The sequence below is a fragment of the Taudactylus pleione genome, unplaced genomic scaffold (assembly GCF_031769625.1).
Source record: "Taudactylus pleione unplaced genomic scaffold, aTauple2 ptg000085l, whole genome shotgun sequence".
In the NCBI taxonomy this organism is placed as follows: domain Eukaryota; kingdom Metazoa; phylum Chordata; class Amphibia; order Anura; family Myobatrachidae; genus Taudactylus; species Taudactylus pleione.
Genome location: NW_028284487.1, coordinates 867,630 through 939,718, shown reverse-complemented (window position 1 = coordinate 939,718; position 72,089 = coordinate 867,630). Strand labels below are relative to the sequence as shown.

The 72,089-nt window shown below is 47.1% G+C and overlaps 1 protein-coding gene across 2 annotated transcripts; it reads left to right on the top strand.

Moving 5' to 3' along the window:
* The first annotated feature begins 46,754 nt into the window (after window positions 1–46,754).
* On the top strand, window positions 46,755–60,150 carry LOC148529270 (RNA-binding protein 4B-like). Of its 2 annotated transcripts, none has more exons than XM_088468298.1 (4): window positions 46,755–46,863; window positions 50,747–51,163; window positions 55,834–56,432; window positions 58,978–60,150. In XM_088468298.1, exons 2-3 carry the CDS (start codon window positions 50,752–50,754, stop codon window positions 56,421–56,423), a joined length of 1,002 nt encoding a protein of 333 aa, XP_088324424.1. In that variant the 5' UTR covers window positions 46,755–46,863; window positions 50,747–50,751; the 3' UTR covers window positions 56,424–56,432; window positions 58,978–60,150. The 2 variants fall into 2 exon arrangements, with proteins under 2 accessions (XP_088324424.1, XP_088324423.1); XM_088468297.1 differs by having other exon boundaries at window positions 50,743–51,163.
* The last annotated feature ends 11,939 nt before the right edge of the window (window positions 60,151–72,089 follow it).

Here is a 72,089-nt window from a genome sequence, read left to right as displayed (position 1 = left end):
TTACTGTGCAACTGTGGTTGTGTTAGCTGGAGCTCGTGTCTGGGTGCATATGTGGCTGCTATGGGGATTGTTACCGGCTGTGAATGGTCAGCGGCGGTCATGTGGTGTCAGCAGCCAATCGTGTGCTCTGCTGGTGTGGGTGTGTATGCTGGGGCTGGTGTGCTTTAATGCATTATGCAGCTGCTATGGGGATCGAGACCGGGTGCGGTTGGTTGGAGGTGGTCACGTGGTTCTGGCAGCCAATCTTGTGCTGTGTAGGGTTTCCATATGTTTACATGGGTTACGGTGACAGCTGGCTCTGGCGTGCGTTGGGCGGAGGAGGTATGCAGAGTGTTTTGTGCTGTGTGGAGGATTTAATGAGCGGGCAGGGGCATGTGGCGAATAGGGTGGGGGTCAAGGGCACCGGGGTGTGTAAGGCAATTATTGTGGAGGTGGGGATGTGAAACAGCATTGTCGTGGTAGTTTAGTCCCGTGGTGCAGGCGGCCAAACGTGTGTGTGTGGGGGGGTGATTATGAGGGTGATGGTTGGTGGCTCGGGTGACCGCAGGGGTCCGGGGAGGTGTGGATGGGCATCTCTCCGGGGATGTTGGCTAGGTGATCGGGCAGGGGGAGATGGAATAAGACTGGTGCGTGTGGCATGTGTCAAGCTGGCAGTGCTGTAGTGGACATTCCTGTTATGTGTATAATGGTGTCTAGATGATGGCCGCGTGTAGTGGGAGGGTGGGAGTAGTGGTTAGTATCGCTAACCTGTATGATGTGTGGAATGCCAGGGTTGTGTAAGTATATATGTGGTGTGGCCAAGTGGTTAAATCGACTGACACGGGGAAGTGTGTGTCAACGTGTGGCGAGGAGGAGTAAGGTTGGTGTGTTGACTAATAGGTTCTTAGTGTGTGGAATGTGTTTGGTGCAGTAGTGTGTAAATGGTCTTGTTGTGGAGAGGGGGGGAAGGGGTGCCGTCTTGGGGTGGTGTGGTCACTATAGAGGCAGGAATGTGTGTGGGGGCTGGGATGAAATGTAGCGTGAGGGGGGGTAGGAGGCAGGTGTGTGTTCATGTTACGGATCGGTGATGTGTGTCAGACAGGAGCCATAGCAACATTTAAACCGCACACATGCATAGCCACACTTCTTACCTCCTTGAAGAAGGCAGAGCCCCTGCCGAAACGCGTTGGAGACCCCCTACATTCTGACACCACAGCCAGCTTACACCAGAGCTCTTCATTCCTGCGGAGAACTCGGTCGAGCCTTGCTGCTTCCAGAACCCTCTCTACCCACCACCCGCAGGGCCACGCTGGGCATCACACCTAGCAAAGCCCTTTGCACCCCTCTTGATCACCACTCCACCTGCTAGACCCAGGCAACCACGCACCGCCCCCTGGGAGCAACCAACACCAGCTCCACTCACAGCTGTTCATCCAGCAGCAATCCCTAAGTGATCCACACCAGCAGGCACCCACCAGGCAGCGGGAACAGAACGCCAGCAACGCGGTGCACCAAGCCCCACAGTGCACCAGCAAGCCACTACCACACACAGAGCTTCCTCCAACCGCTGACACCGCAACAGCCATCCAACACCGCATCTGCAAAAGGAAACTAACACCAGCTACCAGCAGCCCAAGCCTTTTTCACCAACAAATCCTACCGGTAGGTAAGTGACTCCGAGACTTATACCCCTGCGTGGGATGCCGCCAGGGTGTACATCCACAACCGCCAGACCCACTGCCAACCCACCACTCCCCTCCCCCCGAGACATCCTAAGACTGTTGACCAAAGGTCCAGCAGGGGTAACGTGCCGGTCTATTGAACTGCATGGAAAGGAGCCCCCTAAAAGGGTCCACTCACCTCCCCAGTCTCCACCCACACACACCCCGAAGTGGATCGCTCACCCCACCTGGGTGCCTGGGACCAAACAGGATTAGTACTGTTTTTTTCCAATAAACCCTTTGGCCCCCATTTCTGCCTCTGTCTTCATTTCCTCACCCACCACCTCCAGTCCATTAGACCCCCTTCCCTCCCTACACCCCATCACTCCACAAACAACATCGAACACAAAAGACCACAACACACTATTACTCCAGCATTACACCCATAGGGCGAGCGCACCCTCCGCACCCTCTACCCCATTATATGTATTTTCGTAGCAAGCGGCCAATGAACTACCGCTTCATCGGTCTTGGGATTGTCCCATCGACCTGATGCCCGTCAAAATACCTCCTCTAGGTTGTACCTATCCTCTGTCAATTCCAGAGACTCAATCTATGTCTAAATACATCCAAGAAAACTTACAGAAGGGATTTATCCGGCATTCCTCATCTCCTGCTGGTGCTGTTTTTTTTTTTGGCAAAAAAAAAGATGGAGGCTATGACCATGCATTGACTACCGAGGTCTCAACAACATCACCATCAAGAATAAATATCCCTTACCCCTCATCACCAAACTGTTCTACCAGGTTAAAGGAGCCCGAATCTTCTCCAAATTATATCTCAGAGGAGCCTATAAAATAATAAGAATTTGAGAAGGTAATGAGTGGAAGACCGCGTTTAACACCCGGGATGGGCATTACGAATACCTAGTGATGTCCTTCAGTCTCTGTAATGCTCCCAGGGTATTTCAAGAATTTGTCAATGAGATCTTCCAGGATGTTTTATATCAGTTTGTTATTGTTTACTTGGACGATAGTCTCATCTTTTCAAGTGATCTCAATACCCACCGACAACACGTCAAAGAAGTTTTGCTCCATTTGCATATTAACCATCTCTTTTGGAAATTGTTCAAGTGTGTTTTTGAAGTCCCTACCATAGCATTTCTTGGATATGTGATCTCCGGTTCGGAACTGCGGATGAATACAGAGAAACTTAAGGCTATCCATGACTGGGTGTTGCCCACATCGTTGAAAGCCATTCAGAGATTCTTAGGCTTCGCAAACTATTACAGGAAGTTTATCAGATCTTTTTCTACCATTGTAGCACCCATCATGGCTATGACCCGAAAGGGAACCAATCCGGCTGATTGGTCTCCAGAAGCTCTTTCATGCTCTCAAACAAGCCTTATCCTCCACAAATATTCTTTCACAACCTGACATGGAGAAACTCTTTGTCCTAGAAGTGGATGCATCAGTCTACGGAGTGGTAGCAGTCGTGTCTCAAATGTCCATGGATGAGAAAACTGGATCCTGTGGTTTCTCTTCTCTGAGATTCTCTCCTGCCGAGAGGAACTACTCCATCGGAGATCAGGAACTCTTGGCCATTTAAGTTGGCCTGGAAGAATAGAGATACTTATTAGAAGGAGCAAAACACGCCATAACAATTTACCCTGATCACAAAAATCTCCTAAACCTGAAGTCAGCTCATTGCTTGAATCCCCGCCAGGCCCGCTGATGCTATTTTTCTCCCGTTTTTACTTTTTGTTAAAATATCAACCAGGAGCTCTAAACACCAAAGCCAGTGCCCTTTCCAGGTCCATATTGACTGAAGGGGAATGATCCTCTATGTAAGAATATCCTATTGTCAATCCTCTGGCATTTGCAACCACTGATGTCTCTCCCACTCCTCTTCGGGGAAGAACTTTTGTTGCTCCAGAGTTATGGAACAAATTGCTGACCTGGGCTCATGACTCTCTTTTTTCTGGTCATTCTGATATTCGTAAAACATACTCCATTTTATATATATATATTGGTGGCTCCCCATGAAAGTCGATGTTCAAGAATTTATACGGTCTTGTTCAAAATGTGTTCAACATAAGAGTTCGCGACAGTCCCCTGCAGGGTTACTCCATCTGCTGTCAATTCCCATAAAACCATGGTCTCACCTGTCGATGGACTTAATTACTGACCTACCAGAGTCCGAAGGATTTACTGTCACCTGGGTGATAGTGGATCATTTCACCAAAATGGCTCACTTTGTCCCTCTGCCATGTCTACCTACTGCTGCCATACTGGCACGATTGTTCATTCAAGAAATTTTTCATTTACATGGACTGTCTCAGGAGATGGTATCTGACCGTGGAGTTCAGTTCATGGCCCGTTTCTGGAGAGCATGTTTTCCTCATCCTACCACCCACAGTCGAATGGCCAAACTGAGAGAGTAAACCAAGACCTGGAAACTTTCCTCAGGATATATGTGTCCTCTTCTCAAGACGACTGGGCAGAATTGATATCGTGGGTGGAGTTCGCCCATAACTTCCATTATCATTCTTCTACGGGGGTGAGTCATTTGCCAACTACGGGTTACATCCATGCATCCCTGAGCTTCAGTCTCCATCTACCCTGGAAGTTCCCAATGCCAGTTCCGCTTTACAACACTTTGCTCAGATTTGGAGACAAGTTCAGCAGTCTCTCAAAAAAGACATCGCATAACTATAAGTCTTTGCTGACAGGAATTGCACCGCTGTGCCCAAGTTTTCCCCGGGTGATTGTGTGTGGCTTTCAACTAAGAATTTAAGACTCAGGGTGCCCACCATTAAATTCGCCCCTCAATTCATTGGACCATTCTGGATCGAATGGGTCCTCAATCCTGTGGCGTGTAAATTACACCTTCCTCCTAATCTACGAATTCCCAACACTTTCCATATTTCCTTACTCAAGCCATTAATACTGAACCATTTCCATGCCAATATTCCTTTGACACCATCAGTACAGACTGCCCGAGGAGTGGAGTGTGAGGTCAAGAAGATCATGGATTCTCATTGGTACCAAGGTCGATTACAATATCTTGTGGATTGGAAAGGATATGGCATAGAAGAAAGGTCCTGGATGAAGGCTGCACATGTGCATGCTCCTAGGTTGATGCACAACTTCCATTCAAAATTTCCACAGAAGCCTAAGGGGTGTCTGGAGTCCACCCTTAAAAAGGGGGGTACTGTCAGGGACTTCGTTTGCAGGTCTCCACGCAGAGCCAAGCCAGCGGTCTTACTTACCTCTGGTCTCCGGTTTGGTGCCCTGGGCAACCGCAGATCATTTTCACGGCAACGCTCCAGTCGCAGGTCTCTCAGTCCACACTGACAGGTGTCCCTCATGCAGTCTGTCATCCTCCATAGTTGCCAGTGGTGTCCTCAGTTAGTATTTGGCTCCTGTTACCTTCCAGTGTTGAATCTGCTACGCATCTTTGTCCTATGCCCTTTCAACCAAAGGCGCTACTATGGGTCAAAACCCACAGCACCAAAGATGCTACTTTGGGTCAAAACCCACAACACCTAGGAATGCTCATCTGTGTGTTCTATTTATATCTCCAGGACATATCACAGTGTTCTACACCCGGAGTTTGACGCACCTTTGTGTACTCAAGTTCTACACTTGCTTCAAGCCTGCCATTCCATACAGTCTATCTGGATATACCTCTACACCTTGTGACCTAGGATTCTCATCTCGTCTTACTGGGCGTACCCCGATGGCTCAGACTCAGGATTTCTCCTATCGTTTAGTGAGGATAATTCAGTGTCATCTGACTTGTGTCCTGCTTGTCGTGGAAGTTTATACATCAGTACTAGTTGTCCTACTCCAGCTAAGTTGTTTTTCATCCTGGACTTACTTTTGCTCCTACTCAGCTCTCCAGTCAGTTCCTTGTTGTTTCAAATAAAGCCTTCTATCCTTCACCATCACTGTGGATATTATTTCTCCTATGAGGAAAAGCTATATAAAGCCTCCTCAGTTTCTACTTCCACGGTCCCAGCCCGCAGAGTCTGATTCATCTCAGGATGTCAATTTCCCTGGCGTCCTGACATAAATATTTTTAAGTTGAGAGCCAACTCACCTGAAGGTACCCCAGAGACCTCCAAATAGCACTACAGGAACCAGCACACCCTCCCAATGCTGGTCCCATCGTTGCCTATGAACAATACAAAACTTCAACTTAATAGTTTTTCACAGGTGCTTGTAAAGGGAGGGCTTTACACTGGACTAGAAACAAAAGAAAAATTCTCTCCAGCACACTGCAAAAAAACCAGCAAAAAGACTAGAATACTACATGATAATAGAAATTCAGAGATCTTTGTTTCATATATATGCAAATACATGGTTAAACATGGGGCCGCGTCAAGGCTTCTTTGTTCTGGCGTCCAGGTTCTTTGAATAAAAAGGCAGATGCTCTCTCACGCTCAATGTTGGAAGAGAAAGAACAAAATGAGGATCAAAGGTAGCCTATAATAAACCCTCTGGCCTTTTCTTTAATTTCCATCTCTCCTGATCCTCCTTCTGGGAAGATATTTGTGGCACCTGAGTTACGAGGTAAACTTCTTTCCTGGGCTCATAATTCTCATTTCTCTGGACATCAGGGGTTCATAAAATGTACTCTTTTTTGCAACGTTCCTATTGGTGGTCTTCCATGAAAAAAGATGTCCAAGAGTTTATACGTTCTTGTTCTAAGTGTGTACAACATAAGTCCTCCCGGCAGTCTCCAGTTGGTCCTCTCCATCCACTACCCAATCCTACCCAATCATGGACCCATCTTTCCATGGATTTTATTACAGATCTTCCTGAGTCTAGGGGGTGTACAGTTATTTGGGTAGTGGTGGATCGTTTTACCAAGATGGCTCATTTTTATCCTTTGGCTCGAATTCCATCAGCCCCCAAATTAGCACAAATATTTATCAAAGAGATATTTCATCTTCATGGACTTCCTTCTGAGATAGTGTTTGATCGGGGTGTCCAGTTTGTTGCTCGGTTTTGGAGGGCTTTATGTTCATCATTGCAAATTAAATTACAGTTTTCTTCTGCATATCATTCTCAGTCAAATGGACAAACTGAAAAAGTGAACCAGGAGTTGGAGACCTTCTTAAGAATGTATATTTCTTCCTCCCAAGATGATTGGATGGATTTTTTGCCTTGGGCTGAGTTTGCTCATAACTTTCATTATTCGTCGGCTACAGGTGTAAGCCCTTTTTTTGCCAATACTGGTCGACATCCTCGAGTTCCTGAGAATCAGTCAATTCCTACTGTGAACGTCCCAGCAGCTAAAGCTACCCTCCAATATTTTTCTGGAATTTGGACTCAGGTACATAAGTGTCTTAGGAAAGCCTCTCATAATTATAAAACATTTGCTTATAGAAAACATTCGGATGTTCCTAAATATTCTATTGGAGATCGTGTCTGGTTGTCTACTAGAAATCTTCGACTTAAAGTACCTACTATTAAATTTGCTCCCCGGTATATTGGTCCTTTTCATATTATAAAAATCATCAACCCAGTGGCATGTAAGTTACAGTTACCTCCAACCATGCGTGTACCTTCTTAATCAATTTCATGACAGCTTGCCTAAAGTACCTCCCATAACAACTGCTCGAGGTGTGGAGTTTGAGATCGATAAGATTCTGGATTCACTTAAGCATCAAAATCAATTGCAATATCTTGTAGACTGGAAGGGTTATGGCCCGGAGGAGAGATCTTGGATTAAAGACTCTGATATCCATGCTCCTAAATTGATATGTAATTTTCATGCTAAACTTCCTTTAAAACCTGGTGGGTGTTCGGAGACCACTCATAAAGGGGGAGTGCTGTCAGGACTGCGACTATTTCAGTACATAAAGATAGACTACCAGATAAGTGGGGTTTTATCTTAATGTATTGTTTGCAGCATTATTTGAAAATATATTTTGATCTCTGGAAAATTGATCCAGAAGATCACCTATTAATTGTAATCCATAAGGATGTAGTTAGGTTTCAATAGTAAACTTCCAGAACTTTTTGTGTGCATAACTTTCTATACCTGTGTTGTAATTGGGATCTGTTCTACTCACCTTGGTGTGTAATCTGAAAATGTTAAGACACACTGGGGGTCATTCAGACCCGCTCACGAGCGTAGGACGCTCGCAAGCGGGTCGATGTTGCCCCACTGCTCCGTCGTGCGCATGCGCAAGGCCCGGATAGCGACGGGCTCTCCGTCGCTCCGGGTCTCGCACCAAAGGGGGAGTGCTGTCGATGTTGATTGACAGCACACCCCCTTTGGTGGGCATGCCGGGGGCGTGGCTGCCAGACAGAGGCGTTCCCATGGGAACGCCTACCATCTGAAGCCGGCCCCACTGACATTACTAGTGATGTCAGTGGGAGTGATTTTGGCTCTGATAGAGCCAAAATCACTCCAGGGCTTGCGGCAGCGAGACCCTACCACAGGGTCTCCGTCTCAAGCCCGATGGTCGCGATGGTCTTGACCATCGCGACCATCATCATGGACGCTCGCATAAGCTGTGGGTGGTCACCCACAGCTATGCGAGCGTCCAGGAGGACGCTCCATTTTAATGGAGGAGGGCCCTGATTCAGAGCGAGCGCTCTGGTCAGAGCGTTCGGCTCTGAATCAGGCCCTCTGTGTGTCAGGACTGCGACTATTTCAGTACATAAAGTTAGACTACCTTTGCCAAAGTTCCATTGTGGTCGTTGGAGGAGCTATCCTGCTTGCTGGCATGCTTCTCATTCAGGGGATAGAGTGTTAAAGTAATCGTTTGTTTCCCGGTGTCGTCAGGTTGTGGGATTCATAGATTTGTACCTTTTTTACCCGATTCATCGTCACGATTCGTCGAAATTGGCCAAATCGTGTAAAATGTCGCTATGTGTGTGGGCACCTTTAGACATCTCTTATTACAGCGTTTAGAAAAACCACAGGGTCTCTGTGGAAACCAGTTGTTTACAAATCGCATATTGCATTGTAGCTCTCACAGAGGTATGGGTTAACTAGAAACTAGTTATTATGTCAAAGATTTTTTCCTATAGATAACTAATGGGTCAGGGGGAATACAGGTTTTAAGAAGTGGATCCTGTTGTAAATATTATAATTTTGACTTAATACTTTATTAATTTGGTACGATGAATTGCAGGTTTGTATCAAAATGATTTTTCAAATTATCTTGTCTATTCATGCAAATACGAGTAGCACAATTTAGAAGTGACCTCCAACCTGGCCAGCCTGAATACGCTACTGAGCATGTGCAGTGTCTTCACACATCTCCAGCTATCTCCTTCATAGAGGAAAGATGCACCCCTGTGAGTGTCCTCAGAGAGACCACTTTTATTTAGAGATAAGCGTTTCGGTTTTGTTGAAAACCGAACACACCAAAACTTTGGGGGTTCTGAGTCGATTGCCTGGCATGCCTTAGTTCCCCCAGCCAAATCCAGGTCTCAAATCAAGGCAAAATGTCATAATCCCGGAAATGTCGGATCTTGCGTGTTTTGGATTGCATATAAGCCTCACCCTGTCTACTCCCTAGTTCCTATTCCTCCCTGAAACAGCTCTGCCTGTTTGGGCGATCTGAAAGTACTGCACAGATTAGTATGATCTGTGCAGGCTTAGCTATGTGTAAAAAATATAGAATAAATAGTTAATGATAAAAAAAGCCTGTCCACCACCCCAAATTGGAAAATAGGGGGAAAAATGGTGTGAGATTCCCCCTATTCTCCAATAACCAGGCAGAACTAGCCAGGGGACTGACGCTATAGCAGGGAGACCCACAGTGTGAGGCCACCCTGCCATCCCATCATCCAACCTCAAACTTGTCAGCCCAGGGTTTGAATTCTTTGTGTGTGAATTTGAGTGGGGGTTAGTGTGAGTGCGGGTTGGTGAGTAAGTGAGGGAATGCGTAATAAAATAATAAAACATTTGGTGTGTGTGTACTGTCATCAGGCTTGGACTGAGTAATTTTCCGGTGGGCCCAACTGCATTGTAGACATGCCCCTTTCGGTAAGGGGGCGGGGTTTAGTGGGCCACAACGAGGGGGGAGGTGCGCTGCCATCTTAGGCAGAGCCAAGGGGGCCAGGGTGAGGGCGGCCCACCTCTCCCCTGTGGTTTCTAGAATTAATCTTTTAAAGGAGATTAGCAGCAGCACTGCTGCTGCCTCCATCAGGTTTTGCTAGGGAGAGCTGACGGGCACTAGGACCAGCCGTAGCTCTACCAACAGGTCCACCCGACAACACTATGAGAATGGGGCGGATGGAGCTACATGGGGCTGAGGAGGGGGTGGGGCTAAACGGGACTAAATGGGGCAGGGCTACACAGGACCAGATATTGAGAAGTGCTGCTGTCAGAGGGAGATGGACAGAAGCTGGAGACTGAACTCTACTGCTTGTAAGATATGTGTCATCTGTGGTTGAGTGTGTGACTTGCATGTGAGCTTCTTTTTGTGAATGCTGGGGAAGAATCAGGGAGGTGGGGATGTGTGTGTATGTGTGTCAGGGGGTGGTGAAGGGCATGAGGCAGACACATATCTACCCCTTGGCCAGGATGGCACTTGCCGAGGGGGGCACCTGGCTGTGCCACATGCGCCAGGGTTTAGTATCACTGATACGTGTGTTTCCTACGTAACAACACTGCCCACCAAAAAAAACTGTGCTGTGTGAAGAAGGCACAGGGAGCTAGGACTTGGAAGGGACATTGATTGTTGACTGGAAAGGCATAACGTCCCTATGTGCCCCGCCGTGGCAGCCAATGACCTTTGTAGGGGAGTCCGGGTCATCGAGAGATCACCACCAGACAAGCATCAAGTGGTGTGGTGGTGCCTGGATGACCATAGTACAGGGCGAGAGCCAAGGGAAGGGGGAGATGTATTATGGCGACACATTTACCGAGGCGAAGCAGGAAGCACAAACGAATGTATGAACATCTCATCGGCCAGAGCGGGGGAGTGTTAACTCCCCCTTCCGGCTATCCCTGCCTGAGTACACAGCGCATCAGCCTAGTGCTGCTGCGCTGTGTCTCAGTCTCAGCCCCTGCAGCTGGGAAAGCGCTGTCCCTGCTGTGGGGATAGGGCATCGCCAGGCTGTAGCTGTCAATAGTAACTGCTGCAGCAGGCAGAATGATCAGGCAAACTGATCATTCATACATTGTCCAGGCTATCAGCATTGCTATCTTCTGGATAGCAGCGCCGTTAATGACAGGGGCGCATAACTAAACCCCCCGATCATACATCGGGGAGAAGCAGTATCAGCACATATAATGTGTGCTGATACAGCTTCGACGTTTCATACATCTCCCCCAAAATTCTTATCAACACCTATGGGAAGCAGCTGTGTAAATGCATGTTAAGGTGAGTGTAGCGGAAAAGCTCATTTCACATCAGCATGGGCTTTGACTTGGATACTTTGATTCAGAGGGGCCTCAATGAGTCCAATCCTCTCAGTATTTTTTTAAATTACTTTAGAAAATGGTGTGAGATTATCTCCATATATATATATGTTAGGGGTGAGCGGGTTCGGATTTCTGAAATCCGAACCCCCCCGAGCCCCCCCGATCCGAGGCCGATCCGAGTCAGGCTCGACTTTTCCCGCCTGACTCGGATCTGAAATCGAGGCAAAACGTCATCATCCCGCCTTCCGGGTCTCGCGGGTTTTGGATCCTATATAAGGTACCCGCGTCGGCGCCATTTTCTCACTCGGGTGTGGACAGTGAAGAGGGAGGGTGGGAGTTAGGGCTGGCTGGGCTGTGTAGTGTAGTGTAGTGCAGAGTAGTGTTGTGCTGTGCTGTGCTGCGCTGTGCTGCTGTTGTCCATAGGGGCTGTGTCCACTACTTCAAAGTCCATAGGGGCTGGCTGTGTTGTGCTGTGCTGCTGTTGTTAATAGGGGCTGTGTCCACTACTTCAAAGTCCATAGGGGCTGGCTGGACTGTGTTGTGCAGTCAGTTCTCCATAGGGGCTGTGTCCACTCCAAAGTCCTGTGCAGTGTCCCAGTCCTAAAGGGGTGCTGCAGTGTTGTCCAGGGGGTGCTCTGTCCATCAAGGGTGCTCCCCCCAAGTGCTAAAAAAACCCCATATTTTTTCTGTGTTTGTGAATTGTGTGCGCAGTAGCCGCACGTGCATCAACAAAGTAGTGCCAAGCGTGCGCCTGTGTCATAAGTAAAGGGCCGGCTGGCTTGACCGTTAAAGGGTGCTGCAACCCCCAAAGTACACTCCAGTCCAAATCAAATAAAAAAATATTTTCTGTGTTTGTGAATTGTGTGCGCAGTAGCCGCACGTGCATCAACAAAGTAGTGCCAAGCGTGCGCCTGTGTCATAAGTAAAGGGCCGGCTGGCTTGACCGTTAAAGGGTGCTGTAACCCCCAAAGTACACTCCAAACCAAATAAAAAAATATTTTCTGTGTTTGTGAATTGTGTGCACTGTGGCTGCACGTGCATCAACAAAGGAGCAGCGCTAAGCGTGCGCCTGTATCCCATAAGTAAAGAGCCGGCTGGCTCATTTCTTAAAGGGTGGTGTAACCCACAAAGTGCACTACTCTCCAGCAAAAATAAAAAAAATATTTTCTGTGTTTGTGTGCGCCTTAGCCGCACGTATATATCAATATAACATAAATGGAGGACCAAACTTTCTCCGATAAAAATAAAATAGGAAGAGATCAAGAACCACTTCCTCCTAGTGCTGTTGCTGCTGCTGGGAGTTGTTCATCATCCCAGAGAGGAAGTAGGAACACCACTACTTTTACTAAACAATTGACCCTCCAACAGTCCCTAGTGATGAGGATGAAGTACGACAGCAGTCATCCTGAAGCAAAACATATAACTGAGGCCTTGACTGCTATGTTGGTGTTAGACGTGCGTACGGTATCATTAGTGCAGTGGGATTTAGACAATTGATGGAGGTAGTGTGTCCCCGGTTCCAAATCCCGTCTAGATTCCACCTGCATCCTCAAAGCAGCAGCGACAAGCGTGCGTCTGTCTGTTAAAGGGTGGTGTAACCCTCAAAGTGCGCTCCACAAACAATAAAAAAATTCTTTTTTTTTCTGTCTTTGTGAATTGTGTGGGCTGTAGCCGCACTTGCATCCTCAAAGCAGCAGCGACAAGCGTGCGTCTGTCTGTTAAAGGGTGGTGTAACCCTCAAAGTGCACTCCACAAACAATAAAAATATTCTTCTTTTTTTTTCTGTCTTTGTGAAATGTGTGGGCTGTAGCCGCACCTGCATCCTTAAAGCAGCAGCGACAAGCGTGCGTCTGTCTGTTAAAGGGTGGTGTAACCCTCAAAGTGCTCCAAAAAATAAAAAACTATTTTTTTTATGTGTTTGTGACTTGTGTGCGATGTAGCCGCACGTGCATCAACACAGTAGCAGCGCCAAGCGTGCGCCTGTGTCATAAGTCAAGGGCCGGTTTGGACATCTGGTCCGGACTGAAGGACGTGCCAACAATTTCTGACAAGTCTACTGTCACTGCATATGATACTGTCCTCAAAGCAGCAGCGACAAGCGTGCGTCTGTCTGTTAAAGGGTGGTGTAACCCTCAAAGTGCGCTCCACAAACAATAAAAATATTCTTCTTTTTTTTCTGTCTTTGTGAAATGTGTGGGCTGTAGCCACACCTGCATCCTTAAAGCAGCAGCGACAAGCGTGCGTCTGTCTGTTAAAGGGTGGTGTAACCCTCAAAGTGCGCTCCACAAACAATAAAAATATACTTCTTTTTTTCCTGTCTTTGTGAAATGTGTGGGCTGTAGCCGCACCTGCATCCTTAAAGCAGCAGCGACAAGCGTGCGTCTGTCTGTTAAAGGGTGGTGACACCCTCAAAGTGTGCTCCACAAACAATAAAAATATTCTTCTTTTTTTTCTGTCTTTGTGAAATGTGTGGGCTGTAGCCGCACCTGCATCCTTAAAGCAGTAGCGACAAGCGTGTGTCTGTCTGTTAAAGGGTGGTGACACCCTCAAAGTGCGCTCCACAAACAATAAAAAAATTCTTCTTTTTTTTTCTGTCTTTGTGAATTGTGTGGGCTGTAGCCGCACTTGCATCCTCAAAGCAGCAGCGACAAGCGTGCGTCTGTCTGTTAAAGGGTGGTGTAACCCTCAAAGTGCTCCAAAAAATAAAAAACTATTTTTTTATGTGTTTGTGACTTGTGTGCGATGTAGCCGCACGTGCATCAACACAGTAGCAGTGCCAAGCGTGCGCCTGTGTCATAAGTCAAGGGCCGGTTTGGACATCTGGTCCGGACTGAAGGACGTGCCAACAATTTCTGACAAGTCTACTGTCACTGCATATGATACTGTCCTCAAAGCAGCAGCGACAAGCGTGCGTCTGTCTGTTAAAGGGTGGTGTAACCCTCAAAGTGCGCTCCACAAACAATAAAAATATTCTTCTTTTTTTTCTGTCTTTGTGAAATGTGTGGGCTGTAGCCGCACCTGCATCCTTAAAGCAGCAGCGACAAGCGTGCGTCTGTCTGTTAAAGGGTGGTGTAACCCTCAAAGTGCGCTCCACAAACAATAAGAATATACTTCTTTTTTTTCTGTCTTTGTGAAATGTGTGGGCTGTAGCCGCACCTGCATCCTTAAAGCAGCAGCGACAAGCGTGCGTCTTTCTGTTAAAGGGTGGTGACACCCTCAAAGTGTGCTCCACAAACAATAAAAATATTCTTCTTTTTTTTTCTGTCTTTGTGAAATGTGTGGGCTGTAGCCGCACCTGCATCCTTAAAGCAGCAGCGACAAGCGTGCGTCTGTCCGTTAAAGGGTGGTGTAACCCTCAAAGTGTGCTCCACAAACAATAAAAAAATTCTTCTTTTTTTTTCTCTTTGTGAAATGTGTGGGCTGTAGCCGCACCTGCATCCTTAAAGCAGCAGCGACAAGCGTGCGTCTGTCTGTTAAAGGATTACATCGGTGACAGCATCCAAGTAGGCATGTCAGACAGTCCGTACCTGTACTGGCAGGAAAAAGAAGCAATTTGGAGGTCCCTGTACAAACTGGCTCTATTTTACCTGAGTTGCCCCCCCTCCAGTGTGTACTCCGAAAGAGTGTTTAGTGCAGCCGGGAACCTTGTCAGCGAAAGGCGTAGGAGGTTGCTTCCACAAAATGTGGAGAAGATGATGTTCATAAAATTAATTATCAACTCTTCCAGGGAGACCAGCCTCCAGAACGTACAGAGGGACCTGTGGTTGTGGATTCCAGCGGGGACGAATTAATACTCTGTGAGGATGAGGATGTACACAACACTGAAGAGGGTGAGGAATCGGTGGATGAGGAGGATGAGGACGACATCTTGCCTCCGTAGAGCCAGTTTGTGCAAGGACAGATTAATTGCCAGCTTGTTTTGTGGGGGCCCAAACGAACCAATCATTTCAGCCACAGTCGTGTGGCAGACCCTGGCGCTGAAATGTTTGGTTTGTTAAAGTGTGCATGTCCTGTTTATACAACATAAGGGTGGGTGGGAGGGCCCAAGGACAATTCCATCTTGCACCTCTTTTTTTTCTTAGAATTATGTACTGTTTGGGGCCTAGTTTTTCAAACTGCCATCCTGTCTGCCACTGCAGTGTCACTCCTAGATGGACCACGTGTTTGTGCCGCCCACTCGTATCTCTTAGCATAGTCATCCAGCTACCTCGGTGCAACCTTTTGGATATAAAAACACTATTGTGAGGTGTGAGGTGTTCAGAATAGACTGGAAATTAGTGGAAATTAAGGTTATTGAGGTTAATAATAGCATAGGAGCAGAAAAACCCACAAATTCTGTGATTTTAGCTGTTTTTATGCTTTTTTAAAAAAAAATACAGATCCAAAACACAAAACCCAGAACCCAAAACACGGAAGGGTGGTTTTGGCAAAACCAATCCAGATCCAAAACACGAAGAAAGATCCAGATCCAAAACCAAAACACAAAACACGAAAAGTGGCCGGTGCACACCCCTAATATATGTTTTTGAGTGACCTGTAATGTGATTTTTTTTTATATTATGCGTTTGTTTTTGAGTGATCTGTAATGTGATTTACTTTGATATTATGCATTTGCATGTTTTTTGTCTTTGTTAGTTTTATTGTTTTATGACGGTTATTTGTAGTAGTGTAATGCTATCTTTATATTTATTATTTTATTTACATGTGGGTGTTGTCTGTGAAGCTGACATATTGCCCGCTTTGTGCAATGTTCACAGTACTGTTGTTAACTCTATTTGTATTGGTCCGCTTTATTATGTATGACCCATTATATTACCCAGCAGGTCATACTACACCTTTGACATGTCTTTTGGCATTCCGTTGCCATGACTACCCGCAAGCGCCAGATCCGGTTTGTTGCATGTCTTCCACTGGTTGGAGCGCATGTGACTTCCGGTTATTGCACCTTAAAGCCATTGATACTATAATTTCCACCTGTATAGACACTGAGTTGTAGGTCTGGGTTTGGCGTGCGTTCCACGGTGGTGGAGCGCAGACCACTTTCGGTTTTGCTATTGTAATGTTCTTTAGGTATTTACACAGTATGTTGTTAACTCTATTACTTCCACCCGCAGAGACACTGGGTTGTAGTTCTGGGCGTGGCGTGTGTTCAAAGGTGGTGGAGCGCAGGCCACTTCCGGTTTCGCTATGTCAGTGATTTATAGGTATTTACACAGCTTGTTGCAGTGTTTATTTCAGGTGGCCCCGATTTTGGATTTCTTATTACCTTGCTGTATGCACTAGACTAATATTATGGAGCTCTATGCTATTGTTATTTGTTACTAGATTTTGGCTAACCCAGAGGGATGTGCGGTCAGGGGGGGTGCCCTGGGGTTTATTAGGGTGGGTATATATGTTAGCTTCTGTGGTGATGGTGCTCACTTTCTATTTGGCTGTCTGTTGGATTATTCCTGCTGCTCTCTCCTGAGGATGGTCCATTTAGGACTGAAACGTTGACTATGCACTTTATGTCTTTACCCATGAGTGGTGAATAAACTGTGATTTTTTTTTTACATTAACCTGGTGAGTGCCAATTGCATTTTTATACTTATGGACTTTGTATCTTTAAATTGAGCAGCCCACTTCCATGGTTGTTTTGTGGAGTGCGGACATTCTGGATTGTTTATATATATATATATATATATATATATATATATAAAACACATATACAAGGACCGCCACTCTGCTGGCAGCTGGCACCAAATATAACTGGCTGGGGTGCCTTCCTCTGTGGAAACAAACTGTCCATACATACTTTAGAAATGAACAAACAGGCGGCACTCCCAGGCTGGTGTAAAAGACGAGTGTATTAAAAAATCAATGTTTCGGAGCCTTTCACCCCTTCATACAGCATATCACACAATAAAGTTTTTTTTTTTCAATTATTAAATTATCAGAAATAACAGCTATATTACTTAGGTTCATGATACAATTGAAAAAACTTGAATGGGATGATTATAATACGAATTACAGAGAGAGTATATATATATATATATATATATATATATATATATACAGTATATTGAAAGTGAGAGAGAGGAGAAAGCGCCTGATAGTGTAATAAATTAAGTTGGTTAGGGTAGACATACAACAGGTAATCCCTTTACATGCGTACCAGATATTTTCTTTAGAAAGAATTCAGTGATTATAGGGCCTGATTCAAACCCGCTCGCGTGCGCTGAGCGCTCGCAAGCGGGTCGATGTTGCCCAAGTGCGCATGCGCACGACGGAGGTGGCTCCATTGTGCGCATGCGCGAGACCCGAATAACGACGACCAAGCCGTCATTATGGGTCTCGCACCAAATTTTGGCCGCTTGCTATAGCTGTGGGTGGTCACCCACAGCTATGCGAGTGGCCAGGAGGCCGCTCCAAAAAGTAAGACGGATGGCCCTGATTCAGAGCGAGCGCTCTGTCAGAGCGTCCGGCTCTGAATCAGGGCCATACTCCTGATTTCAATGTGAAGTGTTTCAATGTGCAGAAATTGATGTCCAAGAAAAAATATGATAAAAATAAAAATAAAAAAATATAAAGGAGGATAAAAGATTGTAGTATAAAAGCTATAGTCCAGTAATAAGGTAATCAATCTATTAACCTCTTTAGGTGTGACAAATTCAAGAATTCAATAGGATTTAAGTAAAAAATACACTATATTTATTAGGATAATAACGGAAAAAAGGGGTATATAGGACAAAAAATGGGGATACAGTACAAGGTAATTAAAAAATAGGCGAGGAATACATTATGCAATATGTTAGATGATAAAAAAGCTTAAAAAATGAATATTATTTAAGACTTAGCTGAATAAAAAAGGCACATAAAGTGCTAGATAGTGCAGTCCCTCAGTAGGATAGTTTGCTTGTTAGTCCATATATTGGTAGGTGGAGGAGGACCCGACGCATTTCGCCGGTTCTGGATTTCTTCAAAGGGATAAGGAGTTGTGAAATAAGGTTCTAGCTTAGACCAGTATTTATGTTAGTATGTATCATACTTAATTGGAGAATTCTGCGCCAAAACACCCATAACCGGAAGTGGTCATCCGGAGGTTCCGTTTGTGGCTTGGGGCTGCAGATTCCATGCGGACTAGCCGTCCATATTGGAATCTGCTGAAAACGGCCCTCCAAAAATGGCAGCTGCCTAGGAGGAGACAGATGCTAGAGGTCCTACTGGCAACAAGCGTGAAACCCTTGGCAACGAGCATGAAACCCTTGGCAACGAGCATAGAACCCCTGGCAACAAGCATAGAACCCCTGGCAATGAGTGTGAAACCCTTGGCAAAAAGCTTGAAACCCCTGGCAACGAGCATGAAACCCCTGGCACTGAGCATAGATCCCCTGGCAATGAGCATAGAACCCCTGACAACGAGCTTGAATCCCCTGGCAATGAGCATGAATCCCCTGGCAACGAGCATGAGACCCCTGACAATGAGCATGAGAACCCTGACAATGGGCAGGTAATTTAAAAGAATTTAGAAGCCTTACTGTGGGGCAAATATGTAAGTGGCACTTTGGTAATGGTTAGGTCTAGACTACACAGCTCCAAGGGACCAGTGACATCACACCCACATGACCTGTCATCAAAGGGGGAGGGGCAAGGATGATAACGGGGGTCCAAAACGTCCCCGTGCGGGCTCGCTACGCTCACTGTACATCGGGCACGATGGCTCGCTGTGCTCGCCACAAAAATTTGTTCCCCTTATATGCCCACGTGGATGGTAACACAGGAGCGATCTGGCCCTCCTGCAGCGGTCACGTGACTGCAACTTCACAGAGGTCCTTTCTCCTCATAGGATCTAGCAGCAACCCTTTGTGGGGGTAATAGGCATTACAGTGTGTGGCATAATGTGCATGGGGCATCACATTGTGTGGCATAATGTGTAAGGGGCATTACTATAACAAGGAAAAATGACAAATACTGTAAACTGTCTATGGGGGTGGAGGCACATTTTTATCTTTTCCATGGGAGCCAGATTGCGTATCAACGGCCCTGTATTCATTTTACCAAAATGCCATTGGGGGGGGACATCAGACACTGTTGGCAGGGGGGAGCAAAATTTATAGTTACGCCACTGAAGCCAGGCTTATTGTGAGTCTGAATATGGTAAAAATTGCTATCTGCATCCATGAGGAGAAATCCATCTGATTTAGAATCAGGCCCATAAACATGGCAACTATAATGGGATGCAAATCGCAGCTCTGCAGCACAAATCTTTATTTATACTTGCTCATGCATGAGCTTACACACAGGGCCGGATTAAGGCTTGTGGGGGCCCCAGGGCAACTAAGTTGCGGGGGCCCCCTTCAAGCCACACAGAGCCAAGCCCAGCCCAGCCGTGCCCCCAGTAGCAGCCCCCCTCAACAGTAGTCCCCCCAGGAGTACCCCTAGTAGCGATCCCCCTACTATGCTGTGTCCCCCAGTAGTGGTCCCAGCAGTGTGCAGTGCCCCCAGTAGTGTCCCCAGCAGTGCCCCTAGTAGTACCCCTCCCTCTATGCAGTGTCCCCCAGTAGTGGTCCCAGCAGTGTGCAGTGCCCCCAGTAGTATCCCCAGCAGTGCCCTTAGTAGTAGTCCGTTCCCTCCCCAGCAGTTCCCTTAGTAGTAGTCCGTTCCCTCCCCAGCAGTGCCCTTAGTAGTAGTCCATTCCCTCCCCAGCAGTGCCCTTAGTAGTACTCTGTTCCCTCCCCAGCAGTGCCCTTAGGAGTAGTCCCCCCAGCAGTGCCCTTAGGAGTAGTCCGTTCCCTCCCCAGGAGTGCCCTTAGGAGTAGTCCGTTCTATCCCCAGCAGTGCCCTTAGGAGTAGTTGTCCCCCCCGGCCGACGTCGACGTCTCTCCCATCAGCCACTGCGGGAGCCGGAAGACAGAGGCTCCGGCAGTGGGCCGCAGTGCAGCAGCCGATGAGAGTCTGTCTGACTCTCATCGGCTGCTATAACAAACACACAGCTGCCGGCGCTGGCGGCTGTGTGTTCGTGCTGTGTAGTGCGGACGGCACTTATGTGCCGTCCACACTACCGCCCTGCCCCAAGCTGATGCAGCAGCACTGAATGTGCTGCTGCATGCAGTAGTGTGGGGGCCCTCTGTGTGTGGGGGCCCAGGGACGACCGCCCCTGTCACCCCCCCTTAATCCGGCCCTGCTTACACAACTAGATGGTGTCAACCAAACTTTTTTGTCTACCTCCTTGGTTGCTGGACTGCACTATGGAACGCACAGAGCTACTTGCGGTTCACTCCTTTGTTGGCCCCTGAAGGGTAAAACCGATTGGATGAATCTTATACACCATGGAGACCCTGAATGCCGGAAACAGCTGCACAAGGAACTGGAAGTAGTTGCTGTGCATTTCATAGTGCGATCCAGTAACTAGGAAGTACACAGTCATCCTTCAAGCCACACAGAGCCAAGCCCAGCCCAGCCCAGCCCAGCCATGCCCCCAGTAGCAGTCCCCCCTCAACAGTAGTCCCACCAGGAGTACCCCTAGTAGCGATCCCCCTTCTATGCTGTGTCCCCCAGTAGTGGTCCCAGCAGTGTGCAGTGCCCCCAGTAGTGTCCCCAGCAGTGCCCCTAGTAGTACCCCTCCCTCTATGCAGTGTCCCCCAGTAGCGGTCCCAGCAGTGTGCAGTGCCCCCAGTAGTATCCCCAGCAGTGCCCTTAGTAGTAGTCCGTTCCCTCCCCAGCAGTACCCTTAGTAGTAGTCCGTTCCCTCCCCAGCAGTGCCCTTAGTAGTACTCCGTTCCCTCCCCAGCAATGCCCTTAGGAGTAGTCCCCCCCCAGCAGTGCCCTTAGGAGTAGTCCGTTCCCTCCCCAGGAGTGCCCTTAGGAGTAGTCCGTTCTATCCCCAGCAGTGCCCTTAGGAGTAGTTGTCCCCCCCCCGGCCGGCCAGACACACACAGGCAAAAAAAATCTCCACTTACCTTAATCCCCGCTCCAGCATCTGCTCCTCCGTCCGGCATCCAGCCGGGCCGGCCCGCTCTGCATGATGGGAGAGACGTCGACGTCTCTCCCATCAGCCACTGCAGGAGCCGGAAGACAGAGGCTCCGGCAGTGGGCCGCAGCGCAGCAGCCGATGAGAGTCTGTCTGACTCTCATCGGCTGTTATAACAAACACACAGCTGCCGGCGCTGGCGGCTGTGTGTTCGTGCTGTGTTGTGCGGACGGCACTTATGTGCCGTCCACACTACCGCCCTGCCCCAAGCTGATGCAGCAGCACTGAATGTGCTGCTGCATGCAGTAGTGTGGGGGCCCTCTGTGTGTGGGGGCCCAGGGACGACCGCCCCTGTCACCCCCCCTTAATCCGGCCCTGCTTACACAACTAGATGGTGTCAACCAAACTTTTTTGTCTACCTCCTTGGTTGCTGGACTGCACTATGGAACGCACAGAGCTACTTGCGGTTCACTCCTTTGTTGGCCCCTGAAGGGTAAAACCGATTGGATGAATCTTATACACCATGGAGACCCTGAATGCCGGAAACAGCTGCACAAGGAACTGGAAGTAGCTGCTGTGCATTTCATAGTGCGATCCAGTAACTAGGAAGTACACAGTCATCCTAGTATCAGAGCAACAGAAGTTCTTGGCCGTGTTTACACTGTACATCCGACAAATTTTGAATGCTTCTATCTCCAAAGTTTGCTTTACACCGTTACAGGTCCTACTTCCTTCGACGACCTTAGGACTGTTGATGGGAAAGTTTGTCACAGTTTTCGTGAGGCCTGCTTAAGGACAGGTTTGTTGGAGGATGATGTGTAAACAAACATTTTTAAAATCCCTGGCAACGCCGGGTACTCCAGCCAGTATATATATATATATATTAGGGGTGTGCACCGGCCACTTTTCGTGTTTTGTGTTTTGGTTTTGGATCTGGATCTTTCTTCGTGTTTTGGATCTGGATTGGTTTTGCCAAAACCACCCTTCCGTGTTTTGGGTTCTGGGTTTTGTGTTTTGGATCTGTATTTTTTTGAAAAAAAGCATAAAAACAGCTAAAATCACAGAATTTGTAGGTTTTTCTGCTCCTATGCTATTATTAACCTCAATAACCTTAATTTCCACTCATTTCCAGTCTATTCTGAATACCTCACACCTCACAATAGTGTTTTTATGTCCAAAAGGTTGCACCGAGGTAGCTGGATGACTATGCTAAGCGACACGAGTGGGCGGCACAAACACGTGACCCATCTAGGCGTGACACTGCAGTGGCAGACAGGATGGCATTGAAAAACTAGGCCCCAAACTGTACATAATGCAAAGAAAAAAAAGAGGTGCAAGATGGAATTGTCCTTGGGCCCTCCCACCCACCCTTATGTTGTATAAACAGGACATGCACACTTTAACAAACCAATCATTTCAGCGCCAGGGTCTGCCACACAACTGTGGCTGAAATGATTGGTTCGTTTGGGCCCCCACAAAACAAGCTGGCAATTTATCTGTCCCTGCACAAACTGGCTCTACGGAGGCAAGATGTCATCCTCATCCTCCTCATCCACCGATTCCTCACCCTCTTCAGTGTGTACATCCTCATCCTCACAGAGTATTAATTCATCCCTGCTGGAACCACAGGTCCCTCTGTACGTTCTGGAGGCTGGTCTCCCTGGAAGAGTTGATAATTCATTTTATGAACATCATCTTCTCCACATTTTGTGGAAGCAACCTCCTACGCCTTTCGCTGACAAGGTTCCCGGCTGCACTAAACACTCTTTCGGAGTACACACTGGAGGGGGGGCAACTCAGGTAAAATAGAGCCAGTTTGTACAGGGACCTCCAAATTGCTTCTTTTTCCTGCCAGTACAGGTACAGACTGTCTGACATGCCTACTTGGATGCTGTCACCGATGTAATCCTTTAACAGACAGACGCACACGCTTGTCGCTGCTGCTTTGAGGATTCAAGTGCGGCTACAGCCCACACAATTCACAAAGACAGAAAAAAAAAAAGAATATTTTTATTGTTTGTGGAGCACACTTTGAGGGTTACACCACCCTTTAACAGACAGACGCACGCTTGTCGCTGCTGCTTTGAGGATGCAAGTGCGGCTACAGCCCACACATTTCACAAAGACCGAAAAAAAAAGAACAATATTTTAATTGTTTGTGTAGCACACTTTGAGGGTGTCACCACCCTTTAACAGACAGACACACGCTTGTCGCTGCTGCTTTAAGGATGCAGGTGCGGCTACAGCCCACACAATTCACAAAGACAGAAAAAAGAAGAATATTTTTATTGTTTGTGTAGCACACTTTGAGGGTGTCACCACCCTTTAACAGACAGACGCACGCTTGTCGCTGCTGCTTTGAGGATGCAAGTGCGGCTACATCGCACACAAGTCACAAACACATTAAAAAAATAGTTTTTTATTTTTTGGAGCACTTTGAGAGTTACACCACCCTTTAACAGACAGACGCACGCTTGTCGCTGCTGCTTTAAGGATGCAGGTGCGGCTACAGCCAACACATTTCACAAAGACCGAAAAAAAAGAACAATATTTTAATTGTTTGTGTAGAACACTTTGAGGTGTCACCACCCTTTAACAGACAGACGCACGCTTGTCGCTGCTGCTTTAAGGATGCAGGTGCGGCTACAGCCCACACAATTCACATAGACAGAAAAAAGAAGAAGAATATTTTTATTGTTTGTGTAGCACACTTTGAGGGTGTCACCACCCTTTAACAGACAGACGCACGCTTGTCACTGCTGCTTTAAGGATGCAGGTGCAGCTACAGCCCACACAATTCACATAGACAGAAAAAAGAAGATGAATATTTTTATTGTTTGTGTAGCACACTTTGAGGGTGTCACCACCCTTTAACAGACAGACGCACGCTTGTCGCTGCTGCTTTGAGGATGCAAGTGCGGCTACATCGCACACAAGTCACAAACACATTAAAAAAATAGTTTTTTATTTTTTGGAGCACTTTGACAGTTACACCACCCTTTAACAGACAGACGCACGCTTGTCGCTGCTGCTTTAAGGATGCAGGTGCGGCTACAGCCCACACATTTCACAAAGACCGAAAAAAAAAGAACAATATTTTAATTGTTTGTGTAGAACACTTTGAGGGTGTCACCACCCTTTAACAGACAGACGCACGCTTGTCGCTGCTGCTTTAAGGATGCAGGTGCGGCTACAGCCCACACAATTCACATAGACAGAAAAAAGAAGAAGAATATTTTTATTGTTTGTGTAGCACACTTTGAGGGTGTCACCACCCTTTAACAGACAGACGCACGCTTGTCGCTGCTGCTTTGAGGATGCAAGTGCGGCTACATCGCACACAAGTCACAAACACATTAAAAAAATAGTTTTTTATTTTTTGGAGCACTTTGAGAGTTACACCACCCTTTAACAGACAGACGCACGCTTGTCGCTGCTGCTTTAAGGATGCAGGTGCGGCTACAGCCCACACATTTCACAAAGACCGAAAAAAAAAGAACAATATTTTAATTGTTTGTATAGAACACTTTGAGGGTGTCACCACCCTTTAACAGACAGACGCACGCTTGTCGCTGCTGCTTTAAGGATGCAGGTGCGGCTACAGCCCACACAATTCACATAGACAGAAAAAAGAAGAAGAATATTTTTATTGTTTGTGTAGCACACTTTGAGGGTGTCACCACCCTTTAACAGACAGACGCACGCTTGTCGCTGCTGCTTTGAGGATGCAGGTGGAATCTAGACGGGATTTGGAACCGAGGACACACTACCTCCATCAATTGTCTAAATCCCACTGCACTAATGTCGGATACCGGACGCACGTCTAACACCAACATAGCAGTCAAGGCCTCAGTTATACGTTTTGCTTCAGGATGACTGCTGTCGTACTTCATCCTCATCGCTAGGGACTGTTGGAGGGTCAATTGTTTAGTAAAAGTAGTGATGTTCCTACTTCCTCTCTGGGATGATGAACAACTCCCAGCAGCAGCAACAGCACTAGGAGGAAGTGGTTCTTGATCTTTCCCTATTTTATTTTTATCGGAGAAAGTTTGGACCTCCATTTATGTTATATTGATATATATACGTGCGGCTAAAGCGCACACAAACACAGAAAATATTTTTTTATTTTTGCTGGAGAGTAGTGCACTTTGTGGGTTACACCACCCTTTAAGAAATGAGCCAGCCGGCTCTTTACTTATGGGACACAGGCGCACGCTTGGCGCTGCTCCTTTGTTGATGCACGTGCAGCCACAGTGCACACAAGTCACAAACACAGAAAATATATATTTTTTTGGTTTGGAGTGTACTTTGGGGGTTACAGAACCCTTTAACGGTCAAGCCAGCCGGCCCTTTACTTATGACACAGGCGCACGCTTGGCACTACTTTGTTGATGCACGTGCGGCTACTGCGCACACAATTCACAAACACAGAAAATAATTTTTTTTTTGGTTTGGACTGGAGTGTACTTTCGGGGGTTACAGCACCCTTTAACGGTCTAGCCAGCCGGCCCTTTACTTATGACACAGGCGCACGCTTGGCACTACTTTGTTGATGCACGTGCGGCTACTGCGCACACAATTCACAAACACAGAAAATAATTTTTTTTTTGATTTGGACTGGACTGTACTTTCGGGGGTTACAGCACCCTTTAACGGTCAAGCCAGCCGGCCCTTTACTTATGACACAGGCGCACACTTGGCACTACTTTGTTGATGCACGTGCGGCTACTGCGCACACAATTCACAAACACAGAAAATAATTTTTTTTTTGGTTTGGACTGGAGTGTACTTTGGGGGTTACAGCACCCTTTAACGGTCAAGCCAGCCGGCCCTTTACTTATGACACAGGCGCACGCTTGGCACTACTTTGTTGATGCACGTGCGGCTACTGCGCACACAATTCACAAACACAGAAAATAATTTTTTTTTTGGTTTGGACTGGAGTGTACTTTTGGGGGTTACAGCACCCTTTAACGGTCTAGCCAGCCGGCCCTTTACTTATGACACAGGCGCACGCTTGGCACTACTTTGTTGATGCACGTGCGGCTACTGCGCACACAATTCACAAACACAGAAAATTATTTTTTTTTTGGTTTGGACTGGAGTGTACTTTGGGGGTTACAGCACCCTTTAACAGTCAAGCCAGCCGGCCCTTTACTTATGACACAGGCGCACGCTTGGCACTACTTTGTTGATGCACGTGCGGCTACTGCGCACAATATACAAACACAGAAAATAATTTTTTTTTTGATTTGGACTGGACTGTACTTTCGGGGGTTACAGCACCCTTTAACGGTCAAGCCAGCCGGCCCTTTACTTATGACACAGGCGCACGCTTGGCACTACTTTGTTGATGCACGTGCGGCTACTGCGCACACAATTCACAAACACAGAAAATAATTTTTTTTTTGGTTTGGACTGGAGTGTACTTTCGGGGGTTACAGCACCCTTAACGGTCAAGCCAGCCAGCCCTTTACTTATGACACAGGCGCACGCTTGGCACTACTTTGTTGATGCACGTGCGGCTACTGCGCACACAATTCACAAACACAGAAAATAATTTTTTTTTTGGTTTGGACTGGAGTGTACTTTCGGGGGTTACAGCACCCTTAACGGTCAAGCCAGCCGGCCCTTTACTTATGACACAGGCGCACGCTTGGCACTACTTTGTTGATGCACGTGCGGCTACTGCGCCCACAATTCACAAACACAGAAAATATATTATTTTTTTAGCACTTGGGGGGAGCACCCCTGATGGACAGAGCACCCCCTGGACAACACTACAGCACCCCTTTAGGACTGGGACACTGCACAGGACTTTGGAGTGGACACAGCCCCTATGGAGAACTGACTGCACAACACAGTCCAGCCAGCCCCTATGGACTTTGAAGTAGTGGACACAGCCCCTATTAACAACAGCAGCACAGCACAACCAGCCCCTAAGGACTTTGAAGTAGTGGACAACAGCAGCACTACACTACACTACACTACACAGCCCTAACTCCCACCCTCCCTCTTCACTGTCCACAGCCGAGTGAGAAAATGACGCCTCGGAAGGCGGGATGATGACGTTTTGCCTCGATTTCAGATCCGAGTCAGGCGGGAAAAGTCGAGCCTGATTCGGATCGGACTCGGATCGGGGGGGCTCGGGGGGGTTCGGATTTCAGAAATCCGAACCCGCTCACCCCTAATATATATATATATATATATCTATATATATATATATATATATATATACATATATATATATATATATACACACATATATATATATATATATATATAGGTTTGTGCTTATATGTATACTTCAATGTGCATACACTGTATATGGCCCATGTACTATGGGCCTGATTCAACAAGGATTGTAATTGCAAAGCTGCACACAGGCAGCTCTTATAATTGCGATCTTTGCTATTATGCAAATGCAGCAGGTGTATGACATCCCCTGCTGCATTTGTGATCCCAGCACTGCGACGGAGGTCGCAGGCTGGGATCACCATCGCGACCATCAGTGGTCAATGGTCACAATGGTGGACAGGTCCGGGACGCCAGCCAGCTGAGTAAGCCTCACTTACTCAGACTGTCCGGCTTGCGAGCCCAGGATATTGCGTTGATCAACGCAGATCCTGGGCTGGCCACTCCTGGAAAATAGGGTGGAATGCCCCCGTTTCCAGGAACGCCGGCTGCCCCCCGCATGGCCCCTTAAATGCCTCAGCCTGTCAATTAGTGGGTCCTTGCATGCACTACTGATTCACTTTCTTATCACAAGATTGCACTAAGGGCCTGATTCACTATCATACGCAACTGTGAATATGCACGTAATCTGCCTATTGTTTCACACTGCGCATGCGTACGCATTGCAGTGCGCATACGCTAACTGGCCGCTGCAATGGGGACTTCGATCGCAGTGGCTATGCAGACCCATTGCAGAGTGATTGACAGGAAGTGCCATTTGTGGGTTGTAATGGGGGGGGTGGTCGGCTGAATGCAGGCATGCCAGTGCGTTCACACGCCGTTGCAGGGGCTTGCATAAATTATTCAGGTCTCATAGCTTGCATGGTTGTTAGCAATTTCTGAGTAAGGTCAGAGCTAGTGTGCGTGAGGCTGCGATGGTACTCGATTGTACCGATGGTTTGGCTATTCTGCTCAGTATTACGGATGTGTGCAATGTAAAGTGGGCGTCCTTATGTAGTGCTGAGTTTGCATTGCGATCGCAATGGATTAGCATACTATCGCAGTTGAACTGCGTGCGTATGCAATATTGCGATCCATAGTGAATCAGGCCCTACTGTACAGAGCCAGCATAAAACCCGTCCCCACAGACACACCTCCATCCTTGAAAAAGGCCATGATTGGCCAAAAGGGGACATGACCACACAGTCACTGCAGGAGTGAGCAGTAGTGTCAGCACATGCTGACAGTTATATATTAACACTGAACTTCTTTGGACAATTACCTGACCGGTGGTGACTGGGATCGTAGGGACTACCCTCTGACCACTGTGTGAGCGGTCAGCAGCGACTGCACACGCTGAACACAGTACACTGACATTTAACTCCTCCAAGCGCACACATGATCATCGATAGGATTGCCCCACGGGACCGTGGAGGTTCTCCTATCACCAGCGGGAGTACAGATAGTGATAACGCTATAAGGAGAGGGTTCCGGACTATAGACAGACAGTAATTAGTTAGACAATGTCTAGATAGACACCAGATGTTAGACAGTTAATAGTTAGACAAGGATAAAAGTTCGATATAGACAAAAGTCAGACACACTAAAGTTAGACATGTAAAAAGTTCGACATGAAAAAGATTGACACATTTTTTTTTTTTTTAGGATTAGGGTTAGGCACTTACTGGAGGGTTAGGGTTATGCACTTACCCCCATGGTTAGGGTTAGGCACTTACCCTGATGGTTAGGGTTAGGCACCAGGAGGGAGGGTTAGGCACCAAGGGGAAGGATAGGGTTAGGGTGAAGATTAGGGCTAAAAAAAAAAAAAAATTGTCGACCATTTTTGTATAGACCATTTTCATGTCAAACTTTTTACCCTGTCGACCTTTTGTACCTGTCAAACTTTTTACATGTCTAACTTTAATGTGTCTGACTTTTGTTTGTGTCTAACTTTTTTCCCTGTCTAACTATTGACTGTCTAACATCTGGTGTCTATCTAGACATTGTCTAACTAATTACTGCCTATCTCTTATACCACGCCCGTCCAGACAGCCCCCCTAATGTGTGTCCAGCCAGCCCCCTAATGTGTGTCCAGCCAGCCCCCTAATGTGTGTCCACCATGTGGCTTGGAGGGGACCCCTACAACTTGGTTGCCTCGGGGCCCCCACAAGCCTTAATCCAGCCCTGCTTCTAGCACACTCTGGTTTGTAACTCAGTAATTTGTTGCATTAGCTGAGTTGTGCTTGAGGTAGAAGAGTGTTAAAACTGAAATATCATTTCACTTATTAAAGCAACAAAAGGCATTTGTATGAGGTGAATTAATATTATAATCATGCAATAATCATAATTTCATCTAGAAATAGTTTTGCATAAATAAAATATTAATCCGCAATAAGAATATACATATTTAGATTAGAAATAAGTGGTTAAAAGTTGATAAAAAGTTGCGTATAGAAAATGAACATACTTAGAAATATGTCTCATATTTTAAGATCGCCGAAAATCCTAAAGATTCGAGTAATCATATTGAAAAACATGTTTTTCTTGCTTGCATAACTAAAGACTTACATAAGAGCCAAAACTTGTTTACCAGATTATATGTATAGATAAGGATAGAAGCAGATTTATGGTGTTTGATCTAGAAAGCATTTATTAATAAAGTAATACAAGGCTTGTGTGATTGATTAAGGTAAAAGGTAGAATAGCAAGGACACCTGTATGAAAGATCTTATCTTCATTCCAAGGAGTATAAAGTATTTAAACCTCATCTTAAGTATATAAAGTATACTCCTAATTCTCCTATACATGGCTGACAGAGCTCTGATATATTTCAGACATGGTTTTAATTTCTTGCTAAGTGCAATCTGCAGACACCCAGATGCTTCCTGAAGATCGCGGGCTCTGATACCAAGGAAGGGGTCCAGGAGAAGTTGGCACGGTGTTAGCTGAAAGACTGCCCCTATATGATGTATGGAACATTCTCAGAATCCAAGTAGACTCTTGATCTATGGACATAGAGTTGCAGCCCTGGACGTTTGCATAGGAGCAATGAGAATCAAGAAATGTCACTTCAAATTCTCGGAGATGTAGATCAGGAGTATGGATTACCTGGTGACACTGTATACTTATGAATATTGTAATAGCTATGCTATATAAAGCGGCCAATGTAATGAGATTTCATTTAAGCATTCAATTTTGAAGCCTAAGCATGCTGCCACTGCGTTGATAGCTGCTGATGTCATTGCTGATTTATAATGCTTTGCTGAAAGTATATAAAGAAGAATCTTACCTTTTAGTTCTTGTGTGGCGCATAGTATGTCGCACAGTAGTAGTGACCTTTGTACACAGTATGCCACACAGTAGTAGTGCCCTTTATACACAGTATGCCACACAGTAGTAGTGCCCTTTATACACAGTATGCCACACAGTAGTATCCCTTATACCAGTGATTTTCAACTCAAGGCACACTACACAAGATTTTAAAATTGCCAAGGCATACTGTCCGGCTATGCAGCATGCGTGACCAATGGAAAAGCATAAACATTTGCTCCCACATAAAAATATACACACATATTGGCCTCCACAGGAATAAAACACACTACACTACAAGTGCGCTGAGCTGACCGCTGCGGCACACTTGACAAACACTCATGGAACATTAATGTGCCACAGCACAGAGGTTGAAAATGCTGCCTTATACACATTATGCCACACAGTATAGCTCCTATTTCACATTAAAGTGCAGATAGGTAAGGGGGGCCCTATTGTCTGGCATAATGTGATTAGGGAGCTTTATGCTACACAATTGAGGCCCCCTTACCTATCTGCCACTAATGAGCAACTGGGCCTAATGCCCAGGCACTTACCAGAGGCTCAGGCTAATAATATATAAATGATATCTCAGCGGTAACCCCTTTTAAAATTAGCTAAAACAGTGATAATCAATGGCGTAACTAGGGGTCGACGGCCAGGGCTCGTGCCTTGGGCGCTGCTGGAGGTGGTGGGGGGACACTGGGTGGGGGCGTCCAGGTCCATTTCAGTTAGTACAGACCGCAGTGAGCGTGGTCCGCACTACAGAGTAAAACAAACACACCGCCACCGGAGCCGGATAGTACGGTGTGTTTGTTTCAGCAGCCAATGAGAGTCACACAGACTCTCATTGGCTGCTGAACCTACTCATGAGCTCCGCCTTCCGGAGGAGCGGACGGTGGTGAGAGTAGGAGCAGGGAGTCAGGTAAGTATTATGTTATATGAACACAAAACAGAAAAAGGAAGAAGAGTTATTGCATTAGGTGCACTAGAGACACAGGTATATAAACAATTTTAAAATATCAATTTTATTGATATATATTAAAATAAATTGGGAACTCAATATAATGGCAAAGTATTTTAAAAGAAAGATGTGAAGTAGAAGGAAATTATTATTATTATCCTTTATTTATATGGCGCCACAAGTGTTCTGCAGTGCTTTACTTTGTACATAGAACTAATAAGTGAACAAGAAACAAGTAACTTACAGTACATTACAGTGCAGGACAAGAACACGATTTATATACATTGCTGCAATAGCGATTAAAGCACTCACAATAAGCAGCCGGGAGTTGGCAGTCTCGTGTTAAGTGCCCTTATGGGGAGTAAAGAGTAGAAGAAAATGTGAAGAGAAGCACATGAGGGAAGAGGTCCCTGCTCGTGAGAGCTTATATTCTGAGGGGCAGATAGACAGGCGTGACACAGAAGGGGAAGATAGGGAGGAAAGAGCATGAGGTGGGTTAGGATGAGTGCTGGAAGGCCTTGATGAAGTAGTGGGTCTTGAGAGCCCGTTTGAAGATATGTAGAGAGGTGGAGAGTCTGATAGGAAGAGGGAGAGCATTCCAAAAGTAGGGAGCAGCACAGGCAAAATCTTGGATGCGGGAGTGGGAGGAAGTAATCAGTTGGCAAGAGAGGCGGCATGCATTTGTTGAGTGAAGTGGACGAGCAGGAGTGTGAAGGGAGAGAAGGTCAGAAATGTATGTGGGAGAGGATTTGGTGAGGGCTTTGTAGGCGAGTGTAAGAACCTTGAATTGGCATCTGAAGGGGAAGGGGAGCCAGTGTAGGGCTTGAAGGAGAGGGGAAGCAGATGTAGAAAGTCTGGAGAGGAAGATGAGCCTAGCAGCAGCATTGAGAACCGATTGTAGTGGAGAGAGGTGAGAAACTGGGAGGCCAGCTAGGAGAAGGTTATAGTAGTCCAATCTGGAGATGACCAGTGAGTGGATTAGGGTTTTAGTGGCATCCTTGGTGAGGAAAGGCCTAATCCTGGAGATATTTTTTAGGTGGAAACGGCAGGACTGCGAGAGGTGCTGAATGTGTGGTTTAAAGGAGAGAGAGGAGTCTAGGATAACTCCAAGACAGCACACTTTGGGGATAGAGGAGATCTTGTGCCATCAATAGATAATGAAATTGTGGGAAGTGATGTAGTGGAAGAGGGTGGGAAGATGATCAGCTCAGTATTAGACATGTTAAGTTTAAGAAAGTGCTGGAACATCCATAAAGAGACAGCAGAGAGACAGTTGGAGATACGGGTAAGGAGCGAGGGGGAGAGCTCAAGGAAGAAAAGGTAAATTTGAGTATCATCAGCATAGAGATGATATTGGAGGTCAAAGGAGTTTATGAGTTCACCTACAGAGGACGTATATAGGGAGAAAAGGAGAGGTCCAAGAACAGAACTTTGGGGAACTCCTAGGGGTTAATTTACTAAAGCGAGAGTTTTTAGAAGTTTTAAAAGTGATGTTGCCCATAGCAACCAATCAGATTCTAGCTATTATCTTCTAAAAGGTGCTAGTTAAATGTTAAGTAGAATCTGATTGGTTGCTAAAAGTCTCTTCTAAAAACTCTCACTTTAGTAAATTTACCCCCTACTGTTAGTGGAAGTGGGTGGGAAGAGGAGTCATGAGAGGAGACAGAGAAGGAACGATCAGAGAGGTAGGAGGACAGCCAGGAGAGGGCAGTGCCATGTAAACTGAGAAAGTATAGGATTTGCAGGAGGAGAGGGTGGTCTACAGTGTCAAATTCAGCAGATAGGTCAAGGAGAATGAGCAGAGAGGAGTGGCCCTTGGATTTGGCAGCAAGGAGGTCGTTGCTGACTTTCGTGAGGGCAGTTTCAGTGGAGTGGAGAGAACGGAAGCTAGATTGAAATGAGTCAAGGAGGGTGTGGGAGGAAAGAAAGGTGGTAAGGCAGTTGTAAACAATACGCTCAAGGAGTTTGGAAGCAAAAGGGAGAAGAGAGATGGGTGGATAGTTGAAAAGTATGTTAGGATCAAGGGTAGGTTTTTTAAGAATGGGGGAATCAAGGGCATGTTTGAATGCAGAAGGGACAGTGCCAGATGATAGGGAGAGATTAAGAAGGTGAGCAAGATGAGAACAGGCAGAAGGAGACAGGTAACAGAGGAGACGGGAAGGGATAGGGTCAAAAAGGGAGGTGGAAGGGGGGGAGGACCGGATGAGGGTCATGACTTCCTCTCCTGAAACAGGGGAGAAGGATGTCAGAGTTGGTGAGACAGAAGGGGAGGGGTGGTCAGGGAAAGGAGGGGGAAATAAAATAAAGTGTAAACAAATAATATGTATAAAATGCTGTGGCTACTGTTCAACAATGTTATACAATATTCAGGGCTTAAACCCTTTTATTTCATCATCAATCTGTGTATGTATAAACTGGTGAAATTCAATTAATTTTACAATAATTATGTTTTATTCCATTAATAAAAAGAATTTTAACTGTGCTGGTGTATTGTTTTCTTTTAAGTTTTATACTAAATGCACCTTATGGTCACAATATAGTATTAATATAGTATTATTCACTAAAGCCTCTTATTTTCAACAATCAATATTGGGCCCAGGATTATCAGATGCAGCTTTATTAAGTTATGGGGGGGCTGAGGATACTGCTATTGGGGGGACGGCAGAAGGAAGAAACACATGGGGAGTGGGGGCTCAGGGTGTTTATGACACTGCTTTGGGGGGGAGGGGGAGAGATATTGGAAGTGGAGCCCAGGGGTATAGGACAATGCTCAGGTGGACTCCATCATCCACATTGGTAAGAAGGGACCTGGGGGTTCGAAGCATTCCCGATATTGGCCCCAGCAGCTAATGCTATCTAAAGATAGCGTTAGCCGCTGTTTCCTATGGGCACTTACCGCATATCAGCCGGCGGAGGGATCTGCCAGATCCCTCCGCTGGCAATGGGCGCCGCTCATGTGCAGTCCGCGGGACTGCGCATTCGCAGAAGCCCCGACTGCCCTCCGGAGACATCGCAAGGACGGGCTCTTTTCGGAGCCCGTCTCCCTGCATGTCCCAGATAATACATCTGGCAGATAGGATCGCATTTTGCAATGCGATCAGGGGCGGTACTGCATGCCCTGATCGCATTGCAAAATGCGATCATTAATAAATGGGCCCCCTAGTGTGTGCACTAGGGATGATGATGTCACCAGGATAGAAGGGGGAAGGAAGTAATAACAAGGTGCAACCATCAGCTACCATTCTACTGAGATGTGCTACAACAGCCTACATTGGTGTCCTGTAAACTTAAATGCAGCAGGTGGGGTGTGGGGGCAGTGCCAGATTAATGTCCACATGGGCCTGGAGCTGAAAGTTATGATGGGCCTATTGTATGCCGCTGAAGGGGGAGTGACAAGTGCCGTAGCAGTGTGACTGGTAATGTGGGGCCATGACCAGTGCGGTGTGGTTGTGGTTTACATAGGGGTGTGGCCTGTGCATCATTCTCCCAGGACGCTCCGGGCAGTGCTGCATTTTCAGGTGCCGGCGGCCTCAGTACCTCTACGCAACGGCATGACGTTACGCACTTAAGAGGCATGGTGCCGGCACAAGGTGCTCCGGAGTTAGCCCTGCTATGCCGCTGACTGTGCATGTGTAGGCCAGCACTCCTGTGCAAAGTATAGTGCTATGGCGCCTGGTGCCCTCCTAATTATCTCTGCCTGTGAAGGGAGGGAACCATGTAGCAGTCGAATGGGCGGCACTCTGGACGACTTGTATAAAACACATTACAATCCATTTAAGTTATCAACATTTCAGAACTTGTATTCATCCCTTCAGTAATCCTGACGAAAGAATAAATACAAGTTCTGAAGCGTTGATAACTTAAACTGAGTTTTAGTGTGTTTTATACAAGCCGTCCTGAGTGCCGCCATTTGACTGCTATATATATGTGTATGTGGGTGTGTACATACATACACACCCACATACACGCAAATTGTGATGGTACAGGGGCTTGAGGCACACTTAAGAGGACTGAAGCAGGTGTGGTGTAGTATGTTGACAGTCATGAAAATCTCGACATTAGGGTTAGGCTACATGGGGGGTTAGGCACTAGGGGAAGGTTAAAGTTAGGCTACGGGGGGAGGAGGATAGGGTTAGGCACTAGGGGGAGGTTACAGTTAGACATCTGGGGGAGGAGGATAGGGTTAGGCACTAGGGGGAGGTTACAGTTAGACATCTGGGGGAGGAGGATAGGGTTAAGCACTAGGGGGAGGTTACAGTTAGACATCTGGGGGAGGAGGTTAGGGAAAGGCACTATAAGGTAAGTGGTAGGCATTAGGGTTAGTGAGGTCATGACCCAATCCAGAAGCCGTGCTGGAGTCACTGCAGCCATTAGGAGCAGGTCAGTGAGCGCTGGGCCAACATGGACGATATGTCGACATTCCATCACTGTCTACATGAATGTTCAACACGGACAACTTCAACATTATGACCATGTTGACATTTTCCTATTAACATGATGAATGTTTACATATCATTCCTCATCCGCTACAGTCCCCTTAAATGTGTCTGAAGCTCCTGTACCATCCCTATTTACCACCATGTGTGTGTATTTATATATACACATGTGTGTATATACAAACATATACACACACATACATATATACACACATACATACGTATATACACACAAGTATGTACATATATGTATATACTGTATATACATACACACGCATACATATACACACACACACAGACATAAGTACGTGCATATATACACGTGTGTATATACACATACATATACACAAACATACATTTACACACATACATATACACACATATACATATATACACAGAAGTACGTACATATATGTATGTATACATATACATACATACGCATATATATATACACACACACAGACACAAGTACGTGCATATATAAATGTGTGTGTGTGTATATACACATACATATACACAAACATACATTTATTTTACACACATACATACATACATATACACACACATACATATATACACACAAGTACGTACATATATGTATGTATATATATATATACATACATACGCATATATATACACACAGACACAAGTACGTGCATATATACACGTGTGTGTGTGTGTATATACACATACACAAACATACATTTACACACATACATATATATATATATATACACACACAAACAAGCATGTGCATATATATATATATATATATATATATATACACATATATACAGTACATGTGTGTGTATATATATATATATATATATATACACACACACACATATATATATACGTGTGCATGTATATATATATATATATATTATATATGTATATATATATGTAGATGCACAAGCTCTTATACTCACCTAATATTATAGATAGATAATTACATACATATATAGACAGAGGCCAGACATTACACTGACCTGTAAAGCTAATCCTGACATGCTTGGCTGAGCTGCCTTCCCTCCTCAACTAGGCGCTTGACACCGCTTTGGAGTAGGATGGTTCAGGAGGCGGAGCCTCGGTATAATGGAGGCGGAGCTTGGGCGGGGCTTCAGAGGTGGGCGTGGCTTCAGCGGCCCGCGGGTGGGCGGCGCTTTGTCCTGGCCTGTCGATCCTCCAAGAGGAGGGGAACGGGTGGGGACCGGGGAGGCCAGAATGGGCTAAGCTCTATGTATGACAGCCATTAGGTGAGAGAGCTGGCTGAGCTGTTCCTTAGTGTTGACAGGAAAAAAAAACTTTTTCTTTCCTGCCTGCACTGCAGTCGGTGTGGGCTTATTTTCAATGGGAGGCCTGGAGCTGTAGCTCCACCCGCCCTATTGTTAATCCGGCCCTGGGGGTATGCCTGTACTGTGAGTAATGGGTGCTGACCGTGCTGTGCTGGCTGAGAGGTGATGGGTGCTGTGGTGTGTTGCTGGTCGAGGGGTAATGGGTGCTGTGCTGTGAGGGGTGCTGTGCTGGGAGAAGTGATGGGTGCTGTGCTGAGTGAGGGGTACTGTGCTGGGAGAGTGGTGTTTGGTGCTGTGATTTATGCTTGGTAAGGGGTGCTGTACTGGGAGAAGGTTGCTGTGCTGAGAGAGGGGTGTTGGGCAAGTGGTGGTGAATGTTGTAACCTGTGCTGTGTGAGGGTGCTGGGGAGGGGTGCTCTACTGGGTGTGGGGTGATGTGTGCTGTACTGTAATCTGTGCTGTGAGGGGTGTTGTGCTGGGAGAGCGGTGCTGTGCTGTAATCTGTGCTCCGAGGGGTGCTGTGAGGGCTACTGTACTGGGTGATGGGTGATGTGCTAGGCGAGGGGTCAAGGCCGTAGCTAGGGCAGTGCGGTCGGTGCCATCGCACAGGGCACCACAGGTCAGGGGGCACTGTTTGGGCTTTTCAAATTTCTGTTTATTATCATTCTCACTTGTAGCTTCCTTTTATTTCATCCCCAGCATCTTCTGGTCTCCCCTATCTCTTCCCTGGCCCTTCCCCATGAGGCCATTCCCCTTTTTTGGGTGCATTATGTCCCTTTGAAAAATGAGGGGGGCGCCAATGCTCTTTCTGGCACAGGGCACCAAAAAGTCTACTTACGGCTCTGCGAGGGGTGCTGTACTATAATCTGTGCTGTGTGGGGTGAGGGATGCTGTACTATAATCTGTGCTGTGAGGGTGCTGTGCTGGGTGAGGGTTGCTGTGCTATAATCTGTGCTGTGTTGGGTGAGGGATGCTGTACTATAATCTGTGCTGTGTGGGGTGAGGGATGCTGTACTATAATCTGTGCTGTGAGGGTGCTGTGCTGGGTGAGGGTTGCTGTGCTATAATCTGTGCTGTGTGGGGTGAGGGTTGCTGTGCTATAATCTGTGCTGTGTGTGGTGAGGGTTGCTGTGCTATAATCTGTGCTGTGTTGGGTGAGGGATGCTGTACTATAATCTGTGCTGGGTGCTGTGCTGGGTGAGGGTTGCTGTGCTATAATCTGTGCTGTGTTGGGTGAGGGATGCTGTACTATAATCTGTGTTGTGTGGGGTGAGGGATGCTGTACTATAATCTGTGCTGTGAGGGTGTTGTGCTGGGTGAGAGTTGCTGTGCTATAATCTGTGCTGTGAGGAGTGCTGTACTGGGTGAGGGATGCTGTACTATAATCTGTGCTGTGAGGGGTGCTGTGCTGGGTGAGGGATTCTGTGCTGTAATCTGTGCTGTGGAGGGTACTGTGCTGGGTGACGGGTGCTGTGATGGGTGCTCTGCAGTGAGGAAAGAGGAGTGCTGTGAGGGTAGAATTTGCCCTATAGAATGCCTTCTGCGGTGGGGGTATAAGGAACTTTCCCTTAAAACCTGTCCCTTTTTTCTTTAGTTACAGAAGTGTGCTGCAAGGGGAGAACATGGAATTTTCTGCTGGGGGCACCAGAGAAAGTCTTGCCTAGGGTACCAAATTGGTTAGGGCCGCCTCTGTTTAGATACAATGTTGCAGAGTCTTAGGAATGTATCTTTTTACGCAGCTCAGCTTGCTAGTTTGATTAGCAGCTGCATGCTTTGTATGTTTCTCCTGTTAGAACTGCATACAGAGGGCCTGATTCAGACCTGCTGGCGAGCGCTGAGAGCTCGCAAGCAGGTCGATGTTGGCCCAGTGCGCATGTGCATGACGGAGGCGGCTCCGTCGTGCGCATGCACGAGACCAGGATAGCGACGGGCAAGCTGTCGCTCTGGGTCTCGCTACAAAGGGGGCGTGCTGTCGATGTTGAGTGACAGCACGCCCCCTGTGGTGGGCATGCCACGGGCGTGGCTGCCCAGACGGAGGCGTTCCCATGAGAACGCCTACCGTCTAGGGCCGGCCCCACTGACATCACAAGTGATGTCAGTGGGTGGACTTCTTGCTCTGTCAAACAAGAAGTCCACTGGGACTTGCAGCAATGAGACCCTACCACAAGGGTCTCGTCGCAAGTCCGATGGTCGCGATGGTCTTGACCATCGCGACCATCATCCTGGCCGCTCGCACTGGCTGTGGGAGACTGCACACGGGCCCCCTCCTCTCTAGAAACGCCCCTGCATCTGGTGAGAGGTATAACAGTGCAGTGCCCATCCATATTCATTACCCAGCTCCTATATTTTAACTCTGTGTGCAGAACATTACTAACTATACACAGACATAGGAGCTTATACAATTGGGCGCGTGATTTAGCTAGGAAAAAACCTTGTGCCTCTCGTGCCCAATTTAGGAATACTGCGAATATGCGCGCTCCTGATACCCGCGGTATTCATTTTAAAAAATAGTGGTCGCAGGGTTTTCAGGTCTGAAAACCCCACGCCGCGTATATATAAAATAAAAAAAAAATCTTCACCCACCTGGCCGGGGGTCTCTGTGGCTCCCGGTGGCTTCCCCTCTCTCTTCTTACTGGAGAGGGGGCTGCTGGGAGTTGTGGCGGCTCCTGGGAGGCTCCAGAGGCTTAGTTCTCCCAGCGCCCATTCCGGGGGCCACACGGACACTGGCAGTGGGAGTCACACACTCACACACACTTACAAACACTCACACACACTGACATACTCATCCTGCTGCAGAAGAGCCGGCACCAAACGATGGATGCAGGAGACAGCGCTGCAGAAGGTAAGTAATTACGGACTAATTAAGCTAATTGGAAACTTTCAATTGCTTAATTAGTCCTAAGGGGGGCTGCCGCCGGGGTGGCAGAGCAAGTCCCACTGATTTTTCCTAAAATTAATGATTAAAGGAAAAATCACGCTTGCTCTGTAGGTGCAAGAATAAAAACCTCCTCAGGTGAAATGCGCATTGGTGTTTCTATGGTTGCTGTCTAAATGAGCAAAAAAAACCACACACCTTATTGAATGGAAAAAAACCCGCACCTGCAGGAAAAACCTTGCAGATGTGGGTTTTTTGCTATTCTCGCACCCAATTGAATATGCCCCATAATCATAACATTTAGACAGCAACCATAGAAACGCCAATGTGCATTTCACCTGAGGCTTTTTCAAGGCATCAACCCGACTTCCTCCTCTGGTTCATTTAAATCCCCCTGTCTGCCTGCTGATTGGTTACTTGTCTGTGTGCGACTTTGTTCACAGACATATTGCTGATACACACAAGATATATTGGCCGATCAATTGAATGACCAATTTATCTGCCAGTGTGTAGCCATTAGGGAGCACTAATACTGCTTTTATACCTAAATTCTGTGTCTGACCCGGAGGTTGCAACAGGGTTCCAAACCGCATCAGGCTCGGAATTTAGCCGGTGCCGACCCAGGACACCGAGTCAGAGCCATTCACACCGGAGTTGGGTCTGCAGTGACCCGGCTTTTCCGGAGTTGAAGTGGACGCTTGGAGATTACGTCATCTCCAAGCGCCACTGAAGCCAGCCAATCGGCAGGCATGCGGCATGATCCAGGTCATCGGGGCCCAGATCACGCCGTCTACACTGCAGGGTTTCACAGGTTATTCCAGTGTAAAACTCTGCAATTTACCTGGGTTGGATTGCCGGGTCACTCCACCCGGGAATCCAACCCAGTCCCCTTTTACACTAAGGAGCTACCCGGGTTAACCTTGCAATTACCCGGGTTTTAGCTCTGGTGTAAAAGGGGTATCACAGTGCATGTTTTCACAAAATCACAAGTGAAATAATTAGCTTTACCTGTGGATCATTTCAAATTTGTCAACCAAGTAATAAATACACTTGTGCACCAACTAGAAAAAAGGAAAAGCATGCACTGTTTGTGCTCCTACAGTTTGGTATGTGATTGCTCACAGCCTTTAAATGGCTGAAAAATGGTCTGGATCATTCATTTTTATTTTCAAACATGTCCGATCCACCAACTATTCAGTACACTTCAGGTTTTGAATGGTCTTAGGGCCTAATTCCCAGATTTACATTAATGCATTCACAACTGCTATCTCTTACGGACTGCAATTGTGCAAATATGCTAATATCTGCCAAAGCTTATCCTAATATAGAGACGCCCACTGCTTACTTCTCATATCTCTCTGGCAACGTGTAACAGTGCAAACCTTGGGAACATCGATGCAGATCAGACCAAAGGGGGGCGCCATCCGGCAGTGCCACCAGCAGCCAAGGGGTGGACTACCCCAGGGGCGGAACTAGCGGTGGTGCGCTGTGGTGCAGGGGCCCATAGTCCCCCCTGGGCCCCACAACTGTAGGGCAGACTGCAGTGAGAGCGGTCTGCCCTACACAGTAACAAACACACAGCAGCCTGTGGCGGCTGTTTGTTTGTTATAGCAGCCAGCCAATGAGAGTCAGACAGACAGACTATCATTGACTGCTGCGTCCAAAGAGGGAGCCGGCTGGAGCTCACTCATGAGCTCCACCTTCTGGCTTCCCCCGCAGCAGGTGATGGGAGAGGAGTAATGACGTCTCTCCCATAGTGCACTGCAGAGCGGGCCGGGGGGAGTGGACAGAGGCGGTCGCGTCAGGAGAGGGGATTCAGGTAAGTTTATTTTTTATTTTCTTCAGTGCGTGTAAGCCTGGCACGGGGGGGGGGGCTACTAGGGGGCATTGTATGACTTGTGGCCGCTACTGGGGGCACTTTATGTGGGGAGGGTGACTGCTCCTGGAAGCACCAATAGGGGGGCGCTTTATGGGGGGTGGCCGCTACTGGGGGTCACTGTATAGGGGGGACTACTACTGGGGGCAATGCAGCATAGGGTGGACTACTACTGGGGGCACTGTATAGGGGGGACTACTACCGGGGGCGATGAAGCATAGGGGGGATTACTACTGGGGGCACTGTATAGAGGGGACTACTACTGGGGGCAGTATAGCATAGGGGGGATTACTACTGGGGGCACTGTATAGGGGGGACTACTACTGCGGGCACTGTTTAGGGGGTGGCCGCTACTGGGGGCACTGCATAGGGGGGACTACTACTGGGGGCACTGCATAGGGGGGTAGCTGGGGAATCATTACTTATTTAATGTATAGTGTAATTATTCAGAAATTATGGGGGGAGGGGTACGCCAGTCCATTAGTTTGCCTGGGGCGCTCGGATCCCTAGATACACCCCGTGCATGCAGCTTCTGAGTGAAGACTGACCTGTCTCAAGCACAGCATCTCTCCTGGTACGCTGAGCACTCTCATGCGGAAAGGTTGCAATGGCTAATTTATGCACTCCCATGAAACGGCATTTGAAAGGTCAGACACCTGCATTTCCCCAAATGCTTACTTCCTGTGACTCACTTTGCAAGTGACCGGTGGCGTAACTAGAGGGGGTTGAGCGGGGGAATGTGCCCTGGGCACTGTCGGACCAGGTGGTGGGGGTGTGTGTGTGTCAGGCTGTCCAAGTCAGAGAGGTCCATGGCACTACACAGTAAAAGAAACACACCACCGGCGCTGGGTAGCACATTCACTGTCACTGACAGTGAGTGTACTACCCGGCGGCGGTGTGTTTGTTTTAGCAGCCAATAAGAGTCGACACACCTCTGTTTCCGGGAACGGCGTCCAGGCACGCCCCCACTCTACCCCCCAAATGCTGCATGTCAATCATGTTGCTATTTGGGGGATCTGCGATCGAGAAGAACGTACATCTCTGAATCAGATCCATGGGGGCCAATACAATTGAGGGCTGAATTCAATTAGCCGCGAAATGCCACGATCGGAGAAATGTTTTCGCCGATGTGCGGTTTTCGCCTGTTTTCAAAGTATCGCCGTATTCAATTCCAGGACGTTTTCACTTACTCCATAGGCAAAAACAGGTGAAAAAGTTTCTCCAGCAAAAGGTAGGAGAAAAGAAGTACAAAATCCATATTTTGGGGTACAAATGTGGGAACTTGGTTCAGAACACTTTTGGACAACCCCCCTAATTACTAATTAGGCAAAAAAAAAAAAATTCACCCCAAAAAACACGTCATTTTTGGGGCAAAAATTTTAAAATATTTTGAAAATAGGTATAAAGTAGTGGTCCTGGTATTTTGGGTGGCTAAAAGGATGGCAGGAGGCTGCAGCAGGTGTATTTTTTAAATCTTCACTTTAGAGACACCAAAATGTACTACAGGTTGAGTCTCCCATATCCAAAGTGCTTGGGACCAGGGGTATTTTGGATATCGGAATATTCCGTAGTTTGGAATATTTGCATATCATAATGAAATATCTTAGGTATAGGGCCCAAATCTAAACACAGAATGCATTTATGATTTATATACACCTTATACACACAGCCTGAAGGTAATTTTATACAATATTTTCAATAATTTTGTGGCTCAAACAAAGTTTGTGTACAGAAATGAAATTCATTTGTGTCATATACACCTTATACACACAGCCTATAGGTCATTTTATACTTTATTTTTAATAATTTTGTGTCTTAAACAAAGTTTGTGTGAATTGAACCATCAAAAATCAAAATTTTCACTATCTCATGCTAAAAATATTCCGTATTTCGGAATATTCCGTGTTTCGGAATATCTGCATATGGGAGACTCAACCTGTAGTACTCATTTACATGTACCCCAAATTTTTAACTGCTACAGATTCCTAGGCTGTCCCGTGTAAACCCCTAGAACCAGGCTAACCAGGTCTTCCGCCACTAACAGCCACCCGCTGTTCCCTTAGAACTGGAAGATGTTCACCGGTACTTAAGTGGCCGCCTGGACTTAATACTCGAAGTAGTAGAGGTTTACCCTGGTTACCTCCGGAAACCAGAAACTAGCAGAAAATATTTGAAACTGGGATAGAAGTCTGTAGTACGGCTAAGAAGCCGATGGTGTGGCTATGAGAGCCGATGGTGCGGCTTAGAGCGCCAATGGTGCGGCTAAAGCCGGTCGTACAATTTGAAGAGTTGATGCAGTGGCTTGGAGGCCAGTGATGTGGCTTTGAGAGCCAGTAGTGTGGCTGGAGAGTCAGTATTGAGATGCAGCTTTGAGCAGGTAGTGTGGCTGGAGAGCCGGTGGTGAGATGTGGCTTTGAAAGCCAGTAGTGTGTCTGGAGAGCCAGTGGTAAGAGCCCTTTGACTCAATATAAGATCACTAAATACTTTTATTAGGGCAATTTATACTCCTCTATATTGATTCCCAGGGTCAATTAGGATTTTTATGGGGTAAAGACTGATTTCCCCAAAAGATGCTGTTCTTTTCGCTAGTTTCGAAACTTTCGCTATTAGCTACATTCGCCTATCTGCATTTTCGCCTATTTTGGAATTGAATAGGGCAAAAAGTGGGGACGCACATGGAGAAAACATTGCGTCCAAACAGGCGAATGAGGCGAAAACATAGCGCTTTTCGCCAACTTCGGCTTTTCGTGACTAATTATATTCGGCCCTGAATTTGAAAGGTGCGAGTTGCCAGCAACGGACCGGCACCTTGCACCTTTCACAGCCCGAATTGTTGAATTTTGCTCGAAGCTCTACTGGGCTGCGAGCACTTTTAAGCGAATTTGGGCTGCTGTAAAGTGTGTCCATTGCCGCAATGACTCGCACCCGCGAGGTCATAGCAGCTAATTGGATTGACCCCATGGTGTAGTGTATGGACACAGGAGGCACTCCAGCTATCCGGCAGCAGGCACCTGACCCCTACCCTCCAACATCTCCCCTTCCACCAGGTACAAAATGCTCTGCTCCTGGATTTTCCACCTAATTTATGAGTCACCTGTTTTGAGCTAGTTAATTGATGAGAAGGGTGTTTCAACACAGGTGGCTGCAATCATATATTTGGTGGGAAGTCCATAAGCAGAGCATTTTGTACCTGGTGTAAGGGGTCATGTTTGAGTGTCTGCAACCCTATCAGGCAGTGTATGGCCGGCTTTAGGGGCCCATGTATTAATAATCTTGGTACTGCCACGATTATTAATGGTCCAAATCGCTGGGAATATTTTAATTTTGAACAAAAATATCCCAGCTATTTACTACCGGTAACTCGGTGCAGTAACCCAGACTTGCCTACCCTCCTGAAAATCGGGTGCCGCTCCCGGACCCCTGGAACGGCAGGCAATCCTCCCGGCGGCCGCCCTCCCGTCCGACAGAATCCCCGCACCAGGGGGGGGTTACACAATTTGCGCTGAATCGCGTCATTATGGCCTCGCCCTCTACTTCACAGTGCCGTTAATTTAGGCAATGCGAAGGGGGATGGGGCCATGATGACGCAATAGCTTTGCGCCCCATGCTCTGTCCCCAATGGAGCATCATCCCCGTATCACACCCCCTTTCAGATGCAACACAACCCCCCCCATCCGTGGAAGCCTGACCGCTCCCTCCCGGAAGGAGAGAGCCAAAGTAGACAAGTATGTCCTCACGACATAACCACTGTCCTCGCGAGTTATATCCTCGGCAGAAAGTGAAAGACTTCCCCGGGGAAGCTGATGCTGCGGATGGCCACAGCGTTAGCTTCCGGAACTGGCCGGGGGCTGCGGGGCAGAGATTGAAAGATCTCTCTCCTGCCACAGGAGACCCAGTGGGCCATGGGTCTTCAACCTTTGGCCCTCCAGCTGCTGTGGAACTACAGATCCCAGGATTCCCTGCCACAGTTTTAGCATACTGTTATATCAAAACAGTGGCAGGGCATGCTGGGATGTGTAGTTCCACAGCAGCTGGAGGGCCAAAGGTTGAAGACCCCTGCCGTAGGCTAACGGTAGCTTACGCCATCTGTGTAAACTACCGATGCTAAACTCCAAAAAGAGTTTAGTACATAGGGGTCAGATTGTAGTCCCCATTGATAATAATGGGGACTGCGATCTGCAGTGCTAATTAGAAGATTTCTGTGAAATGTCCGGCTGAAGGAGCCGGACAGGGGTGCAACTCAAGCGAGTTGTGATACAAAAGTGGGAGCATTCTGAAGATGGCGATTGCTACCGCAGTCAAGCTCTGAAAATATTGTATTTTTGGAGCGTGATGAATTCTGTCCCCATACTAGTGTATGGGGACAGCAGGACAGTTTGCAAAATGAAGGTACATAGGAGATATCTGTGATATTTCCTGCTTTACCCTCTTAATGAATGGCCCGATAACTTAATTTTTACAATTGCAGGTGAATATGTTAATGTTCACCTGCTTTTGCAAAAATTAAGTGATGATGAATAGGCCCCATTAAATCTCTGACGTTCTGTTAGTGCTGTAGTTAATGTGTACAACGGAAACACAATAATTGAACAACAAAATGGCCGCTGCCTTATTGGTCTGTGGCGGCTTACACAGCAAATAACACTTTACACACACAGTGAACTGCGGCCCGAGCCTACTCGTAATGTCCGTCAGTGAGATGCGCACATACAACCGGAGTCACCCAATCATCACTATTGTGACGTTTCACCATCTACGTTCCTGACCAATTGTGACACAGCATGACGACCGTCAAAGTCCAATGAGAAGACTTTACGTTAGAGCTCCGCCCCTCTCTTTCCCTGGGCTGTGGGCGACGGCAGTTAGCTGCCATTTTGTGTTGTTCGCGCGTGGGGAAAGGAGGTGTGTGTCTCGTCCCTTGTGTGTAACTGCTGACCTTAATACAGGTAATGAGGGTTTTCTTGGTTCGGGTCCGGCAGCTTGGGGAAGGGAGGGGTAGTATGGCCGGGTCCTGGTAACATCATGGGTAGTCATTTTGTTTCCCCGGCTTATGTTCTAGTAGCATCCTGATATACCTCGTTACTGTGTGTTTTGTGTCTGCGGGCTGTACATGTAGGGTATGTGTAATGTCCATGATTATTACTAAGCCGTACACAGAATCACACTATACATTGTACATGCAGTGCAGATGGAAGGGCTAAATGCTCTGCTACAATAGGTTTTTACGGCCCAGGCGTAACATTGCGTCATGCTTTTCTTATTTTTAGTCTTCCAAACCAGTCGTATGTGTTGTTTTTTATATGATCCAATTTTGGATGAAATTAGTTTATTTGATATAGTTTGGTTTGCACTGGGTTAAGCGGAAATAGGGCATTATACAATGTAGCTGCACAGCGTAGCATATACACTAAGGGCCCCTTAGATTGTGCTGGTCGGACCCTTTCCTGCGTGATGTAAGAAATTCATTTACTTATTGGATGTCTTGTGTCGCTTTCTTTCTTTGTTCTGCTCTCTTACACTGAGAACTGGCCAATAGTTGCTAGTTATGATCTCATATGGTCAAATATGACAACAGTACTAAGCAAATGGAAAATGGTTAATGTGCTCTAGTCTTTAGGATACAGGCATTGCTTTAGACACTATTGTGGTGTAGGCAATGTGCAACCAACTGAAGGGACTATAGAAACAATGTGCCGTTGTGACGGTGCTTGAATGCCAGCAATGTCCCTTACATTTGTGCTATATTGTGTTTTGCCTCATCTCCATTGTGGTTTGCAGCCAAATACACAATGATACATGCTGTATGTATGGAGTTTGTGCTTACTGCTCAACGCATGTACATTGTTTAGGAATGTGCAATCTTGCATCACCCCTAATTGAATTGACCCCATTATATCTTTGGGGGTGATTCAATGCAGTGCAATTTGAATAGCACTGGGAAGGAGTTCCTGGAGCTGTATTATTATTGTTAGCCTTTTATATGCCGCCACAAGTGTTTTGCAGCGCCTTACATAGTACATAAAACTAATAAGTGAACAAGTAACTTAGTGCATGACAAGGACACGATTTATAGAGATATAGGGCGGAATTCAATTGATTACGCCGCCCGGATAGCCCGTCTAAAGTGATGGGAGATCGCGGGCCGCTATTCAATTGAGGCCGATTTATGCGCTGATCCCGCCCATAGAGGTCAGGTTTAGCCGCGTAAAGCGGCTAAACCCGACCAAAGTGCTGGGCGCGACCGCGAAAAGTGATGTTTGGGCGCCCAAACAGGTCACTTTTAGCACATTTTAGCTCTCATCCCCCTGGGGCTGCGAGCTGAAATGTAGCGCTGGCAGCTGATCGCGCCCGACCGGAGCAAGAATTGAATAGCTCCGTCGGGCGCGATAGGGGATGGACTCAATTGAATTCCGCCCATAGATATAAAGAGAGAGCTATATAGAGATTTATGTGATTAAAGCACTCGCAATAAGCAGCAGGGATTTGGCAGTCGAGTGTTAAGTGCCCTTATGGGGAGTAAGGAGTAGAAGAAAATGTAAAGAGAAGCACATGAGGGAAGAGGTCCCTGGTCGTGAGAGCTTACATTCTAAAGGGGAGGAGCAGACAGACAGGCCTGATACAGAAGGGGAAAATAGGGAGGAAAGAGCATGAAGGATGAGAGCTGGAAGGCGTTGATGAAGTAGTGGGTCTTGAAAGCCCGTTTGAAGATTTGTAGAGAGGTGGAGAGTCTGACAGGGAGATCATTCCAAAGGTAGGGAGCAGCACTGGCAAAATCTTGGATGTGGGAGTGGAAGGAAGTAATCAGTTGCCAAGAGAGGTGGTATGCATTTGTTAAACAATATTGGTGGGAGTGTGAAGGGAGAGAAGGTCAGAAATGTATGTGGGAGAGGATTTGGTGAGGGCTTTGTAGGCAAGTGTAAGAACCTTGACTTGGCATTTGAAGGAGAGGGAAGCAGATGTAGAACGTCTGGAGAGGAAGATGAACCGAGCGGCAGCATTGAGGACTGATTGTAGTGGAGAGGTGTGAGAGACTGGAAGGCCAGCTAGGAGAAGGTTACAGTAGTCCATTCTGGAGATGACCAGTGAGTGTATGAGGGTTTTAGTGGCATCCTGGGTGAGGCAGGGTCTAATCCTGGAGATATTTTTTAGGTGGAAACAGCTGGACTGCGAGAGGTGCTGAATGTGTGGTTTAAAGGAGATGGAGTTTAGGATAACTCCCAAGACAGCGCACATTGAGCTCTGTAAACTCCCGACTAGAGGATTTCTGCTCGTTCTCTCCTGAGGTGTGAGCAGTAATATGACTAAACTAGGTTGCAATGCTGTTTTTCTGCTTAGTATGTGTGCTAGCAGCATTGCGGCTGGCGCTTAAGTCTGAGAATGTCGGTTGTAGTGACTTAACACCTGGCTTAAGGCGCTTTAAATGGCATCTTCCGGCTAAGTGCAGGGCACAGTTCGGTCATTTGAATAGCTGCTGGAACTCCTTCCCGGTGCCATTCAAATCATGTTGAAAACCAGGACTTTAGACAGGTTTAGCCACTTTGGGGGGCGATTCAATTGTTTAGCCGCGGCTGTTTCTTTTGTGAGCCCAATGGAGCAATTCACTTGTTCAGTTGGGGTGTGAATAGCTGCGGCTGCACACATTTCAGCTTGCCGCCTCCCGAGGTGGCGAGCAGAAATGTGTAAAAAGTCTGCATTTGGGTGTCCCAAGTGGGAGTTTGGCTATGCAAAGCTGGACTTTGATGGGGTTAGCTACTATCTGTGCCTGTACCCTGTGCTTTTGAAATGTGATAAGTTGGCACTTGGGGCGCCCTAACGGGAATTTAGGTGCTTAAAGCAGTACTTTAGACAGGGTTGGCTGCTATGCCTGGCTAAACCTGGTGCTGTTGGGCACGCACATGCAGCACGAGCCCCCAAGAGAAACATTTGAATTGCTTCGGCAAACGCCTATCAGTTAAATAATGGACACCCGATAAAATAATTAAATAGCGGCGCTTGGGGGCTGTCCATAAGTACCAGGCATGCCCCCAAGAGTGATGAAAGGGGGATGTCATAAAGACACGCTTCTTGTCATTGGCCGCACCCCCTTTTCGTGGGCACACACAGAAGTGCTCTAACTCTAGGTCTGGTGCCTTGCCTGCCGCTGGACCTAGAGTGAACACTAGATGAGGTGTTATGGAAATTCCGGACTAGATAAACAGTTTAAAGTTCGACAATGTCTAGATAGACACCAGATGTTAGACAGGCAAAAGGTCCACATGGACAGAAGGTCGCCGCTAATATGGCCAACACTTTTTTTTTCTTAGGGTTAGGCACTTGCGTGAGGATTGGGCACCAGGAGGGAGGGGTAGGTACAAGTATGAAGATTAGGGTCAGAAGAAAAAAAGCCTGTGTCCATTTTCATGTAGACCTTTTGATCCTGTCGATCTTTTGTCCCTGTTGACATATTGCCTGTCTAACATCTGGTGTCTGTCTAGACATTGTCGATCTTTTAAAGGTTTATCTTTTATACCACACCCGGTGTAATGAGTGGTAAGACAAAGCATGTCGCAATATCTTGATTGAAAGCTCAATTCTGTTGCGTTATTTTTGTTACTAAAGTGCTTTTATAATGTTTTGTTAGATATTGAATGTTTTTGGTTCTGCTTTGAATCTTTTATAATTTAAGTGTTGGGACAAACGTGCTTGTTTCTGCAGTTATGATCACATTGACATTAGCAATCCTGGAAGTTGATTATTTAGTAATAAATTATGCAGACTTGGAAAATGAAATCTAATTTCAATTAAAAGAATTTTCTTGTTTTTTTTATCTCTCCCATTTTCTCAAGCTAGTCAAGATGGTAAAACTATTTGTAGGTAACATCCCAACTGAAGCGACTCAGGTAGAGCTGAAGTCACTGTTTGAGCAGTTTGGTACAGTAACAGAATGTGACATCATAACAAATTTTGGCTTTGTCCACATGGAAGACAAAAAGTCTGCAGATGAAGCTGTTCACAATCTGAACCACTACAAGCTACATGGGGTATCCATCAATGTGGAGCACAGCAGAGGCAAACCCAAAGCCTCCACCAAGCTTCATGTGAGCAGCCTTAGCACAGACATCACCAGTGATGAGTTGCGCGAAAAATTTGAAGAGTACGGATCTGTGCTTGAATGCGATATTGTAAAAGATTATGCCTTTGTTCACATGGAGAAAGCGGAGGAAGCACTGGAAGCCATCAGAAATTTGAACAACTTTGAATTCAAAGGTGAAACCTAATGTGTGGTGTGATTATCAGTTATAGGCGGAGCAGATAGTTAGTTTTGGGGCTGGGCATTTAGTTATCTAAAGATATTTTTAAGAGTGGTCTGCTTACAACTCATGTAGTTAGACTAGTCGGATCTTAATGTTTTGTCAGAGGCACACTTGCATGTACATGTTTGAGGTCCATGTTAATTTAAGCCATAAATAAGGTTCAACAAAACAATACTTTTAAAAGATTAATGGAAATATTTAGTGAAAGTGCTGTTTTGGTGTGACCATTTCACTTTCCCTTAAAAAAAATAAACACACAATCATCTCCTAAGCATCTCTGCACACAATCTAACTACACTGCACCAACACCTTTTGTGTTGTGCAATTCATGCATGAGGCCCATATTGGTGATAATGTTACGTTACACTTAGGGCCATATCCTGTTAGCCCCGAACACTGTTCGGGCTCTAATTGATCCCCGTGATTTGCGAAAAACTGGGAATTTTTTTTGCTAATAATTTTTTTTTCTCCCTATCCTATTAATTCAGACGAATTAATAGGATAGTTCGCCCATTAACACATAGGTAAGCTCGCGGTCCTATGTTCTCATGTGAGCAATGATTAGAAAAGATATGTTTTATGATGTACAGTAAAAGAGAATAATTTTTGCCCATCAGCGGGGAAAAAGACACAAAATAGCAAGAATATATTCCAAATTCTTTACAGACTTGAGTAAAGGCAAAATAACAGTCCTATTTTTAGACTTGGCTTAAGGCATATATACGTTTAGTCTGCTGCACGAAATACTGAAAGCAATATATTGTAGTTCTGACTGTTTGTAGTAAAAAAAAAAGTGTTATGTATGTAACAATTCATTTTATATTTTAGGCTCAGTGGTCCTTGAACCTATCGTAATGGAGACTCCAGTTATTCCTGATTAATATTTAAGATGGTTTTAGTCTGAGATCGAGCTTTGGATCAATAACCTATTTTTTTTTTTTGTTTACACATGAAGTTATTCTAGTCTTAATTAGAATTTAAGATTTGGAGCTGAAATGTGCTAGTTTTAACGTTTCATTGGAGACCTTTTTGCTAATGAATAGTTGCCATGTTTGTAGGTAGAGAGCAAAATTAGCTGACCTCTCCATTGGTATAATCCTACCAGGTAAAGGAACTGTTCTTAATTAGTATAATTCTACCAGGTAAAGGAACTGTTCTTAATTAGTATAATTCTACCAGGTAAAGGAACTGTTCTCCATTAGTATAAGTCTGCCAGGTAAAGGATCTGTTCTGAGATTCATTGCTGTAAATATGTAGGTGCCATGACTGTTAATTGTCAGAGCTGTTAGTCTGACAATTCAACAGTGCTTCTTCAGAACAGACAGCATAAACTGCTCATACACGACCTCCACTCTCTCCAATCTCAGCACGTTGTCCTTGGTACACAGTGGGGGGAATTCAAGTAGCTGTGGTACTTTACCCCCAGCTAAATAAATTAGCCCCAAAACTCTGAGCTTGTTGGGGGTGTGGCCTAATCGTGAGGTGTGGCCATACCCCTGTAGGGCAGGGCCAGCGGTAGATTCACGAGGTCCGTAATCGGTGTGATCGCACCCCTCCAAAGGAGAGGAGATTACCTTGTCCCACTGCAGCCCAGCACATAGCAGCATGTATGGGGATGCTCACAGGAAGCCGGCACCATTGTGGATTTTTTTTCTCCTGACCGGAGGCAGGTGAAATAAAACCCCCGATAAGAGCAGTTCTTTCGCGAGATCGCGAAAACACATGGACCTGGGAACTTATCCTGGATCCAATGTGTGTTTGCCCGAACGGGACATTTTTCGTGCAGTAAAAATGGAGCGTAATTACCCGTTTTTACCGCACAAAAAAAGGCAATTGAATCCCCCCCCCCCCCCCAATATCTTTATAATGTGCGAACAGTTATCAGTGCTGAATTCTGAGGGGATTGTGATACAAACATACAATTACATGAAACTGCTGTGTATATATACCTTTGCAAACAAGCTGACAATCTGAGGTAAAAGGGCTTCTCATGTTAGGAAGTGAGATGTACATTGACCATTTAGTCGTGGACCTGTCTCATTTGGTACTCTTATGGAGTATTGGCACAGAGTTTTCTGACAAGCAGATCATGAGGTGAGTATGTAATCCTGAAAGGGAAGGGAAAACCTAGAGGCACCAAATGTAATCAAAGCACAAAGACAACAACAGATTTGATTTTCATTTGTCTTGAATGCCTTAGATTTCAGGTGAACATTACCTATTGGTTGTTTTGTAGAATATGCTGCTCTGTAATATTGCCTTAAATTGGGTATACGCCATACAGTGGTGTGACCCAGCAACAGTGTGATGCATTGATACATTCGCACGCTGAACACACTGCATATGTACGATGGACCAGTGTTACATGCTGCACAGAACATCACTGCGTCGTACATTGCTTTGTCCCATCTGCCGTGCAGAACACCAGATGAGACAATGCGATGAACGACAGATTGTGTACACACTATACAATGTGATCCGCTTCGGAATGATTTATCGTATAGTGTTCATCTGTAGTAGCAGTGACGTGACGGCAGTAATTTTGTATTGGCATTCTCAAAGTAGTTCACCGAATTGACTGAAAGGTAAAGGAAGAATAATTAAGTGGATCGTTATTCTATTTAAATTGGTGGTTAGATGTGCCATAGAAAATGAAAAAAAATCAGTTTAGGGCAGAGTTTAATAAAGTTCTAGTCACCTTACCTATTACTATTTTCTGCCTGACCTGACGGGTACTGTGATGTCTGTGAGCAGTGCTCCTTTTCTCCTGCCGGAAGCATATTTCCCCAAAGTTTTACTTGATAGTTTATGCTTGTACTGGTTGTCTGACAGATGTGTGCTCTTAGCTCTTCCAGTGCAGAAAAGAGAAATAAATAAGAGTTTTATTATCCGTTCTCTGGTGAACATTATGGGGGCAATTTGACTTCAGTGTGATTGGAATACGGCCGGGAAGGAGTTTCCAGAGCTATTCAATTAACCCCCGACTAGTGGATTTCTGCTCACTCTCCTGAGGTGCGAGCAGAAATCAGACTAAACTAGGGCTGCACTGTTTTCCGGCTTAGCATATGCGTAAACAGCATTGCAGCCAGCACTTAGGTCGGAGAATGCCAGTTACTGCGACTAAACACTTGCAGATGTATGAAGCTCTGGGAAGTGAAAGTGGAGAGTGATAAACGACCAACCAATCAGCTCCCAACTGTCATTTTTCAAACACAGCCTGTAACATGACAGTTGGGAGCTGAGTGGCTGGTCCGTCACTCTCCAGTTTATCACTTTCCAGAGTTTCATACATCTGCTCCTCGACGTGGTAACCGGCAACTCCCGACTAAGGGCCATATTCAATTAGCGGCGAAAACTGATTTTTTTTTCGCCATCGGCGACAATTGAGAATAAAAATTGAAGTGTGTTTCTCCAGACCAGGAGAGAGAGAGAATGCAAAAATCCCTAATTTTTGGCAAAAAATGTGGGGATTTCTTTCAGAACCCCTCCCCCCGATAATTAGCAGAAATTTTTAAGTTGCGTACTTTGGCACAATAACGAGTGGGCAAGTTTTGGGTGAAAAACGTTGAAAATGGTTTTAATGTATTGGGTCTGACTTTTCTGGGGCGGGATGAATATGTCAAGTGTTAAACATCGCAAGCGGTCACAACAGGTGGTTTATTACCTGTTTTTAAAATTGCGTTTTTAAGACACAAAAATTTACTTGCACCCATTTTAACTTACCCCCAATTTACGTGGAACAGTAATTTCCTGGAAAACAAATTGCTTTCTATATCACTTTTTTTTTTTTCAACCAAAAATTGCGTGGTCTATTTTTGCCAAAGTACGCAACTTACGAAAAACTTTGGGGGTATTTTATCATTAGGGGGTTGTCCAAATTGTTCTGAAAGAAATCCCCACATTTTTAGGCAAAAGATAGGGATTTTGCGTTTTTTTTATTTTTTTCCTCCTAGTCTGGGATGGAGAGAACTTTTCACCAGTTTTCTTTCTCCATTTTCTCTTGTTTGCCGTTTTCGCCTGGTTGTTTTTTTTTTTGGCAACAAAATCGCCGTTTTCGACGCTAATTGATTTTAGCCCTAGGTGCAGGACACGATGGACAATTGAATAGTTCTGGGACCTCCTTTGAAAATTTACCCCCTATCTGGAATATTTTGTAAGTATTGTATACTTTACTAAAGTATACAATACTTATAAGGAAGATGGGTGTTGCCAATATTTCGGAGACTGGAACATAGAACTTGACGAGAGAATTTCTGTGTTTTTTTTTTGTTTGTTTTTTTTTCAAACCTAAATTGAGGAACTAGGAAAAATTTTTATTTTGTGTTTTGTAGATTTGTGCTGGTAATACAACCAATTCAATTAATTAAATCTCAAGAGGAAAAGAAAAGATTAGTAGCTCATCCAAAAATGCATTAAATGTGATCAGTGTGATGAATAGCCTCTCCCTAGTATTTCTCGTCACCTGTCTAACTCCACTTTTTTAATATTGTACATTTTAATTCTATATAAGCTTACCCAAGTCTGTTTAGTATAATTTGTAATTAGACATATTAGTAAATTGAAAGAAAGGGAGATGTCCTTGACTTCTCCTCACCAACCCTTTTCGCGTATGCTCTCTTGAAGGCAAACGGATGCACGTTCAGCTCTCCACAAGCCGTCTGCGAGTCACCCCGGGAATGGGAGAACGAAGTCTATGCTACCGTTGCGGGAAGAATGGTCACTGGTCCGGAGTGTGTCCTTTAGACCAAATGGCTCAAGAAATGGAGCTGGCGGCGCCCTACGGTCCTGACCCATTCGCTGATCCTTATGTCCCAATGCGCAGTGCGGCTGCTGCCTACGCCGAGCGTATGTATTATGATGAGCGGGAACGACGCAACCTCATAGACTATTACCATCGCTACCGTATGCGTCCCTCATCCTATGATGCCTATATGGATCGCCGGCTGCCTCCTCTTCCCCCTCCATCGGTGTCCTCTCTAACACACAGAAAGCGAATGGAGTCCTATCCATACGAGAGGCATCTGTTACCGCCACCTCCTCCAATTCCCAACTATTTCTCACGAGATCGAAGCCCCGTACGCCGCTCTGCTGCATCCGCCGGTATGGATGGATATCTATCTGAGCGTAGATTAACCCCTGGCGCTCGGAGCTCCGTCTATGATGCCTCACGATACACCCGGGAACCCTACGGTGATCGGTCGCGGTATTTCTAAGCTGTGGAGGTGAGGGTTTTTACTTAGTGTTTTTTTTTTTTTTGTCTTCTAAAAAAAAAAAAATTGTTTTTGTTTATCCTGATTTTTTAATTTTCCTTCTCTTTCCACTTTATGTCCCTTTGGGATATTTCCTACCCTGTTCAGTTCCCTTAACACGTTACTTTGATCACTCGCTGTTCATTCTGGGAAACTGGATAATTTTGAAGCCAGTTCCTTATTTGCCATGTGTAATGTTCCCACATATTTTTAATTTTAACACATGTATCTAATTTACAAGTTATTTTGGTACAGAGTTAGACATTTCTAAATAGAGCAGGTTTTAGATGTAAGATGTAAAAATGTACCACCTTATTTGTGCTGCTCAGCCATTAATGTAGTGACTAGTAACCATTTAGCATTGCATATCTTTTGAATGATTGTTAAAGGACAAATATTGGTGTTAATCCTACCACTTGCACACTAATACAGGTAAGTGATTAGGGAATATTGCATTTATATTTTACTGTAAGCGGAGACGCATCTGTTCAACTTTTAGCAGGCATTATGGAAATAAGTTACCTGGACTCCGCTATCAAAGGAGGCCAAGTGTATGTATACATAGGCTTTTTGTTCAGTACTTTCCATAATTTATATTTGGCTACAGACGGGGAATAAGAAAGTGGGAGTGTTGTTTTTTTTTAGTGAAATCTTATTGGGCACGATTCTATTCAACGCGATGTAAATAGCGCCGGGAGTGAGCTCCCGGAGCTATTCAATACACCGCGCTGCCAAGTCCGACTAATGATTTCTTCTTCTCATCCCTCCAGGGATGAGAGCAGAAATCTGACAAAAGTCCCGGCGCGAGGCTGTTTTCTGCCCTTCGCGCCTTGAAAATGGCCTCGCACCGGGAAGTTAGGTCGGGGAATGCCCGTTACCGCGCCTAAACACCCTGTTTAAAGCGCGAGAACGAGCCTACCCCGACCTAACATCGCGATGAATTGAATGGCTCCGGGAGCTGTCTCCCGGCGCGATTTACATTGCGTTGAATAGAATCATGCCCATTGACTAGTGACTTTTTGTCTTTTTATTATCCCTTTAAAGTCACTATTTAAATCTCTCATATTTATGTAATTGAATTGCAAAGTAATGTATGGAAAGCCTTTCAGTAACTTCTGTGACTGCCTGTTAATCAATTTAAAGCACCACAAATTTTTAGAGATCTTCTCTTATATCTAATGTGCTAGCAATTTCTGCTACTCGCCTCCTACTGCTCAACTTTTTATTACTGCAGCTAAAAACTTGCTTTATTTTCAGACAATCAGTAGATTTCTTTACACTATATTTCTCACTAATTTCTCACATCACTTGGTCTGCCCAGTTTAGCAACCCTCACATGGGTTATAGGCTGAATGTCTAGGTTTGGTGAATTTCTATTTATTTTATTTGCCTTTAGTTTGGGTAGTATAATGAAGTAAGTTATCCTGGCTGCTTGCAATCTCAGTCATACAGAAAAGCAAAAAAAGTGTTATGGTATGGAAATACATCAGTTATAGTGTTCCCCCTAGGACTTCGGCCAGGCAGGGCGCATGGGTGCAGGGGCATTAGCGCGCTCACGAAAAGAGGTGAGGCTAGCTGGTGAAGAAGGCGCAGTCCCGTCCAGCAATGTTAGGGGCGTGCCCATCCGGCGGCGTCACTGATTGGGGCGTAGGTGCTGGGCTTCCCCCAAACTCTCCCTTTAATGTAAATAGATGTGGCATCTATTCACGCGGCGACAGAAAGGTAGTGGGCAGGCTGTCTTAACAGGGCGCCGATAAAAAGGGCAGGGCGTATTTTGCCAGTTAAAAAGCGGGGCACGGCGCCCTGCTAATACAGCCTAGCGTGAACACTAACTTACAGTTGCTTGTAAACATATATCAAAAGCCCTCAAGAGAGACCATTAACTGTAATCTATAGATGTCTTACATGGCTATAATTTTATTCTATTCAAGGAACTTCACTTGTACCACAATAAAATCAGTCCATTTTGTAGGCTTCATTGTAAGGACTATATTAAACACTCTGGGAGATTTAATAAAGCTTGGAGACAGATACAATTTGAGATAAAGTACCAACCAATCAGCTCTAACTCACTTTACAGGCTGTTTGAAAATAATGACAGGCGCTGATTGGTACTTTATCTCAGAATTTTTTCTCCAAGCTTTATTACATCTCCCCTTTAAACTTTTTTTTTACTTTTCTGCAAACTAACATACTCCCTATATTTATTTTTTTCAAACTGCTTCTGTACCATGATGAATGTTGAAATTAAACGGTGTCACACAATGGACATGAATCGTTAATGTGTTATATGTTTGTCTGATATCCAATTTAAAGCATAAGTACACACAAACAAACATATACATCTAGAATCTTTTTTTTTTTTTTTTCTCAATCCAGTAAAATTATTATTGATTCTCTTGTGATTTTATAGTATTGTGAAAAATTGGTATGAAAACCTAACCTTTTAACAGCCAAATACTGTATTGCAATATGTTGGTGGTCAGAACTTCAATGTTGTACCTTTCTTGTATTTTAGGTAAGCTATTTTCGTGTTCCGGCGCGGGCTTCGGTCGCGTTTGCAATAAAAAATTTTACCTCCGTGCTTCAAAATCGTGAAACATCCCAAAATTTTCAATTTTTTTTTGTTTTGTTTTTAAGAATGAATGAGCCTACTGAAATATGCATAGGTGGTTGTGGTAACAACAAAATGGGCTGTTCACCACATATTATTGCTGGATGATGCAAACAAATTTGTATTAAGTTTTTCTGTTAAGTAAATGAACTACTAAGTGTCCTCTAAATATAAACTAAAAATCTGCTACTGAAAGGTCTAGCATGGCTACTTGTGGTTAGACACAAAGTAACCATGGTAGTGACCTGACAAGTGTAGTATCTGCTTGTCTGATTTAAAGATATTGAAATTTAAGTACCCACTTTTGTCCATACTTAGAATAACTGAAACTTAACAATCATAAATTTGTTTTTAAGTAAGACACATTCATGTTTTAAGTATGTATTCAACCGTTAATTCATTGCTGTAGCTTATTTTATCATTTTGGGGCATTTGTACTAGGCTCTGGAAAGTGATAAATTGGAGAGAGTACCATCCAATCAGCTTCTAACTCATTTATCAAACACAGCCTGCAGCATGACCGTTAGGAGCTAAGTGACTGGTAGTTTATCACTTTCCAGAGCTTAGTACATCTGCCCCTTAGTTTGCAGCAGATTCTGTCACTGTACAGGACACTGCATTCTCAGCCTCTCCCTTTTTTGTTGATGGTAGTGTACCCAAAAGGTGATCAGCAATGAAAAAAGATTTACCTGTTCTAGAATAAGACAAGCTGGTAAACTAAGAGAAGTAGAACATTGCCTAAAGATTTGTTTTTGCAGCTTGCAGTTTTCACCAAAAATGTATTCTCAAACCAGTTTAGCAACTTGGGTTACAAAAAACCGCAACAACCATCTGTTTATATGATGAAGGCATCTGTATATATAAAAATCTTATTCGTTGTTCTTTATGTAAGCTCATTATAGGAAAATCAGACTTGTATTAAGGGTTTTCAATTACAACAGATAATGTATTAGGCAGAAAAATTAAATGAATGTGTGCCATTAGTCTACACAATAAAATGATCTTGCCTGTAACCAGTTGCATATGATAACATTTGGTGTATTTTCTTTTCCCCTAAATAAAGAGCTGTTTTGAAAATCTTGTGTTGGTGGTTTTATGATTGATCTACATTGAGAATAATAGGAAATGGAAGCAGAATCCTGCACCTTAAAGCATAACACCAGAATGAAATCCAGTATGATAAAAACATTGTTTTTAAAACCAGATTATACAATTTTGTTATACATAAAAATCTCTTAAGTAAAACCAGGCTACTTCCAGCTGTGGGAAGATGATGGTCATTACCGAAGGCTCTCAATTTCAATATCTAGCATTCCAGCATTCCTACTAAGCTGTTTTTAGTAGGGCGCGGTGCCCTGCCCTCCTTCTGGAGCACCCAAGCTCCTTGCCCTTACCGAGCAGCGCCCTGCTAAAACGGCCGTCTCCACCCACGGGTCGCAGTGTCCCGTGGGTGGGGAATGTGCGGTGATCCGGTGAATAGACGCCGGGCGCATGTGCTGGGCATCTATTCCTTTCAGCAGGGCTTGGGGGCTGCCCGGCATGTCTGTAAGTGCCGGGCACGCCCCCAAGAGTGACAAAAACGAGATGCATCTTAGACACGCCCCTTTTCAATGGCCATGCCCCTTTTCAGAAGTGCACACTCTAGCTCAGGCGCCCTGCCTGTCGCCGGAGCTAGAGTGAACACTAAATATCCTAGAGAATTGGGTGACACTTTAACATTGTCCAACTGCCTTTTGCAGGATATGGACGTCATGCTCATCTGACTGCAAGAAATTTACTTTTTTTTTTTTTTTTTTATCGAAAGTATGGAATAGCAGCTCTAGGAATGGGACATGCACAATAGCAGTTGGATAATAGACAGCATGTTTCCCACTACACAAACACAATTTTGCAATACTCTCTGGCATAGAAGCATTAGTTGAGGAGAATCAAGGTCATAGCTTAAATACCCTCCTATTTCCCAAAGTGAATTGTTTTTTATCACATTATGCAAGTACTAGCTACTTAACCCTTGTTCAGTATAACTGTATTAACATTTTCATATTAATGAAATTATACTGAAAAATAGATATTACAAAATCTTATAAAAAAAACAACAAACAATTGAGGACACTTTTACACTATTGAGACGGCTTCATAGCAATTGGCTCCAAATTACCAGAGATCCTTAGAAATAAAATGTTTCCATTATATGGTAGTCTACTGTTTTTCCAAATCTCATTAAAGGTGCATACACACTGTCAGATATGTCGGATGAACGATTTGCAAACGATTGAACGATTTTTGACTGCGTTTAAATTAATGGAAATCTGCAAACACATCAGATGTCAGATATAACAAGAGGTATGGTAAGAACTTACCTTTGTTATCTCTGTTTCTACTTCAGGGTCCACAGGGTGACCTTGGGGTATAGCTGGATCCTCGGGCACCACGGAGTTAAAGCTTTTAGCTGCTCCCAGGATGCACTTGGGTCCAACCTCCCCTATACCCCGCCCCCGAGCCACAGGCACCTCAGTTTTAGATGGTGCCCGGCCGGAGTCGGGTCACCCTGCGGGGTGGGCTGCAGGAGCAGCCCCCTAAAGCTTTTAATTTTTTTATTTAACTTAGTTAAATTTATTTATTTTTTACTATTAGTTTTTTCTCTAGAGCAGCAGCGCTGGGCTGTCTGTACAGACGCCCACGCTGCCGCTCCTTCTCCCTGCTGGCGCCGCGACGCCAGCACTGAACTGGGGATCGCGGCGGGGGAAGCCAGAGTCTGTACTAGCCGGACTCTGGTTTCCCCCGGGACTGCTGCCGGAAGACGCCGGGGAGATCAGGTAAGCCGCGCACCGCTGATTAGCGGCGGTGCGCGGGTTCCTTTTAAATGCAGTCCCATGCCCCCGGTCTAGGGGACAGACCGGGGGCGCTAGCGGTGGCGGCGGGCCCCCCCTCCAGCGGAGGCATACCCAGCCAGACCACTAGACCACCAGGGTTAATATCGCGGCAAGCGGGATGCCGGCAACCCGGGGGTTAATATGCTAGCCAGGGGAGGAAGCCTTCCCTGTCAGCGGCTCCTCAGCTCAGCGCGCCTTTCAGCTCGGAGTCTGGCGTCGCTGAGCTGCAGATACTCGGCCACTCCTCCTCTGAGGTCTCCAGCGGCCATTTTCTCTGTGGCAGCGTGGATACTCTCAGGGAGCACGCGGACCGGTCCCCCTGTGTACCTCTCCCCCGACAAGGACAGTGTACACAGCGCTATAGCCCTCCCAGACACTGAATCTGGGAGGTTGATTGTAGTGGAAAGGTGCAGTGAGTATATCTTCCTGCATGGTATGTGACTTTTGCTAGTGCTGCCTGTCTGTCTTTTTTCTACTTACTGTCAGCCTGTACCTATCCCTTTCCTTCTCCTACAAGCCCTACAGGTGTGCGGGGGAAGGGTGTTTCTACTGACCTCACCTATATAGATCACGTATTTGTGAGGTCCGTCACATACAGTTGTGTGCTACACGGTGCCATATTGTGGGCTGTTGTTCAGCACACTGGTGAGTGCGCACGTTTTCTTCCTAAGTCATGTCTGAGGAGGAGATTGAGCACTCCGGGGCTCCAGTATTGTTCTCCTGCAGGCGCTGTTCTGCAGGAGTGGATAGGGAGGATTTGTCACAGGACGGCCTGTGCGGACGGTGCCAGGCGGTCCCTGGTACGTCTAAACCTCCCATTTCGCAGGAGCCACCATGGGCGATGTTTTCCCAGGTGCTGGTGTCCATCGCGGACCGTCTGTCGGTCCCGACTGCCGCCCCTACTAGGGCGTTGCCCCAGCCTGCCATCCCCCATTCCCCGGGTGTCCCACAATTATTGCAGACTCCCCCGGGGTCTCAGCCTGTTGGTCCCTATGCAGGGTTGCCAATGTATATTCAGTCCACCCCTGTGGCACAGCCGGCTGTGGTGCCGTTTCAGGCTCCTGTGACAGCTCCACCCTGGGTGGATGCGCTTTCCCACACTGTCCAAGATTTGGCGGCAGCATCTTCGGCTTTTCAGTCGATGTTGCGCAGTGACGTGCCCTCCAGGGCGTCTAAACGCTCAGTCATGGCACAGGCTGCGCATCTTTCAGATTCTGAGGGGTTCTCGGATGATGGTGAGGTACAGGATGACTCAGCCTCAGATGCCTCAGTCCAGGAGGTAGACACTAAGTCTTCCATCAATGTGCGGGCTCTGGTTAAGGCGGTGCGGGCTATTCTGATTGAGGATGAGGCACCCGCTCCCAAGTCAAGGTATCCTAGTTTTGAAAAAGCTAAGGTTACTTCTACAGCGTTCCCCTTGTCTGATCAGTTGACTGATCACATGGCGGTGGCCTGGCAGACGCCCAGTAAGCGTTTCCTGCCACAGAAACGCTTGGCGTCCAATTATCCATTCCCGGAAGCGCATTGTAAGAAATGGGAAACTCCGCCTGCAGTCGATTCCCATGTAACACGCCTCATCAGGAGTGCTACTTTGCCATTGCCGTCTATATCCTCGCTGAAGGATCCTACGGACAGGAAGGTGGAGACTTGTCTAAAGTCTATTTATTCTCTCTCAGGGGCTGTAGCCCGGCCGTCCATGGCCATCTCCTGGGTGGCCAAGGCCATTGAGGGGTGGGCCAACGCCTTGGAGGACACGTTTACGGATGAATCTCCGGACGTCCAGGGGGCGTTGTTAGGACAGATGAGAGATGCCGCCTCCTACATTGGAGAAGCATCTTTGGATGCTAGCCTGTTGACCTCTAGGGTTTCGGCGGCAGCAGTGTCTGCTCGTAGATCCTTGTGGTTGCGGTCTTGGAGAGCAGACGCGGATTCAAAGAAAGGCTTGGAGGCCTTACCTTTTAATGGGGAATTACTATTTGGTCCGGACCTGGACAAAATAGTAGATACCCTGGCAAAATCCAAGTCAGCCTTCCTCCCTTCAGCTACTACACCTGCTAAGGTCCGGAGCTCGGCGTTTCGTTCCTTTCGGGTTCAGGGCAAGGCAAAGGGTCAGTCCTTCCCGAGGCAGTCCGCACCCAAGACCGCCTCAAAGCCAAAGAAGCAAGCCTGGAGTGCTAGGCGCCCTTCTTCCAAGCCAGAAGATAAGCCTTCTGCGTGATGGGACGGGCCTCCCTCTGGGGGACCCCAGAGTGGGAGGCCGACTTCTTCAATTCGCCCAGTGCTGGCACAATACCACCACGGATGCCTGGGTGCGAGAAGTGGTCTCCCAGGGGTACGCCCTGTCTTTTCGGCACAGGCCGCCTTGCCAGTTTTTTTGCACAAGTCCTTCTCAGGACAAAACCAAGGCCTTGCAGGTTCAGGAAGCCATAGAGGCCTTGCTGACGGCGGGGGTCATTATACCCGTACCACAGTCTCAACGTGGGATGGGGTATTACTCTACGCTGTTTCTGGTGCAGAAACCCAATGGCTCTCATCGCCCCATCCTCAATTTGAAGTCCCTGAACAGGTTTCTCAGGGTTCCCAAATTCAGGATGGAAACTTTGCGTTCCATCATACTGGCGATGGAACCGGGGGATTATATGGTCTCCCTGGATATCCAGGGCGCCTACCTCCATGTGCCTATAGCAACATCGCACCAACGGTTTCTGCGGTTTGCTATTCACCACAACCACTACCAATTCAGGGCTCTACCCTTTGGTCTCTCCACGGCACCAAGGGTATTTACCAAGGTGATGGCGGTCATGGCGGCTCACCTTCGGAGCCAGGGGATACGGTTGCTACCGTATCTAGACGACCTCTTGCTGGCAAGCTCCCCGGAGGTACTGATCCAGCATCTCCACCTGACGGTCGCTTGTCTACAGGCGCACGGCTGGTTGATCAACTGGAAGAAATCCTCCCTCATCCCATCACAACGGATGGTTCATTTGGGGGCCCTGCTGGACTCTCGTCAGCAACGGATTTTTCTGACTCCAGAGAAGGTCTCCTCCTTACAGCTGCGGATTCACAGTTGTCTGAGCAGTGGCAGAGTGTCTGTGCACTCAGCGATGAGAGTTTTGGGGTCCATGGTGTCGGCATTCGACATGGTGGAGTTTGCCCAGTTCCATTCCAGGCCCCTGCAGGGGCTGATTCTTTCAGAATGGAACGGATTGCCACACAGGATCCGCTCTCAGATGCTGGTGTTGTCCTCGGAGGTGCGTCTGTCCCTAGCCTGGTGGCTGCAGACAGCGCATCTCCTGGAGGGGCGCCCCTTTTGGATCCCGGAATGGGTTCTGCTCACGACAGATGCCAGTCTCCGGGGTTGGGGGGCGGTGACAGGCTCCTTGTCACTTCAGGGTCGTTGGTCGGCGGAGGAAGCGATTCTTCCCATCAACATCCTGGAACTGCGGGCAGTATACAGAGCCCTGCAGTCGTCCGGCACCGCTCTTCACGGAAGGGCCGTTCAGGTGCAGTCAGACAACGCCACCACGGTGGCGTACATCAATCACCAGGGAGGGACTCGCAGTCGAGCTGCGATGTCGGAGGTGTCCCGCGTCCTGGCTTGGGCGGAGCGCTATCTTCCAGCTCTCTCGGCAGTTTTCATCCCAGGAGTCCTCAATTGGGAGGCAGACTTCCTCAGCCGTTACGATGTGCATCCCGGGGAATGGTCGCTTCATCCAGAGGTATTCCAACTACTCGTGGACAAGTGGGCTGCCAGAGCTGGACCTGATGGCGTCCCGTTACAATCACAAGCTGCCTGTGTACGGGTCAAGGACAAGGGACGCAGGCGCAAGCCAGGAGGGTTTCAGATTTGGGGGCGCTTTCTTGTCGTCCCCCTTTTCTGATTTTTCATCAGGACAGAGCGGTGCTTCGCACTCGTCCTGATTTCCTGCCTAAGGTGGTTCCCAGGTTCCACATTAATCAGGAAATTGTTGTACCAGCCTTTCAGTCACCTGATCTTTCGGCTGGGGAGACTTCCTTAGACGTTGTAAGGGCACTCCAGGTTTATGTGGACCGGACTAGTTCTGTGAGGAAGTCGGATTCTTTGTTTATCCTCTTTGGTTTTCACAAGAGGGGTTGGCCTGCCAACAAACAGACTCTAGCCCGTTGGCTTCGTTCTGTTATTATTGAGGCTTATATGCAGGAGGGTTTACCTGTTCCAGCCTCGGTTAAGGCTCATTCCACTCGGTCCGTGGGCCCTTCTTGGGCTGCTAGCCGTGGCGCCTCTGCTGTTCAACTCTGTAAGGCGGCCACCTGGTCTTCCATTCAGACCTTTTTGAGGTTCTATGCGTTTGACACCTTTGCCTCTCAGGATGCATCCTTTGGGCGCCGGGTTCTCCTATCAGCACAGGAGCGTCCCCGCCCTTAGTTGGACTGCTTTGGGACATCCCCAAGGTCACCCTGTGGACCCCTATGGACCCTGAAGTAGAAAACAAGAGATATGGTAAGAACTTACCTTTGTTATCTCTGTTTCTACGAAGTCCATAGGGTCCACAGGGCACCCGCCCTGACGCACCTGGCTTAATATGGGCTCTGTGACTGGTCACCGGTTTTCCGTCTCCCATTTCTGTGAGTATGGTTCTTGTGTGTTCCAGTCTTCCTTCTCTCTGTTTCGTCTCCTCCTCCGGCCTGGGCTGCTTACCAACTGAGGTGCCTGTGGCTCGGGGGCGGGGTATAGGGGAGGTTGGACCCAAGTGCATCCTGGGAGCAGCTAAAAGCTTTAACTCCGTGGTGCCCGAGGATCCAGGATCCAGCTATACCCCAAGGTCACCCTGTGGACCCTATGGACTTCGTAGAAACAGAGATAACAAAGGTAAGTTCTTACCATATCTCTTGTTTTCTACGAAGTCCATAGGGTCCACAGGGTTGACCTTGGGGTTATAGCTGGAACAGGATCCATGGGCACCACACAGTTAAGCTTTTAGCTCCCAGGATGCACTTGGGTCCTCCTCTATACCCCGCCCCCGAGCCACAGGCACCTCAGTTGGTAAGCAGCCTAGGCCGGAGGAGAATATGGAACAGAGAGAAGGAAGACTGGAACACACAAGAAACCATACACACAGCAATGTGAGACGGAAAACCGGCGACCAGCCACACAGCCCATTTGAAGCCAGGTGAGTCAGGGCGGGCGCCCTGTGGACCCTATGGACTTCGTAGAAACAGAGATAACAAAGGTAAGTTCTTACCATATCTCTTGTTTTCTACTTCAGGGTCCATAGGGGGTCCATAGGGTTGACCTTGGGGATGTCCCAAAGCAGTTCAACTAAGGGCGGGGACGCTCCTGTGCTGAAAGGAGCACCCGGCGCCCAAAGGATGCATCCTGAGAGGCGAAGGTGTCAAACGCATAGAATCTCAAAAACGTTTGAATAGAAGACCAAGTGGCCGCCTTACACAGCTGAACAGCAGAAGCGCCACGTCTAGCAGCCCAAGAGGGACCCACAGAACGAGTGGAATGAGCCTTAACAGAGGCTGGCACAGGTAAACCCTCCTGTGCATAAGCCTCACAAATAACGGAACGAAGCCAACGGGCTAATGTTTGTTTGTTGGCAGGCCAACCCCTCTTGTGAAAACCAAAGAGGATAAACAAGGAATCAGACTTCCTAACCGAAGCCGTCCGGTCCACATAAATTCTAAGTGCCCGGACCACATCTAAGGAAGTCTCACCAGCTGAAACATCAGGGGACTGAAAAGCTGGCACAACAAGTTCCTGATTAATGTGGAACTTCGAGACCACTTTGGGCAAAAACTCAGGATGAGTGCGGAGCACCGCTCTGTCCTGGTGAAAAATCAGGAAAGGAGGGCGACAGGAAAGCGCCCCCAATTCAGACATCCTCCTGGCCGAAGCAATTGCCAGGAGAAAAACAGTCTTAAATGTCAGCCACTTGAGCTCCACCGACTCAAGAGGCTCAAACGGAGGACCCTGCAGGACCCGTAGAACCACCGCCAAGTCCCAAGGAGCCACAGGAGGCACAAAGGGAGGCTGGATCCTGAGAACACCTTGGAAAAAGGTGTGAACATCCGACAGCATTGCAATCCGCCGTTGAAACCACACAGACAAGGCGGAAACCTGAACCTTCAGAGATGCAAGGCGTAAGCCGAGGTCCAATCCTGATTGAAGAAATTCCAAGACCCTAGAAACTCTGAACACCTGAGGATCATAATTTCTGGACTCACACCACTGAAAGTAAGTGTGCCACACCCTGTGATAAATCCGTGCGGAAGCAGGCTTGCGTGCCCTGAGCATGCTACCAATAACCGACCTGGAGAAGCCCCGAGACCTCAAGACGGCTGTCTCAAGAGCCACGCTGTCAAAGACAGCCGACCCAGATCCGGGTAAAGACGGGGCCCTTGAGACAACAGGTCCCGACGCTGAGGAAGAAGGTACGGAGCGTCGATGGAGAGGCTCCTGAGATCGGAGTACCAAGGACGTCTGGGCCACGCCGGAGCTACCAGCACTAGCGTGCCGCCGTCCTGCTTGAATTTCCGCAGAACCCGAGGAAGTAGGGATATCGGAGGAAACAGATATGCCAGGTGAAACGTCCATTGCACTGACAGCGCGTCCACCAGACTTGCGCCTGCGTCTCTTGTCCTTGACCCGTAAATGGGCAACTTGTGATTGTGACGGGAGGCCCCACCTGTCCATGAGTAGCTGAAACACCTCTGGGTGAAGCGACCATTCCCCGGGATGCACGTCGTGACGGCTGAGGAAGTCCGCTTCCCAATTGAGGACTCCAGGGATGAAGATCGCTGGAATGTGACCCTCCGCCCAAGTCAGGATGCGAGACACCTCCGACATCGCTGCCCGACTGCGAGTTCCTCCTTGGTGGTTGATATACGCCACCGTGGTGGCGTTGTCGGACTGCACCTGTACCGCCCTTCCGTGAAGAGCGGGGCCGGACGACTGCAGGGCCCTGTATACAGCCCTCAGTTCCAGGATGTTGATGGAAAGAAGAGTTTCTTCCGCAGACCAACGACCCTGGAGAGACAATGGGCCGGTCACTGCCCCCCAACCCCGGAGACTGGCATCCGTCGTGAGCAGGACCCAGTCCGGGATCCAAAATGGGCGCCCCTCGACCAGATAAGCTGTCTGAAGCCACCAAGCCAAAGATTGCCGAACGTCCGGAGACAACACCAGCACCTGAGAGCGGATCCGGTGAGGTAACCCGTTCCATTCCGATAGAATCAGCCCCTGCAGGGGCCGGGAATGGAACTGGGCAAATTCCACCATGTCGAATGTCGACACCATGGACCCCAGAACTCTCATTGCCGAATGGACCGACAGGCGGCAACTGCTCAGGCAACTGCGTATCCGCAGCTGTAGGGAGGCGACCTTCTCCGGAGTCAGGAAGATCCTTTGCTGACGCGAATCCAGCAGGGCTCCCAAATGAACCATCCGCTGTGATGGAATCAGGGAGGACTTTTTCCAATTTATCAACCACCCGTGTGCTTGCAGGCAAGCGATCGTCAGGTGGAGATGTTGAAGCAGTACCTCTGGGGAGCTTGCCAGCAACAGGAGGTCGTCCAGATACGGCAGCAGCCGTACATTCTGGTTCCGAAGATGTGCGGCCATGACCGCCATAATCTTCGTGAACACCCTCGGCGCCGTGGAGAGACCAAAGGGTAGCACCCGGAGCTGATAGTGGTGTTGAAGGATAGCGAACCTCAGATACCGCTGGTGCGAAGGTGCTATCGGAACATGGAGGTAGGCGTCCTGGATATCCAGGGACACCATGTAATCCCCCGGTTCCATCGCCAGAATGATGGAACGTAACGTCTCCATCCTGAACTTGGGAACCCTGAGTAATTTGTCCAGAGACTTCAAGTTGAGGATAGGGCGATGAGAACCATTGGGTTTCTGCACCAGAAACAGACGAATAATACCCCGTCCCTCGTTGTGATTGAGGAACGGGAACAATGACCCCTGCTTTCAGCAAGCACTCTATAGCCTCCTGAATCCGTAACGCCTTGGTCTTGTCCTGAGAAGGACTCGTGCAGAAAAACTGGTGGGGTGGTCTGTACCGAAAAGACAGGGCGTACCCCTGGGAGACCACTTCTCGAACCCAGGCATCCGTGGTGGTATTGTGCCAGCACTGGGCAAATAGAAGAAGTCGGCCTCCCACTCTGAGGTCCCCCAGAGGGAGGCCCGTCCCATCAGGCCGCAGGTTTATCTTCCTGCTTGGAAGAAGGGCGCCGTGCACTCTAGGCTTGCTTCTTGGGCTTAGAGGCAGTCTTACTCACAGATTGTCTCGGGAAGGACTGACCTTTCGCCTTCCCCTGAACCCGAAAGGAACGAAAAGCCGAACTCCGAACCTTAGCAGGCAGTGCCGCCGAAGGGAGGAAGGCTGACTTGGATTTAGCCAGGGTATCCACAATTTTGTCCAAGTCCGGACCAAATAGTAATTCCCCATTGAAAGGTAAGGCCTCCAGGCCCTTCTTTGAATCAGAGTCCGCTCTCCAGGACCGCAACCATAAGGATCGGCGGGCAGACACCGCTGCAGCCGATACCCGCGAAGTCAGCAGACTAGCATCTAAAGAAGCTTCTCCAATGTAAGAAGCAGCGTCCCTCATCTGTCCCAACAACGCCCGCTGGACATCCGCAGCGTCATCCGAGAAGGTATCTTCCAATGCATTGGCCCACCCCTCAATGGCCTTGGCCACCCAGGAGATGGCCATGGACGGTCGGGCCACCGCCCCGGAGAGGGAGTAAATAGACTTTAAACAAGTCTCAACTTTCCTGTCCGTGGGATCCTTCAGCGAGGATACCGACGGTAATGGTAAAGTAGCGCCCCGAGTTAAACGGGTGACATGGGAATCCACCGCCGGTGCAGTTTCCCATTTTTTACAATGTGCCTCAGGGAAGGGATAATTAGAAGCCAACCGCTTCTGAGGAAGGTATCTCTTACTGGGCGCCTGCCAAGCTACCGCCATATGATCCGTCAACTGATCCGACAGGGGAAACACCGCAGAAGCCACCCTAGTTTTTTTGAAACTAGGAAACTTCGACTTAGGAACCGGTGCCTCATCCTCTATAAGAAGAATAGCTCGCACCGCCCTAACCAGTGCTCACACATTAATGGACAACTTGGTATCCATTTCCTGGACCAAGGCGTCCGAGTCAGTGTCATCAGGGACCTCCCCATCATCTGAGGAACCCTCTGAGTCCGATACCTGAGCAGCCCGTGCCATGAGTGAGCGTTTTGAAACCCTAGAAGGCATGTCAGTCTGCAACATTGACTGAAAAACCGAGGAAGCGGCCGCCAAATTTTGTACTGAGTTGGAGAGCACATCCACCCAGGGTGGAGGAGTCACCATAGGGGCCTGAAAAGGTACCACAGGCTGCTGCGGCACAGGGGAAGCCCGTGGCAACCCCGCATAGGGACCCACCGACTGAGACCCAGGAGGACTCCGCAATAACTGCGGGACACCCGGGGAATGGGGGATGGTCGGCTGGGGTAACGCCCTAGTAGGGAGAGCAGTCGGGACCGATAGACGGTCCGCAATAGACACCAGCACTTGAGAAAACATCGCCCACGGTGGTTCCTGCGTCAGAGAAGGTCTGGATGGGCCAGGAGCCACCTGGCATCGACTACACAGGCCATCCTGTGACAAATCCTCCCTATCTACTCCTGCAGAACAGCGTCCGCAGGAGGCCAACACCGGAGCCACTGAGCGCTCAACCTCCTCGTCTGACATGACAGAATATATTATATATCTGGCACCAGGGTAGAAGTAAAACGCACTCACCGGTGTGCTGAACAACAGCCCACAATATGGCACTGAGTAGCACACAACTGTATGTGACGGACCTCACAAATACGCGATCTATATAAGTGAGGTCAGTAGAAACGCCCCTCCCCCACACACCTGTAGTGCTTGTAGGAGAAGTAAAGGGATAGGTATAAGCTGACAGTAAGCGGAAAATAAGCACAGACAGCAGCACTAGCAAAAGTCACATACAATGCAGGAAGATATACTCACTGCACCTTTACACTACAATCAACCTGCCCAGATTCAGTGTCTGGGAGGGCTATAGTGCTGTGTACGCTGTCCTTAATCAGGGGAGAGGTACACAGGGGGACCGGTCCGCGTGCTCCCTGAGAGATCTGC

Coding starts and splice junctions, on each gene's coding strand:
- LOC148529270 (XM_088468298.1), top strand. CDS start 50,752: ATGGTAAAACTATTTGTAGGTAACATCCCAACTGAAGCGACTCAGGTA. Junction 51,164..55,833: donor GAACAACTTTGAATTCAAAG/GTGAAACCTAAT, acceptor GCTCTCTTGAAG/GCAAACGGATGCACGTTCAG.